At 40.3% G+C, this 72,089-nt stretch overlaps 4 protein-coding genes and 1 long non-coding RNA gene across 5 annotated transcripts in view; 4 read left to right on the top strand and 1 right to left on the bottom strand.

Annotated features, from left to right (window-relative positions):
* Positions 1 to 8,022: 8,022 nt before the first annotated feature.
* Positions 8,023 to 10,520, top strand: LOC147141633 (P2Y purinoceptor 1-like). Its single transcript, XM_086040949.1, has one exon. The coding sequence runs from the start codon at positions 8,102 to 8,104 to the stop codon at positions 9,140 to 9,142; it is 1,041 nt and encodes a 346-aa protein (XP_085897075.1). The 5' UTR covers positions 8,023 to 8,101; the 3' UTR covers positions 9,143 to 10,520.
* Positions 10,521 to 25,406: 14,886 nt separating this feature from the next.
* Positions 25,407 to 26,008, top strand: LOC147141632 (uncharacterized). The gene is made up of 3 exons (XR_015088249.1): positions 25,407 to 25,568; positions 25,848 to 25,912; positions 25,981 to 26,008. It is a non-coding gene; the product is annotated as an uncharacterized LOC147141632 (long non-coding RNA).
* Positions 26,009 to 28,348: 2,340 nt separating this feature from the next.
* On the top strand, positions 28,349 to 58,694 carry serinc3 (serine incorporator 3). Its single transcript, XM_086041028.1, has 11 exons — positions 28,349 to 28,649; positions 28,812 to 28,960; positions 37,148 to 37,267; positions 41,200 to 41,393; positions 42,846 to 42,925; positions 43,015 to 43,152; positions 44,194 to 44,363; positions 45,496 to 45,586; positions 50,752 to 50,956; positions 55,927 to 56,142; positions 57,714 to 58,694. The coding sequence occupies exons 2-11, from the start codon at positions 28,940 to 28,942 to the stop codon at positions 57,847 to 57,849; spliced, it is 1,371 nt and encodes a 456-aa protein (XP_085897154.1). The 5' UTR covers positions 28,349 to 28,649; positions 28,812 to 28,939; the 3' UTR covers positions 57,850 to 58,694.
* A 6,412-nt stretch (positions 58,695 to 65,106) lies between these two features.
* tp53rk (TP53 regulating kinase) lies at positions 65,107 to 66,670 on the bottom strand. Its single transcript, XM_086040767.1, has 2 exons — positions 66,411 to 66,670; positions 65,107 to 65,941 (listed from the first exon to the last, which is right to left on the bottom strand). Exons 1-2 carry the CDS (start codon positions 66,631 to 66,633, stop codon positions 65,451 to 65,453), a joined length of 714 nt encoding a protein of 237 aa, XP_085896893.1. The 5' UTR covers positions 66,634 to 66,670; the 3' UTR covers positions 65,107 to 65,450.
* A 4,279-nt stretch (positions 66,671 to 70,949) lies between these two features.
* The window catches only part of slc2a10 (solute carrier family 2 member 10), a 14,161-nt gene continuing 13,021 nt past the window's right edge, over positions 70,950 to 72,089 (top strand). Inside the window, exon 1 of the mRNA XM_086039474.1 lies at positions 70,950 to 71,172. The gene's annotated coding sequence lies outside the window, so the exon portion shown is untranslated. The remainder of the gene's footprint in view (positions 71,173 to 72,089) is intronic.

Raw genomic sequence — 72,089 nt, 5'->3', positions numbered from 1 at the left:
CCAACAAATACATTCCACGCCGACAGGAAGAAAAAAATTATTTCAAACAATTTGCTATATATATTTTTTTCCCTCTCAATGTTTGCAGTTTTTCACCCTTTGAAGGAATGTGTACAATATAAGGCAACTGTAAATGCAAGGGCATTTGGATTAAGCAACACCTCATTTGGGCGTTTCCTTTTTTTTTTGTTCCCCAATCTTTACAACCCTTTAGGTCCTGCTTGACCTTTTTTTTTTTTTTTTAATCTTCCACTCAGGAAAAATGCAGGGTAAAATTGATAATCTTGAATTGAGATGATTAGCTCAGTGTTATGCTTTTAAAAAGAAAAAGTTTTGAAGCAAACCCACTGTAATGGCCTATGCGATGTTGGTGATTTGTGCTTAGCATCATGGTTGACTACAAGAGGAATGTTTTTGGATGCGAATGTAATCTCGACTCGAAATACTTATGATGGTTGTATTAAGCCTTTATTCAAATAAGTACTGTTTTCTGCACTTCCGACCTGTTACTGCAGCTAACGGGTTAGGTGATATTTTATACTTCTTTCTCTCTGTTTCAATAAAGGTTGGAAATGAAGTACCACTCAGCTATTTTTTTTTAATTATTTTATTTTACACAGCATGAGTAAGTTATGTACTGAAGAGTGGGGGTATTTTCTCAAGAAGTGAACCTGCAACAAAGTATATTTGAATAGCAACGTGACAAGTGGTGGCCATCTTTGTGGAATCCCCCCCAAAAAACCTGCCATGGGCACTTCAAATGCCTCAAAAATCCTCCATAACAAATAAATTCACTAAACAATTGACTGTTGAAGCACAAGACCTATTCAACTGTCCACACTCCTAACCGATAAGTTTTTGCACTAGTTCACTAGTAGTTAATGTCGCTGTTTGAAACAGTAATTTTGACCAGTTGACGTATGGGAATTTTCTGTATGAGCAATTGGTGGATACTTTTAACTGATATTTGTCAGCCAATCAGTGAAGGGGGTTCCCAGAGTAGAAGACGAAAGGAACAGGTTGGTGCAAACAGAGAGGAATAATGAAGTTGTACCGTTTTACTCTAATATAAAGGTGTTACTTTCCCCAAAACGGTCATGTTTTCCAACAAAATCCATTGTCTAAAATACGCCAGGGGACATCACGAGAATATTAAAGTTTTAATTATTAACGCAATAAGTTTTCATTTTTTTTTGTTTTTTTGCAGTAAAAATAATTATTGCAAAATAACGCAATGTTATTTTGGGAGAACAAAAGACTTCCACTTCTCGTTCATAATCTTAAGTGTACAGTGGTGCTGGCTTGAGCATGAATGATGGTTTGGAGAGATTTTTACGCTCTAGAGCACAGGTGTCGAACTCCAGTCCTCGAGGGCCGCTGTCCTGCCTGTTTTCCATCTCTCCCTGCTGCAACACACCTGTTTCAAATGATCAGCTCATCAGCATGTACTGCAGGGGCCTGATCCCAATCACTATCGTTTTGAGACAGAGGAAACCTCTAAGACATGCAGGAGGGCGCCCCACGAGGACTGGAGTTTGACATGCCTGCTCTCGAGATGTCCCAGACAAGGGCATACTTCGCATGCAAAGGGATGTACTAAATGTTAGCAGTTAGTTAACAAAACAAAATTGCTATCCACCTTTTTCACCGTCAGTGAAATGGATGTCCTGAGGTGTAATCCGTGTTGTACCACTAGAGGGCACACTATGCCTGTGAGTACAATGTTCCATCCATCCATTATCTATACTCCTTATCCTCACAAGGGTCGCGGGTAGTGCTGGAGCCTATTCCAGCAGCCTTCGGGCACTTACTGCAGGGAACGCATACACACAAACACACACACTCACACACACAAACGACTACAGTGTTGTTAACAGTGATCTTTCTTTTTAAAAGACACTACACGGCCGCCATTACTTGACCCGGTTAGGGACGATTAAAGGGACAGACGAAAACTCACTTCCGTCCTTGCTTAGTCCATCATTAAAAAAATAAATAAATAAATTGTTCCCCGTCCCCAAAATGGACCGTTGCGTCCCTGGGATGCAATGCCCATCTCTGCTTACAGCTAATCAAAGTAATCAACATCACAGATGGCCAACACCATTTTGCATATCGCTGGCGGCAGGCCAAAACCTCGTAAGTCACATATTGGTAACTAATTTGTTTTTTTCAAAAATGTATACCTATTGGTCGATCCACACACGTGGGTGTTACTTTTACACATTACTGACCAATCTAAAGTGTTGAAAATGGCTTGCTCTCTTTCATGGTTCAATACTAATGGTTGAACAAGCTTGCCGTGTGCCTCCCGAAAAGTGACTAATTCTGACGTAATGTATAAGGTTTTGGCCCAACGCCAGTGATATTATGATCAATGGCTCATTCATCCAAATCAGATCTAAAAAGCACAATGACACAATTCTCTTAATTGTTCACAATTCTACTTTGGAAATGTTGCTTTTTACTTAGGTTTGTTCCTGCTTGTATTATGAGTGTGTGTGCAAGATTAGTATTAGTGCATTTTATACCTCCATGTTATTTGCTTGCTATGTTGGGAAAGTAGTGACTTTAATGGACATTAACTGCAGGAATTGATTGTTCTTTACTTAAATCAGATTAGTTGCTAGAGATTACATTCAGATCAAATTTATTTATTCTTTAAATATGCAGTTAAAGAGGAAGTCAACCCAAACAAGTATGTTCTATGCAAGCTCACTAGTTGAAACAAAGCAATCTGATAAATATTGCATTGGTGGAATAAGAGTTAATCCACCCATTTTTAGCCATCCCTGGGGGCGGCCATTTTGCCAATTCTGTTGACTGAAAATTACATAACTGCTCAGGGCTCAGATAAAGACAGAAGTGACAAAATGGCCGCCCCTGAGATGGCTAAAAAGGGGTGGATTTTGCTGCTTAACTCATATTCCACCATCGCAATATTAATCAGAATGCCGTGTATCAACTCGTGGGCCTGCTGGGAACATACTTGTGAAATAAAAATTGTTTGGGTTGATTTGCTCTTTAATGTAAAAAAAAAAAAAAAAAAAGTGTGGCAGAATGTCAAGGAATCTAAGGATACTGCATCCATCGTGAAAATGGTGTCCGCGGGGACTGGCCACAGAGTGACCCCTGGCCATCATGGAGCTCTGCCCCTGAGCTCTGGCACTGAATACAAGTACATACATTTTTTACCTGCTGTCCACTACCCACCCAAAATGGGTCAGCGACCCAATTTTGTGTCTCGACCCAACACTTGAGAATCACTGCTAAATGATGTCCTTTGACAAACACAAGTGCGAGTGCGAGTACGAGTAGTGCCCAATACGTCTGTTTGTTTTACTTTCATTAGGGCCCATCAAGGATGCTCCGCCCCCTCTGTGCTGATACCTACGCTCCACCCCTGTTCAGGTTATTTATATGGCATAATGGATGCTGTACAATATATACAAATTTTAACACAAGAATTTTGATTTGTATAATTACGTTAACAAGTCTATGATGGATTACAGTATTTCTCTTTTAAGCTAACGTATTAAATACGTACTATATTTACGTTTGCACTTTGACCAGGACGAACACTGTTGTAACACTGACTCCAAGTGGTGACCAACAAGAGTACAGTGGTACAGTACAGAATAAAAATAATTCTACTTGCCGATTCATATTTTATTCCATTCCCCCCTCTACAGAATATTTTTATAAATTAATATACATGGTTTTGACATGAAAATCAATCTAAATGAATTTTTAACAGAATATTCGTTTTTACAATATAAATCAAAATGTATATGCTATTTTTCATTGTAAAATGTAGAAAGTTGATCATATTGACTTCAAAAGTCATCATTAATTAAAACAAACATACCTTTAAACAATCATTATCAAAAATTGTTGGTTGATAGTTCAATACTTCTTATTTTTGTTAAAACATCATTTTTTTCGGTAGTAACTGCAAAATTTCAGATGTGACCATACTGTTGCTGCTGTTGCAGTAATACTTTGTTTGAGGGTAGCATTGTAATCACTTAACTACTTTTGCTATATTTTAACTTTTCACGTGTATTATAACTAATGAAACATTATTTTTTCCATTTTCTACTGCTTTGTGCTGTACTCTGGGTTGCGGGGGGTTGGAGTTGATCGCAGCTGACTTAGGGCAAAAGCAGGGTACACGCTGGACCGCTCACCTGTCTTTTGCTCTCTGCTGGATAATTCATTGGTAGACTTCAGCTTTCCTTCTTCCTTCAATCTCTTATTTCTTTCTCTTTCCTTTATTCAATATTCTTTGGATTTCACTGGGTCATTCCAACCCTTCACCTGTACTCTGTCTCTGTTAGGCTTTTTGGCATTTTGGTGTTTTCCCCTTCAAATTAAGATAAAACATGGAATAGAATATTGTTAAAATCAGAAAGAGCTATGTACGACATGTGTATCTATGTATTATGTTATTTAAAACTTACTTTATTCAAAAATAAACATCATATTGTCACTATCGAAATCATTATGTCACTACCGAAACCTATCTGTATGTTTCAGCAGTGACTGTTTCGGTTTGATTTTTCCCTTCAAATTAAGATAAAATATGAAATAGAATATTGTTAAAATCAGAAAGATCCATGCATAACATAGGGCTGTGTATGTATTATATTATGTAAACCTTATTTTATTCAAAAATAAACATCATAATAGGTCACTGATAGTGTAGTGGTACACACGCCTGAGTTGTGTGCGGGCAGCGTGGGATCGATTCCCACTCAGTGACGGTGTCTGTGTGTGCCCGGCGACTGGCTGGCGACCTCTTCGCGGTGTAGTCTGCCTTCACCCGTTGACGGCTGGGATAGGCCTCCCCGCGACCCTTTATAGGATAAGCGATTTGGAAGATGGTGATGACAAACATCATATTGTCATTAAAGAAACCATTATGTCACAACCGAAACCTTTCTGTATGTTTCAGTCGTGACTGTTTCGGTTTTATTTTTCCCTTCAAATTAAGATAAAATATGAAATAGAATATTATTAAAATCAGAAAGATCTATGCATGACATATGTATCTATATTATGTAAAACTTACTTTATTCAAAAATAAACATCATATTGTCATTAAAGAAACCATTATGTCACAACCGAAACATTTCTGTATGTTTCGGTAGTGACTGTTTCGGTTATATTCTTCCCTTCAAATTAAGATAAAACATGGAATAGAATATTGTTAAAATCAGAAAGAGCTATGTATGACATGTGTATCTATGTATTATATTATTTAAAACTTACTTTATTCAAAAAGAAACACCATATTGTCACTACCGAAACCATTATGTCACTACCGAAACGTTTCCGCAGTGACCGTTTCGGTCGTGAAGTTTTATGATAGTTGTTAACAATACTCAACAATGCTAGGCACAATGTGGCTACCACAGACAGTTTTGAGCATGTGTACAGAGATAGAAGACAGTACTTTTAGCATTAAAAGCAAAAGTGCTCATTTTATTGCTGAAATGCGGTGTTCGGTAGTGACGGTCCTAAAAACCACATGCTCATTTTCAGACTTTGGAGGGCACATAACTTAATAATGCTGTCAACTAATTACTCATCATGTGGCCAGTGATGAACATGAAGGTAATGTCTCTTACTGGTGAAATTTCTGGGGATGTGGCTAAAACCAAACCTGCCTACAGACAAATACTCTTTACGTTTCGATCGTGACATTAAAAGTTGGGACAGGTTTTTTTACATAAAAATGTCTAATTTGAAAAAAATCGACAAAATCAATGTAAATCTTTCACAATACATTTAAAAGCAACCAAAATGTTCCATTAAAGTAAAGTATTTTGTAAATTGGCAAAGATCTTCAACATTTTTTTTTTCATGAATTGAAATTCAGGAGTTAGAGATTTGCGGCCGACTGGTTAGCACGTCCACCTCGCAGTTCAGAGGTCGTGGGTTCGATCCCGGATCCGGCCTCCCTGTGTGGAGTTTGCATGTTCTCCCCGTGCCTGCGTGGGTTTTCTCCGGGTACTCCGGTTTCCTCCCACATTCCAAAAACATGCAATGGTAAGTTGATTGGACTCTCTAAATTGCCCCTAGGTGTGATTGTGAGTGCGGATGTTTGTCTCTGTGTGCCCTGCGATTGGCTTGCAACCAATTCAGGATGTGCCCCGCCTACTGCCCGAAGACAGCTGGCATAGGCTCCAGCACGCCCCGCGACCCTTGTGAGGATAAGCGGTATCGATAATGGATGGATGGATGGAGTTAGAGATTGGGACAGCCACCTCCCAAAGGAAGTGACATAGAAAAGATGACTTTTTATACATTCAGTTTAATAGTATCTCAATTAATGCCTTGTGGTAAAATAGATCATAACAAGATATTACTAAATATGCAAGGTCTGAACACTTCATTGTTTTTTAAAATTTGATTTTCATTGTGGGACTGTAATTTCAACCAATTCGGTAGAATAGCTCATGTATATATCGGTATATATATATATAATACTTTAATGGTCTGTTTGTTTGAAACCAATACTTCAATTTGATACTTCTTTTTTTGTTATGTGTTGGTCATGCTCCATTTCACTGATTGCATCAAATGAGAAATTAAAAAAAAAAAAAAAACGAATGATTTGAACATCAGATGATTCAATTTTTGTCACGTATCTTGTGCCCATTTGGAATGAAATAAACACTTAAATATTTGATAGTAATTTCATGATTTTCTTTGTGAAGACTTTTTAAAAATAAATTCAGATCGTGTTTTGGATCTCAGTATTTTGTGTGAGTGGCCATAATAGTGTGGCCAATCCATTATATCTATTTTTTCCAAAATAAGAGGACTACCTCACATTTAGCGTAAATAATGACTAATTTTATTTGTCCCACTGTATAGGAATTTCTTGCTCTATACATTAAAAACGTTTTTCTCCTTTTCCAAAAATGATTCATATCACATGTTCATACTCACTCACTTTCACCCTTGGACATTCTTTCCTCCCATCCCAATCAGGTCAGAACATGTTGGGCTGTGAAATTACTGTCAGCTGAATCAGGAGGGGTAGTTCTTCCAGTACAAAGCAAAACCAAGCAGACCAAATTTTACATTGGCTCACTGACAGTCAGAGTAAAATAACTGTCTGCAGGCAGGCACACATGTTCATCACAAATAAATGTATTGTAATAAATGAATGACTGGTGTCAATTATTTGGAGTGCATGTGCATGCTATGGCGAATGAACGACATTGGACTCTGGCATGCATTTTGTTATAGGTTTGTAGCTAAACAGTTTTATTGGTAATGGTAATCTAATGCAACTAGTATTCTTACAGATTGCAATGTAATCTATTAGGATTCATTTTGTGTACTGGTTAATGTACCCTAGCATTTGGAGCGATTGCTGAACAACAATATGTACAGTAGTTACAACCCAGAATTTTAGGACAATATATAACAATCACATGCAGTTGAAATAACCCAGAATTTTTGTTAATTTTATCAAACATTTGGATAAAATATTTAAGTGACCTGTTGGGTTGAAATCGACCAACCCATCCTGCTGGGGCAAATGAACTACTGTTGGGATGGTGGTATAATAACCCAGGGAAAAAAATAAAATAAAATAACACTGGGTTAAAAATAAACCAGCTGTTTTTAGTGTGTAGTCTAGCTCACTATATCCTAACACATCTGGAGGCCGAGCGCCTGCCGTTGTCTGAAACCATGTCCTTTGTCCACTTTTTTTTTTAATCGGGATGTGCATTCATGATTGTTTGCCGTGTGTGTGTGTGTGTGTGTGTGTGTGTGTATATATATATATATATATATATATATATATATATATATTATTATTATTATTTTTTTTTTTTTTTTTTTTTTTTTTTTTTGTTGTTCTTCTTTTTTGTTCAATGACAGTGAATGTAAGAAGGCATGTTCGTTATTTTTACATCTCCAAGTGCGCATGGTTCCTTCCTTAAGTTGAACCGCGCACCTCAGCATGTGGGAGGGTGTTATTTTGCTTTCGCTTTTACTAGGACAACCTACAGGATATGCTCATCAGATCACGCAGTCTGCCGTCTTGTGTTAAGGAGCAATATATTAAAAAAAAGTCATGTCTGGAAACATCTCCCAAGGAGTCGACATTACGCACGGAGCAAATAGTTCCGCGTGCGGAGTCAACTTGAAATTTACGCATGCGTTTCTGCCAGCTGTTTTTGTCATCATTTTCGTGGTCGGGACTCTTTGCAACGTGTGGGGGCTAAGAAGCGTCTACAGCAGTTGGAAGAGCATCGGAAACATCAATATCTTCATGCTCAATCTGGGAGTGGCGGACCTGCAGTATCTGCTCACGCTGCCCTTGCTGGTGGCGTACTACGCGCAGGACAGCTACTGGCAGTTTGGCCAACCTTTATGCAAGTTGACCCGCTTCTGCTTCAACCTCAACCTGTACGGCAGCATTGGCTTCCTCACTTGCATCAGCATCTACAGGTACTTAGGAATAGTGCACCCCATGAGAATGATGGGCAAGATCAGCAACCAGCATTCTCTTGTCATCAGCGCCCTGGTTTGGGTTTTGGTTGTTGTTCAGATCCTCCCGGACATGTTCTTTGCCAAAAATGACACAAATAAACTTAACGCCTGTTTTGACACCACCTCCAACGACTGGATCAGAGAATATCTGCCTTACAGTATTGGATGGACGGTCACAGGATTTGCCGTACCATTAGTTGTCATCATGCTGTGTTATGGCCACGTGGTTTGGGTTCTTGCCAAAAAGTCCGACGTTAACCCTCTGCTAAAGCAGCGCTGTTTGAAACTTGTGATCATTTTGGTCTTACTCTTTTCCATCTGCTTCGTCCCTTACCACGTGCTCAGAAATATCAATCTCCAAACCAGGATTTTGAAACAAGAAGGCATCTGCCACGACAGCTTCCGCAACGTTTATATTGCACACCAGGTCAGCAGATGTCTAGCGTGTCTAAACAGCGCCATAAACCCTTTGATATATATTGTTGGAAATGACGACTTCATGATGAAGCTTCATCGTCTAAGCGAGCGGGCCAGGATGTCGTTGGTCAACTTAACGCACACGATCATTTACCGCAAAACGCCGGGAGTGGACCCTGATTCAACCTCAGTGACATGTTCATGAAAAGTTAACCTCACCACCACATGGATTTACAGAATTATCAATACGAGACACTTCCAGTAATAATTATCCAATGTGCAAATACGTCCATCTGATATCAAGGTGTCTGTGAGTATCCTCAAAAATCTGACAAAAAATTGTATAATACATGTATAATGATATTGTACAGTATACTGCACCTTTTTTGGAGGAATTGATTTCTTTTTAGAGCATCTTGTGTTTTTATGATACTATTTCGATTTGCTGATGAAAGGTGTAACAAAATGGCCTCACAAATGTATGCACTTTTAAAGGGGAAGTCAACCCAAAAATGTTCTTTACAAGAATATGTTCTATGCAGGCCCACTTGTTGAAACATGGCATTCTGATTAATATTGCGTTTGTGGAATATGAGTTAAGCAGTAAAATCCACCCGTTTTTGTCCATCTCAGGGGCCGGCCATTTTGACACTTTCTGTCAACTGAAAATGACATCGCAGTTGCTCAGGGCTCAGATAATGACCAATGATGGCTCAGCTTCAGAAAACAGGTGAGGAGTGATTGGTCGTTACCCACGCCCTGAGCAACTGTGATTTCATTTTTAGTCGACAGAAGTGACAAAATGGCCACCCCTGAAGATAGCTAAAAATAGGTGGATTTTGCTCTTCAACACATATTCCACAAACAAAATACTAATCAGAATGCCATGTTTATATTAGTGAAGGCGCATAGAACATATTCTTGTAAAGACATTTTTGGGGGCGTTGACTTCCGCTTTAATCTGCTATTGGTTTGTCTATCCATCTTTGTAGAACAGGTAACAACCATTCAGTAACTATTAAGGGAAAAATGTTACTCGGTGTACTCCAATTAGTTCAGTGAAAGTTTTTTACTGGAAACTGAAGAAAAGAAACAGCAAATTAATGTCATCATGTACTGCGTCCGATTCACTAATCCGTCATCCAACCCATGTGTTAAAAAAAAATCGTTATTAGCAACAATGCAATGATGTTGTTTTGAAATATTTCATTACTGGAAACAATCTAAGGAGTCATCTATTCTGTCGAAATCTAACAATACTGGAGACAAGCCAGTAGTTTGAAGAGGATGTAAGGCGCAATCAATCATGCACAAGTATTTCTGCTGAGTTGTTCATTTGACCTTCTCTTGCCAGGCCAAGCTAAACTTTGTGATAGCAATTCAAATAAAAATGGCCTTATTTTGCAAATGGAACAAATGTATCAAATATTTTGTTTTCCCCACACATAAGCTGCTGTATAACCACAGTTTGTAGTGTGTGTATTTAATTATTTACTTTTTTTCATTATGTATTCTATACAGTATTTTTCATGTCTTGCAACAATACTTGTATTGAATAAAAATGTTGTCATTGTGACCACTCATTCTGTCTGCAAGTCATGTGTCATCTTCCAAACCGCTTCTCCAGTACGCGGGCAGGTGCTGGAGCCTATCCCAGATGACAATGGGCGAAAGGCAGACGACACCCCGAACTGGTCTCCAGCCAGTCGCAGGGCACGCACATAGACACGGTCACTGAGCGGGAACCGATCCCACGCTGCCCTCTACAAATCAGCCGTGTGTACCACTAACTATCAGTGACCCCTCTGTCTGCAAATTATCCTTGAAATTCTTGCTTCTAAAGGTGAACCACAAAATAAGGATCTGTCAGCACGATCACAACGTGGGCCACTGATAGTGTAATGGTACACGCGCCCGAGTTGTGTGCGGGCAGCGTGGGCTCGATTTCTACTCAGTGATGGTGTCTGTGTCCCATGGGTGCCAGCGCGTAGTGTTGTGAAATCCTGAGCCGTCCTTTAGCGAAAGGAGGAAGTGAGTATGCCGTAAAGCAATTCAGGACATTTGTATTTTTTTGTGTGCCAGGGTGGATCCCATCCTCTTCAAAGTTGCTTTGTGCCAGTAAAAATGATACGGGCCCCTTCAGGGCATGAAGTCCCATTCAACTACAATACTTGTAAGTCAATGTTTCATGTTTCAAAAGAGTTGTGAATTTTTTTTATTAAGGTCGATTTCTTGCCCAGTGCTGCTTTAAAATTATATTAAAACGCCAGTAAAGTAGTAGTAAAGTAAAACTCAGTCTCGGTCTTTCAGTCAATGGGAGCTATGACTCTTTATGGACTATTTGCGGCTCCTGCACGATTATGCGGCGCCCAGAAGGTTGCTAAGTATGGCAGCTAAATTAGGACAAAATAGGTATAGGTCAACGGTGAATATAAAACATTGATTGAAATTGCACATATACATATGATAAACTTTGTAGTAATTGGATACTTACACATGAAGAGACTTTTTTTGGGGCACAGCTACAGGAATTCCACCGAATGTCCCCGCTATTTTGGTCAAATCCGCAATGGATTGTGGGTAATATTCTTCGGCTTGGATGCGGACTTCGCCGAAGTGCGAAGCAAGGGCGCAAAGGGGGCGGGGCGACAGTGCACTTTGCAGAATTGTGACGCTCTACGCACTTGTACCATTGGCGGGAACACGCCAGTGAAGGGCACAAGGGTGCAAGTGCGACTATTGGGATTGGGCCAAAGCCTCTTCCCAGCCTGGTCCCTCACTCAAATCTTAAAATGTCCGTCAGTGACGGACCGTCGGACCAGTCCGTCATATAGACTAAATGCCCAGCTCTGATTACTATGCTACGCTGTTCTTTTTGAATTTATTATACTGTATTGCATTACAAAATGTGGATAAACCCCAACCAGCCACAACATTATGACCACCTTATCAAACGGTCTATCGTCACAAAGGTAATAATGGTCTGATTCTGAGAGGTATTCATTCACCAATAAATGTACAGTACAGTATTTATTTTGGTTACCTCAGTATCATGAGAAAATCCAAATGATGAGAAACTGGTTACATTGTGTTACAGTAGCTCTTGTGTTGGATATTGACTTGATTGTTGGAAATGGTCATAATGTTGTGTCTGTCATTGTTTGCCTTTAGTTTTTGACTAAACTCTATAGCTTGCTTATGGGCATCTTTGAATGTTGAAAGTGGGAATGAAAGCTCACTGAATCTATGTTTCTATTTGACATTTCACGACTCCTTTCACTGCTCATACTACCTCCTGCAAATTAATTTCCGCTGAGGATTCTTGTTAGGATCTCCAGAAGAACACAAACACGAGCTAATGAACATTTACAACAGATGCCTCCCTCTTATTAAGGAAATATCAGGCCCATCAATCCAATTAGATCTCTGAAAATAACCGAGCTGGCAGTGGGGCGCTAGGGTTTGATCCACACATTGAGACATTGTTTGTCTAAGTTTATGTGCTCCAATATTATAGTGGATCACTGAATGTCAGAAGACTTGGTAAATAAGATGCTTTTATAGCTAAACTAACACAAAATAATTTCATTGAGTTAAGCTCTAATATATCTATACATCTAATATATCTAATAATATCTAAAAAATAATACAGACAAAGTTGTCTCTCATAATATGTACATTTGTCTCTCAAAACTTACATTTTGTCACTTGTTTGGGTATCCTGTATTAAATGTTGCTTTAAACTTTGAATGTGTGTTTCATTGTTGTTGAATTTTCTTTTTTTTAAATTAAAATTGAAGTTGAAGGCTTATCTAGCCTATAAGCAGGAACTGATGAAACCTGCTCCGATGAGATCATCCAGTTGTGATTAATTCAGTGCTAATAGGATACAGAAACCTGCATGAATGACAACACTCACAATATTTGTAAAGCATAATGTTCAAAAATTAGATTAAATTAGATTCATATTTAGTGACATTTTGAAAATGATGTGTATCCAGCCAATGAAATCTTATTAGCCAGTCCCAAAGCTCAAAGCATCCACTTGTGAGCCTGTTTAGAATAGTTTCTTCATGTAGTATTGCATTCTGTTTCTAACGTGCGTTTCCTGTTCTAGAGGTGAATACGGTATCTGAGTGGTTTCCTGTTTAGTGGCTTGTGTTTCTATGTGCCTTACTCCTGCTATCAGTGTGGTACACAGCATCATAGTCAACAGACCTAGGCAAAGTATGATCCAGAGGCCACATCTAGCCCATCCACCGTCTCTGACCGCCCCTCACAATGACCATGAAGTCAAAATCAAATGTAATATATTCTATTTTATGTGCACACATGTGGGCGCTGGTACAAGCAAAGTAGCGAGCAAGTGCTACGATTTGTGTCTGAAGTGTTGCCAATTTAGCAACGGTTTCACCGTGTTTAACGACTTTTCCCCTACAACAACTATATTTTTGCCAAAAATAGACTAGCAAAAATGTCAGCAGGGGTTCTAATGCTAGCAACATTCTTATTTCCTGCACGCTGTAGGGAAGAGGGCCAAGACGATTTGGTCGGTAATAGTGTATGCAAACCTACACAGCAAAAATTGGAGTGTTCAATTTTCAGGGTTAAAGTTGTTGTTAACTCCTGAGGTGTAATTTTAACATTTTCAGAGTTAAAGGGTGCAAAGTAGGTGTTATTTTACAGAGTTGATCACCTTGTGTTAGCTTAACTCTGTAGAGATGTAATTAAGCTCCACCTTTGCACCTCACATTTTGTTTGAGAGAGACCACTCAGCGCTGGTATATCACAGTTTGGTATTATTTTCAACTGTATCCGTGTTAATTCAAGACATTCTGGTTCAAACATCGTTCAGTCATTATCTAATAGTAATAACAATAATCATAATAATAATCAGGGCGGTACGTGTTCGACTGGTTGGATCCCGGCCCCGGCCTCCCTGTGTGGAGTTTGCATGTTCTCCCCCGTGCCTGCGTGGGTTTTCTCCGGGTACTCCGGTTTCCTCCCACATTCCAAAAACATGCTTGGTAGGTTAATTGGACAATCTAAATTGCCCCGAAGCGTGATTGTGGATGCGGATGTTTTTTGTCTCTGTGTGCCCTCCGATTGGCTGGCAACCAATTCAGGGTATCCCCCGCCTACTGCCCGAAGACAGCTGGGATAGGCTCCAGCACTCCCCGCGACCCTTGTGAGGATAAGCGGTATAGATAATGGATGGATGGATAATAATAATCATAATGATAAAATACAGTAGGATACCTGATTCCTAACACCCTGTTACTCATTGAAGGCACTCAACAAAAACTGTGCATTATGCAGCAGATAAGAAAGGGTAACAACTCTAGTATTTGCAGCATTGTGGGAGCCTGCAACTCCACATTCCCGTCTGGGGGGGTGACGTCCCATAACATATCCGTCATGTCAATTTTTTCAGCACAATGACAACTCAAGTGTCCATACATATTACATAAAAAACAATGGAGGAAGGGGAGAGATTTGCGGTTTCAAGATGGAGAAATACAGTCCCTATTTTTTTAGTTTGTTTCAGCTGAAGACAACATATTAAGGTTTGTTGCACACTCTGTGCTGTCTACAGTAAAATTATTGTTTTATTATTATTATTAAATTATTATGTTTTTTTAATAGACTGAGAAGAGCAACCCTTGTTGTTCTAATACAGCTTGTTAGAGCATCTTTCATACAATTATCAGGTAAGTGTACAATTAAGGCAGCACAGGTTGGAAAGTCTAAGCGCAGGTCTCTTCACATACCACGACACAAACGGCTCTACTCCCCCACTCCATCCCTCCTTTTCTGCATGTAAGAAAGACTCCCTAAAATACATACAGACAACATTCTCTTAGGTGTGTGTGCGTATCATGAGTCTTACAAAGCAGTGCTTCGGTCATCACGTTGTTAATTAGGAAGTTAGCCTTGGAAAAATGTGGGGGGGGGGTGTAGGCCTATACAGATTTTTTGTCTCGTCAGGATGGGTGAGAAAACCCAATATTCCAAATAACCCGTGACCTTTCAAATCGTAAATTAAGAGTCAAATGCAGAGACGTATGAACAATATGAACGGAGTGGCACGAGAAGAAGAAGAATCTCGGTGGAGCACCATCTCAAAGAAACTCAGAGACAAACAGACCATAAAAAATGGACGGTAAGTACATACTTTAAAATACCTCTTCTGGTTTCATGACATGTTTTACATTTAACTGAACGTGCATGAATAACACTTGTTCATGTTGTCATTAGCTATTGTTTTATGATTTTAGCTATCCATGCATTCATGAATATCACTAGTTTACGTTATTATCTATTTGTTTTAGGATTTTAGCCGTCCATGCATTCCTGAATAACAATTTGTGAAATCATTATACCTGTTTCAGATGTAACTATGTCCTCGTACATATTCATGAAAATGCCAAATAGAACATTAAGTGATGCCATCTATATATCTCTATATTTTTTATATACAATACTTTTGTATGATGTATTTGTAATCATCCAAGTTCTCCAAGTTAGATCATATGCACATAGCACGTATTGTAACTAGATGACGTGTAAATGTTTGACCTGTGTTCTTCAAAGGGAGTGATTGCAATCCATGTAGAGTTAGTAAATACAGTGTAGCTCAAACTCTGATAAACAGCACAGCTAGCAACAAGCTTTTGAGGGCATGTGTGATGTGTGCGTGTGTGTGTGGGTGTGTGTGTGTGTGTGTGCATGGGTGTGTGTGTGGGGGGGTGTGGGTGTGTGTGTGCATGTGTGTAGGTGTGCGCATGCAATTGTTTGTGTGTGTGTGCACTTGTGAGCATGGCAGGGGGAGTCAACCAGAGGAATGTAGATAAACAGTTGCTTACCGGCGATTTCTCGAGAAGCTTTGTGTATCAAAATGCGTGTCCATTTAGGATGGGTGAGGGGGCAACTAGTCTAGAATAATAATAAACTCACTTTTTAAAAATTCTGAATGATTAATATGTATTATTTTTCTTCTCAGAACAGTACTGAGGTGTAACAGGTTCCCTACATATTAGGTAAGTGACAAAGGGACTCTAATCACTAGCTTGTCTGTAAAGAGAGCATAGAATGTAACTGTGTGGTTTTTTTGTAACTTTAAAAAAAAGTCCCCTCCTCTGTTGCGCGCCTAAGAAGAACGTACCCAAATGGTCTGCTCCAGCCGTCAGTAGCCATAAATGCAGACGTGTCAAGGAGAGTTTAAACCGTTATTGTGGAAATAATATTTAGTTAAAAAAATAATTCATTTATTTAAAATCATATTTAAACACCTACATAAGTTTTTTCACAAATTGGTCAGTTTCAATGTTTAAAAACAGGTCTTTATCATTAACATTTACCTAATGAATCCCTATCATTCTTATTAATGCAATTAATGTGTAGACTCATATTTAATTACCTACATACATTTTTTCCAAATTGGTCAGTCTCAACCTTTAAAAACGTTAACATTTACTCATGTTGACCTTTTCTTTATTAATAATGCAAGTATTGTGTAGACTCATATTTAATCACGTTTTTTTCAAATGAGTCAGTCTCAACATTTAAAAACTTTATCATTAACATTTACTTGATGAACCTCTATCTTTATTAACAATGCAATTAATGTATGGACTAATTATATTGTGTATTTGATCATCTGCTATTGTAGACCATATTTTCTTACATACCCAGTGTTTAAACATTGACCTGTTACTTTAGTGGATACTTTTTCTAGCATAAATGTTTGTTTAGAATCCTGGTATTTTAAAATCATTGCGAGAGATTGATGTCAACACATTAATCAAAGCAGGTGGTAAAACCTATACAATATACTGTTTCTCGTTTCAGCCTAAAACTCTGTCGTATTTGTATATTCATGTACAGACATCATGAAATACAAGTTCCTCACCAGTGAATCAGTACTCGAGTAGACCCCACATACTGGAGTATTCAAGCTGCCTTATCTTTTTTATGACCTCCTGACATCCACCTTAGCAGGAAGGATGAGAAAACAAATTACATGGTGTAAAGCAGGGGTGTCCAAACATTTTGCAAAGAGGGACAGATTTGCTGAGGTGAAAATGGGGGGGGCGACCATTTAGCCTCACATTATTTTTTTTACATGGAACACCAATATAAATCCAGTCACATTTTAGCAAACCAGTCTGCCATGTCGTTTTTGACTTTTCAATTTAAATTTCAAGATTCTTAAACATGTCTTTTGGTCGATTTGAAACGTGTCATATCACTGGAAATTATATGTTCACTGAACTTTTAGATTTAAAAACAGGGAAATAAGTATCAATATTCACAAGTGCAAATTACATTTCAAACATGAATAACAACTGGAAATCAAATGTTCTCTGAACTTTTTAATTAAATAACAGGGAAATAAATATGTAAAAATATATGTCATATTCACCAGTACAGGCAATACTTAATTTGAAACATGGCATATTGTTGAAAATAAATGTTCACTGAACTTTTAGAGGGGTGGCTCGGTGGCCGACTGCTTAGCTCGTCCGCCTCACAGTTCAGAGGTCGTGGGTTCGATCCCGGCTCTGGCCTACCTGTGTGGGGTTTGCATGTTCTCCCCGTGCCTGTGTGGGTTTTCTCCGGGTACTCCAGTTTCCTCCCACATTCCAAAAACATGCATGGTAAGTTGATTGGACTCTCTAAATTGCCCCTAGGTGTGATTGTGAGTGCGGTTGTTTGTTTGTCTGTGTGTGCCCTGCGATTGGCTGGCAACCAATTTAGGGTGTCCCCTGCCTACTGCCTGAAGACAGCTGGGATAGGCTCCAGCACGCCCCGCGACCCTTGTGAGGATAAGTGGTATCGATAATGGATGGATGGATGAACTTTTAGATTTAAAAACCGGGAAATAAGTAACAGTCTCCTTGCAAATGAGGGAGACACAGTTGTTGCGTATTTCAGTGGGGGAAAAAACAGTCCAATACCCCTCTTTTGTTAAATTGTTGGCCCGCGCTGTCGACGTCCCTTTTTTAGTCATTGTCGCCATTCTAGCCGCAGGAGCTTATTCGCGCACAGCGGAGAGGGGAGGTGTTTAGCTTGGTAGAGTACAACGACGGCATTTTCGACATCGCAATCAAGTGGTGCAAATGCAAACAATACTGCTGTCTTGATAAAGTTCAACAGCTGTGAAAAAAAAACAAAAGAAAGAAAGTAAAAACATGCCAGGTATACGAAGCTCGCTCACGGTTCTCCAAACCTGGTCTCTTTTTTTTTTTTTTGTCCCGGTAGTTGCCCCATGTCATATAGCTCACATATAGTAAGAATAATCTTTACCTCCATTTTGTGCTCTCCGCCGAATGTACATGACGCTCGGTGTGACGTGGTATGTCCAGACACCGATTGGCTGCCGCGAGGCAAAGAGGGAATAAAGTTCAGTTGTTTTATACGCGGCGAATGGACGAATGGACGGGTTTTCGATGCTTTGCTCCGCGTCCGGCTCCAAATGCATGATCTGCGGCGCCCTGCACGCAACCGCGCCCACCCGCGCGAACTATGTTGACTTCAATTGAATCACGCCACCAGAAACTCTCTCAATGGATTTGGTGTGAATGCAGCATAGAAACTGTCCGAAAGGGTCACACAGGATTATGCAGTTGGACAGAGTTCTGCTGCCCTCTTGTGTGTAAATGTGAAATTCCATTTAGAGTGTATTTAATACGCTTGTCAACTGGGCAACGGGCCAGACTTGATTAATTTTATGACAGAGGCTGCGGGCCGGATAAAATTTGACCGCGGGCCACATTTGGCCCCCGGGCCGGACTTTGGACATTTCTGGTGAAAAGTTACATGCAAAATCTGAGACACCCTGAGCTATCCATCCTCTCACCAATCTGCCTCCAACCAGCTGCTTGAGTGATGAATACCAAGTCCAACAGGGGCTGACTTTGTCAATTTGTTGAGATATTTAAAATCGGGGTGCTATGGTAAGTTATACATTGTTGTGGGGTGGTAAAGATGATCTGACATGTAAGGAAGAGTGTCTTTCAGTTCATTTGAACCTAGCATGTGTTTAACATGCGAGTAAGTGTCAAATGTATACAGATCTTACACGCACATAGATTTGAAAGTTTTTGTTTGTTTGTTTGTTTGTTTGTTTGTAATCCTGGTTTTGGGCCACACACACCTTTCGTTTGGTGAGACATACATGACATCAGGAACCCCAACTCTTTACTCTTCTAAGAATCATTTTCTTGTCAAATCTTAGGGTAGGGATAAATCGTATTTATCGATATGGTACTTAAAAGAAAAGAAAGTGTTACTAATTGTATACTTATGATTTACACATTCATACAATCACTAAGTAGTAATCTAGAGTATAACGATGAACATATTACAAATACAACCAAAGATTACAAACAAATATTAAGATTTATCAATATTATACTTGAAAAAAGAGTGTTAATAAATGTATACTTATACTTTACACAATTACACAATCTCTAATTAATAACCTACAGTATAACGATGAAACATATTACAATTTCTAAGATTACAAACAACTCATATTCTTAAGATTTATTGATACTGTACTTACAAAAAGAAAGGTTAATACATTTATACTTACACTTGACACAATTATACAATCAATGATGTTTTACTATTTTTCATATATTGAGGTGACTTTCTGTAAAAGTAAAAGGCAAAATAAGTATTTGGAGGTCTTCTAGATGTGTTTAGATGATTTGTGTGGCTTTACAGCTATTCAGGTAATATTTAGGTCATTGTAAGGTGGCTTTAAGGGTTTATTTCAGTATATTACAGAATGTTTAGGTGATGGAGTATTTGAATATTTAAGACGTACTTGAGTACATCCAGTGGTGTTAAATTCACATTGTCCTTCAACACTTGGATTATCGCTGCTCGATTATAAAAACGTATAAAATTAGCAATCATATATATATATATATTTTTTTTTTAAAAGGTGCAAATGTATAAATTCAAGTTGGTTTTTCTTATGTGTAACCACAGTGCCATGTATACAAATGAATATTAATAATCCTTTATTACGATTATATTCATTTTTGTAATCATGATTGTAGTCATGGTCATTGTAATTGTAAGTGTGTGTCGTCATAATAATCTTCCCCCTCCACAGTCTGACACGTGTGATGTACTATTAGGGTGATCGTTGTTCTTTCGTATATTTCACTAACACATCCTGCAACAAGTGAATGATTGACTGTTTGATACATTTATATCTAGATGCAGTCATCCAGCCATATGGAGGCATCATCCATGCGAGATCCTTCTCCCCCTCTGACTCCGACTCCTCCTTCTCAGGCTCCTCCTCCTCCTTTTCTGACTCCTCATCCTTTTCTGACTCAAACTCCTCCTCCTCCTCTTCCTCTGCGTGTGTTTCATCCTCCTCTTCCTCCAATTCATCGTCATCCTTCTCCTCCCCCTTTTGTTCCCCTCCCTCAGTCAACGTCTCTTTTGGTAAAGTCTTGACAGCTCCAGTCAAGGACGTTTGAGGGATGTCCATTGGGGGTATGTTCTCCTTCTCAGCCTCCTCGGACACTGACAGCTTCTGCTGAGGGCACTCCGTTGTAAAAAAACGTGGTCAGCGGTCACCGTTGGTTCCACCGCGAGGTTTACGTCAGCCACATTCACTGCCATTTCTTCACAATCATTATTGTCCTGGTTACCGATTATCTGTGTCAGAGGTTTGCGGGTGGTGGGCGTTTGTCTCGACCTTTTAACCCCAGAACCACTCTCCATCGGCTGTCCCAATGGTGCCCATACCGTTTCTATGCGTCTGGATATCTATCGGGTTACTGGCATTGTAGATGGGTTTTTGTTTTTTTTCGAGAGCCACAGGTTGTTATGGGTTGGTTTGGAGATCTGCTGTCTTATGCCTACCGAAAGGGGTTGTGGATGACATGCCTCCTCGCCATAGGCGTGGTTTTCTCGTTAGAGAGAGAGAGTGAGAGAGAGAGAGAGAGCATGTGAGAGATGGACGGGGCGTGGTTAATTGAAGGACATTGATGTACGTATGAATTCGTATGCGGCTCGCGGTGGAAAAGTTCAGAAATAACCCAAGTTCAGAACTGTGGCCCCTTTCACTGAAACAATATATTGTGTAGGTTTTACTTCCTGCTCTGATAAATTATATGAACTCTCATAACGATTTTTAAAACATCAGGATTCTGTATTCAAACATTTGTGCTGGTAAAAGTATGCATTTGTCTGCTTAAAATTGTGATAGCCATAAAAAACATGTAAAACCTGAGAGTCACAGTTCTACACTCTCAAACGTAACTCTAAAAATACTTGCTTTAATATATCAATGCATGTTAAACATGAAACCAATGAGCTAAGCATGTTCATATAACATTGATAATGACATTCACTTCATTCAAAACGTTTAACTTTTATGGATTGACTTCAAATAATGTTGATCATGACATTCACTTCATTTCGTCTGCATACTCACATTGTATTGTTGGTTAGCTTAAAAAGTTGACATGACTTCATAAACTTAGCTTGATACCTTCATTTTTCTCAATATGGGCTCTTACCCAACAATTGAGTGAGACAGGGCATGATTTAAAAACAAGCAAACAAATAAACAAAAACGTTCAAATCTATTTGCGTGTAAGAACTGTATACATTTGACACTTACTCGCATGTTAAACACATGCTAGGTTCAAATGAACTGAAAGACACTCTTCCTTACATGCCAGATCATCTTTTACCGCCTCACAACAATGTATAACTTACCGTAGCACCCCAATTTTAAATATCTCAACAAATTGACAAAGTCAGCCCCTGTTGGACTTGGTATTCATCACTCAAGCAGCTGGTTGGAGGCAGATTGGTGAGAGGATGCTAGCTCAGGGTGTCTCAGATTTTGCATGTAACTTTACACCATGTAGTTTGTTTTCTCATTCTTCCTGCTAAGGTGGATGTCAGGAGGTCATAAAAAGATAAGGCAGCTTGAATACTCCAATATGAAGATGAGCCATGATTGGACGTTATCTGAGCCCTGAGCAAACTGTGATGTAATTTTCAGTCGACAGCAAGTGGCAAAATGGCCGCCCCCAAAAACAGGTGGATTTTACTGATTAATTCATATTCCACAAACACAATATCAATCAGATTGCCATATTTAGACTAGTGGGGCTGACTAGAACATGTTATTGAGAAATGAACATTTTTGGCTTGACTTCCACTTTAGTCATACAAACGTGGCAGCATCTAAAACAAAATTAAGGCAAAGATCTACATGCTGCTGTAGGGGACATTACTTTTTGCTTGCAAAATGTTATAAAAGTAGCATCAATCACAGCGGCACGTGGTCGACTGGTAAGCACGTCCGCCTCACGGTGCGGAGGTCGCGGGTACGAATCCATCCCCCACCTACGTGTGGAGTTTGTATGTTCTCCCTGGTTTTCTCCGATTTTGTCCCACATTCCAGCGGTCAAAGAGCCTTGCCTTTTACTACGACGCCCTGAGAGAACGGTAAGTGACGCTTCGTTTTCTGTGAAAATATGTTGTACATTACATTTCAATCAAGCAAATTATAAAAATGACTGTTTATAATTGTAACGTTATCAAAAATTAACTTTGGTTATCATTACCTACGTATATGTCATCCTGTTTCCATGAGAATGCCGTGTTGACGGCAAAGGACATATGTATAACTTTTATGGTTAGTTATTGTAATGTCATTCTATATGTAGCAATCACTACAATCATTTGTCATCAAGACCCTCAAACAGGTAATTGTTTTATTCAAAGTGTAAGTTCCTCGGACGTCAATTACTTCCACATTGGAGTTATACTTCATGTCTCTAATTCATCTCGTTTACCAAACGGTAAAATGCAATGGCCACCTTATATATTTTTATATTCACTATATTTTAACATTCATTCTGTCTGTGAGTGGTTGACGTTTTTTTGGGTGGGGGGGGGGGAATGGGGGGGGTTCTAGATTAAAAAAAAATTATGCAGGTGTATATTGCAGCTCATTTTCATTGAGAGAGGAGAATGTGCTATTATCGGAGAGCAGTTCTGCACATTCGCTTCTAACAACACAGCTGCAGATGGCAGGCTCACTCAGGCCGTAGAGGGATCCTGATCCCTTGAATGGCAGGATGAAGGAACACTCTGTCCCACGCTCCATGTGGGACTCCTGGATGAATGCCTTGGGAAAATGCGAAGCTCTGGTGTCCTCAATTTTGGTATCAATCGCTGTTTTTGCAGCTTCTTGACCTTGTGTGGATGTTGTTTGTTGTATTCCTTGTCTGCGCTCTCTCCTTAACAGATTGATGACAACAGCACTCCCCCTCATTTGGAACCGAATGGCTCAATTGTGTCCTTTACTGGATCGTGACATTAAAGGTGATGATGATGATGATGATGATGATGACGGCGTACATTGTTACATGGCTGATTTGTTTCCAGATTTAGGTGACTATGAATACAGATTAACGGTGCTTCTGAGGGTGAATATTTTGTTTTCATAAGAAGTAAGAGGGGTAAATATATTTGTTTTCATAATAATGGGTGAATGAAATTGGACGAAGGGTTTGAGCAAATGTGTGATAAACAGGAGGGAATGGCGAATGATAGAATAATTGTTCGTAGGTTATGCCATATTTACTCTTATATTATTCGAAGGTATTTTTTCAGCATTATAAACTTGTTTTAATCGTGTAAGTCAAAGTTGCTTGTGAAGAAAGTGGAATGTGAGTAGGACGCAGCCGCAAAATAGGAACGATGCTCTTATCGAAGAGCATCCTGTGGTAAGACGCTGAGTCCTTGGGACAGAATAAAACAATAACAATGGACTGTGCAAATGTAAGAAAAACAGAGGGGAATGTAAGAAGAATGATGTATATACTGATTCATGTGTTGGATTTTTCATTATTAGGATTGTTAGCTTTGAAGGTTTAGCTTCATATTATATAAAAACAGGGGGGAATGTAAGAATAATAATGTATTTTATTATTCATATGTTGGATTCTTGTGGACAAGGCCTGTTAGCTTTATTAGCTTGTGGGTTTAGCTTTAGCTTTTTCCAAATCCACGCCCAACTTGCTTGATGTGCTTTGCTTCCACATATGTATGCTAATGGCTCACACACACACACATACACACACACACACACACACAAACACACTCATCGACAAAACAAGTTCATAGTGTTCCAGTTGCTTTCGCTCCCCTTTCCCTTAGAGCTTGAACACCTTTGTAATCAGGGACTCCGAAGAAAATAGGAACTTTTAGGAACTGTAATCGTACACTTCCCTGCGCTCTCCTTGCAAGTAAAAAGACAATATTGTTGTCGAGTGTCTTCTCTCCTCATTGTGTGCATTGTTTACTAATGTCTCACTTGGTGTGAACCTGACATATATTTATATTTTTATTTTCACTGTATTTTTACATTCACTCTTTGCAGATCGCTTTGCGTCACTCGATCATTCAGGGGAATGTGAAGTTTGCAATGCAGCGCTGAACTCAATGCTGCAAATACACTGCCCGCTTTGCTTTAATTTAAACCTACTCGTCTCTGTAAAGTTCTCCAGCACACAAAAAAATGCAATTACGTTTCAAGGTAATGCCAGTTTGTGTATTTCTTGCTAAAATACATCTGTGGACACCTCATGGACACTAGAATTACATTCTGCCCAACAGCAGCTGTTATGTATGATTGAATAGTGTATTGAAGCCATCCATAAAGTACCTGGTAAGATAGTGCTACATTAAATTTTTGTTTAAAAATACATTTTTGTGTATATGTGTGTTTTAATCAACTTGACTGTCTTGGACATTAAAAAGCCAGGAAAAGAACTGATAGTGAAAATGCAGACAGCTGCCCTGATGCGTGCCAAACTTTGGATGGACAATGAAATAAAATAAACGGGAGGTCACCCACAGATGGATGTTTTTGGATTATGTTCAAATTTACATATAAAGAAAAGCCAACCAATTTTAACAATTTTTTCAATTGCTGATAGGAAATGCTTGCTTTGACCTCATTCAGCAGATTGCCCAATAGGCGAAAAAAAATAATAGAACATTCATTCATTATCCATACCGCTTCTCCTCACAAGGGTCGCAGGCGTGCTGGAGCCTATCCCAGCTCTCTTTGGGCAGTAGGCAGGGGACACCCTGAATTGGTTGCCAGCCAATCGCAGGGCACACAGAGACAAACATCCGCACTCACAATCACACCTAGGGGAAATTTAGAGAGTCCAATCAACTTACCATGCATGTTTTTGGAATGTGGGAGGAAACCGGAGTACCCGGAGGAAAACTACGCAGGCACGGGGAGAACATGCAAACTCCACACAGGGAGGCCGGAGCCAGGATCGAACCCATGACCTCTGAACTGTGAGGCGGACACGCTAACCAGTCGACCACCGTGCCGCCCATAATAGAACATGTATTCTCTAAATGTGCTTTGTCTTATACTTTATGTAATTGAGTGCATGATATTTTGTCTACAATATGTTACTCAGAGAAGTCAAGACCATTTATGTTGCAGACCTTTATGTTGTTCCAACATGGAGTCCAACATCATGTGACCCCTTCCTTTAAACTTCCTTTAAGTTTACCAAGTCCCGGATGCTGCCTATGACTTCACCATTGTAAGTTAACCATCTTTTTTTTGTTTTTTGTTTTAATTATTTTTTTTAAGTAAGCTCTAGAAGATTTCGTTGACATTGACTGTACCTTTTGATGACTCTCTTTATCACTTGCACAGCAGTAAATATTCGGTACTGCAGCACCTGTCACGTCCCAAATGTTCTTTTAGATATAGGTGCTTGTAACTTTAATACTTGTGTAGCTCAAAACTAACACACATTCCTTGCGTGTTTCTACATGGCTAATAAAAATAAATGCTGGTATTATTTTTTTTTTTTTAGACTGACATGCCTGTATTGAAGAAATGGTGGTGTATACTACTAATGGAAAACTTCATTCTTGGCAGGTTGGTACTGTGCAACTGTATAATTTGTTTGAATGAAAAATGGTATGTAATGTTATGTCTTATTTCAGCTATGGGAAATGATTTGCACGCTGGACGGATGCTTCAAAGGCATTTCTGTAAGGTGAAAGCCTTCCTGTGTTCTGACTTAGGAAGCACCAGCTGGACAACCCTTCTGAGGTTGATTTCATCAATGGTTTCATTTATTTTTGACGCCCGCTTTTATAACAATGTTTCTTTTCACTGAGAAATACTTCCTTATGATTTAAAAAAAATAAAAAATACTGTACCCACATGTGATAAAGATGGAGATCTAACAGATGATGTGGTGTTGCACTGGAGATTGACCAAATGGGCTGGATTCTGAGGAGGACCTACTTCTCCAAAGGAGCCATTCTGCAGCGCTTTATCTTGAAATGGACTTACACACTATTCGAGTTTGCGTTGTATAGCACTGCACTGTCTATTAACTGTTTCCACTCAGCATCCATTGCATCCTGGTCATCCTGCAAGGGGGATCTCCCCTATTTGTGGCGTCTTCTCAAGGTTTCTCATGCATTATCTATACCGCTTCTCCTCACAAGGGTGCTGGAGCCTATCCCAGCTGTCTTCGGGCAGTAGGCAGGGAACACCCTGAATTTGTTGCCAGCCAATCGCAGGGCACACAGAGACAAACAAACACACACACTCACACTTAGGGGCAATACAGAGTGTCCAATCAACCTACCAAGCATGTTTTTGGAATGTGGGAGGAAACCCGAGTACCCGGATAAAACCCACGCAGGCACGGGGAGAACATGCAAACTCCACACAGGGAGGCCGGAGCCGGGATCGAACCCACGACCTCTGAGCTGTGAGGCGGACACGCTAAGCACGTCTACCAACGTGCCTCAAGGTTTCTCAATTTTTCCCAATTATGTTTGGAGTAGTTTCTTGCCCTCCTGGGGGTTAAGATGAGGGGATGTCCTCGTGGTCTTTTTAAAGCCCAGAGACTTTTTTCATTGAATAAATTTGACCTCACTAAACTCTTTGAATGTGTCTTTTCGAACAGTCAATTGTACACAGGGTTGAGTACAAACAGAATACAGTTTTTGTAATCATTAATCATGGCAAATAATGTTGGACCTATAAGGTAAAGTATCAAAGACAAGAACAGACTTAAATGATTGTGTCCATCTCATCTTTCATATTCAGTTATTTCATTAATGCTGCAGCATAATGTATACATTAGGAAGTAGTGGTTCAGTCTTGTGTCAGTGTTAATTACATTATAAGACAAACATTGCAGTGCAAAATGCACCAAGCAGGCGGTTGACTCATACGTTACGATTTTATATGCAATGGTTTTGATCTTTTATGTAGCAGCCACTATTGATTGATTGTCTTTATTTCGTACATGTAAATACAATAATATTAAAATTGAAATACAAATATACATTTTTCTATAGGTCAAATAAAGAAGAAGAAAAAATTAAAAATATCACTTGCTCGAAAGGGGGTATGAGGAAGTATAAACTAATATCTAGTCCTACCCCTTACATAAGATCTTACTTTTCCTCTGATATTCTGTACAGTATTGAAAAAATACATAAATAAAAATAAATAAACTATGAATACTACAATTATACACTACTTTCAAAATATGCAGATATGTAACAACTATAACATGAATATTACAAACAGCTACTGGTCATAACATTCTGATACAGGTATATAAATATTATAGGACATTTTATATAAATATTACAAGTTTCTTCTTATAATGCAACATCATGACATGACTTTTTAGAAATTATAAGTAGAAATATTGAGTATTATAAGCAGAAACAGTACAATGTGTACACGTCGATGTTACAAAGGCTTTTCTAAATTTCTATACTATAGTTAAAAATAGCCAAATGTTATAAAATTATGGTTCTGACCATCAAAATTCTGGTTCTGGTTCTTCAAGGTACTTGTCGTAGTATCACGTCAGAGGGAACTAATTTAAGGGTTATGCTCGCACTGATCTCAGAAACAGATATCTACCAACCTATGGACTAACTATAAGTTTTAAACATAATCACGCTACTGTCACGCTTATGCGCTGCCTGATCGTCACAAAAGAGGGGGGGGGCGAGGGGGACACAATAGTAAGCGGCGTTATTGCGCGTTTTACAAGTTGTTGTGAAAATGTAATCTTTTTTATTTTCATCACTTTTATTTTCAAATCTTTACTACCATCACATCATGTTGAAAATGTAAACGCTTTTATTTGCAAAATTTAAACGCTTTTATTTGCAAATCTTTACGACCACCACCACTTCCTTTCTGAGAATACCCTTTCCGGTCTGACAATACCCCTGTCTGAGATTACCCCTCCTACGGCCAGATCCCCTTGGGTATTTTGTGCACAGTTGGGACATGCAGATAAGCATTTACCGTAAGGTTGAGAATACGCGCGCACTCAAAAATGTAGGAGCGGATAGCTTGACCACGGAAAAACGAGAGCGTGATAGCTTGACCGCAGTCGCCTCCTCCCCTGAAGACGGCTGGGATAGGCTTCAGCAGGCCTGCGACCCTCGTGAGGATAAACAGATTAGATAATGGATGGATTAATTATCATCTTTTAAAATATACTTTTAAATAACAATTTTGTCTCACTAATTATCTTTGCGATAGGTGAGGATAATACGCTGTGCAAGCACCTTGGAAAATAATACAGACATAATACGTGAATAGAAGAGTTCGTCAAATCAAGGTGAATGGATCTATATATCAATGAGTAGCAAAGAAATGTGATGAACATAAAAAAACAATCGATAATTACGTTGTAATTGCAAAGTAAAAACAATTTGACGGCAGGTCTTTCAAGTCAGCTAGCCAGTGACATCACATGTTTATGACGATGACGCCTTTACAGTCTGCTACAGGGAGACACTGTTAGGAGTAGTTCGGTGAGGCGCAGAAACGACGCATGGAGAAAGAGGAGGAATTGATTTTTTTTTTTTTTAAACGCCCAACACCGATATAGACTAAGAACTGACAGTCATGGGGGCTACCCTTAGCTTGGTAAGTAACACTGTATTTACATTATAAGTCAGATTCATTAGAAATACTTTGATTTGTATTAAGGAACAGTATGTCATTGAAAAGCAACAGGTAGCTATAAATGCTGCTGCGCAGTTCCCTCGGAGCACCTGCTAACAAGTCTCATTCAAGTCTTCAATCTTCGCCCTCCGCGGAATTTACGTTGCCGTCCCTTGTATTGTGTTGGGGTCGAAAACGAGTCAATTCTGGGGTCAATCTGAACCCAACACAATACAAGGGTTTTAAACCCACTCCAAGTACCAAAGCTGCGGAAATTGCACCAAAAGTAAACAACTGGATGTATTTATTTAGAACGGTACAAGTGCAGCCTTGAGCTCATAAAGGGTTAGTCAAAACATGCCAGTCAGTCATTTGTTGACGCCTGATTAAATGGCTTAACTGTGCTTTGTTGTCTTCGCATAAGACCACGGCTAAGCTAACATTACCATGCATGTGAAACCCCTAACAATAGGGGCTGTACATGTAATATGGAGGTTTTAATGACAAATAACTAAATGGGAGAACAGGGTAAGATGCCCCCTTTAGATAAATGTGTATTTTCTTACACAAATATACATGATTTGAATATCAGCAAAGAATTATGCCAAATTAAACACATCTGGAGTGTAATTGAATCACACCAGACGACAACTTCGTTTTTATTCATCAAAATATAACATTTGAACATGTGGGCGTTTTATTAGCCCACCTAGTAAGGGAAGATGCTCCTACCCCACAAGTCATTTTGATCCATAAAAAAATGGTATTTACGCACAATATTAACATTATTTTCATGTTGACGTTGTTCTTATTCCAATTGAAATAAAATGTACATAACACAAAATACATTTTGTAAAAAAATGTAACAATGATTTGATTACATTTCAAAATAATCGGACTGTGACAAATTGCATTTGCAAAGATCTGTTTAAAAGATGCTTTAAATCAAATACACAAGGCCAACAAGGGAAAATGCGCTTCAAACGGCCAAACGTTGCAAACACAGGGATGCTGCAAACAAACAAAAAAGATTCAAAGAAAAGACCAACACACACATGCAAACTAAAAAAAACACACAAAACAACAGCAAAACAAGAAATGCTGCAAATGCCCAAACGCTGCAAACACAGGAATGACTGACTGCAAAGAAAAACAAAAAAGACATAAACACAAGAAACAAATGCTGCAATCACAGCAACAAAGTGGAAGCAAACCTTACAAAACAAACCACAAAACAATTGCCAAAAAATGCTGCGAAAATCCAAAACACACCAAATTAAAAATGACATCAAGAAATAAATGATGCAAATTCACGCCACTAAACAGAAGTTTGCCAGGCCACTAGCGGCACCGCACGACCATTTGCCACACACACACACACGCACGGCCTCACACACAAACGCCCTTGTTCCCTCATTGTGGGTGCATTCGGAACTACACTCTGAGGGCGCTACTTCACTCAGACCATTTGGAAACTCAGAACGTTGTTCAAATATGTTATTCAAAGGGCACCAAAAAATGCGAGCCCAGTGCAGGCACTAGAACTAAACAGCTGCGTTAAAAAATTAATAGAAGCGGAGAGCACTCTGCCTCCAGACGACTAGATGTTTGCTTAATAACTATGTCAATGTTTTTCTTTTTATCTTTACATGGTTTACTTTAAAGAGGAAATCAACACAAATATTTTTCCAGAATATGTTCTTTGCAGGCCCACTAGTCTAAACACTGCATTCTGATTAATAGTGTTTGTGGAATATGAGAAATTCACCCGTTTTTAGCTAGCTCAGGGGGAACATTTTGTCACTTCTGTCAACTGATAACGACCAATCACAGCTCACCTCTTTTCTCAAACTGGGCCACGATTGGTCGTTATCTGAGCCCTGAGCAACTTCGATGTCATTTTCAGTAGGCAGAAGTGACAAAATGGCCACCCCCTGAGATGTGCAGCCTTAACTAACTCTAAAAGTGGGTGCATTTTGCTACTTGATTTATATTCCACAAATGCAATATTAATCAGAATGCCGTATTTCAACTAGAGGGCCTGCATAGAACATATTCTGGAAAAAAATGTTTGGGTTGACCAAAATTGCATTGCGAATAAGTCACATATGTGCAAGTCACAAGTAAGTCTCAAGTCAATGTGGAACAAAATCAAGTTGGGTCACCACCAAATTTCAATCAAGTCTAAAGTCAAGTCATAAAATAGGCCCAATACGCACCACTTGGACCCTGCGGTCTTCGCTGAAGTGCACGAAGGGTTCGATGGCGCAGGTTACAACTTACAAGTACACAAAAATTGCAGAATTGGGACACTTAGGGTGACGTCATTGGCATATACCCCTGCGTCAGCCAACATGGTGGCACGGGTTGTTATTTTGGCAATTTTGCTGTTTAAAATTATATTAAAACGTCGGTAAAGTAGTAAAGTACAACTCGGTCTCGATTTTTCAGTCGATGGGAGCTATGGCTTAATTATGGGTTAAAATTAATTTTGGTGGATTTTGATAAAAACTTACCAGCCAATTTGGCTGGTGATGTGTGAGGCAATTGTGTCTGTTTACATAGCAGGTTAGCCGAGTGAGAGCTCAGTGATCATTTACACCAGGGGTGTCCAGCTTTATGTATCAAAAGTACAAGCGTTAATGATTATTTGGTGTCGGCATCAGTGATTAAAAGTTGAGTAGTCATACTGGAATCGGTTGAAAAAATAATGTGTTATTTTGCCGATCAAATATGGATTTATTTGCCCTGCTCAAGGGCAACACTGCCTTGAGTGGCTGTGGCTGTGAGAGGAATTGACATTTTGGTCATAGCCACACACACACACTTGGCAACGGCTGCCCCCAAATGATTTGATGTTCACCAGAGAAAATTGCTAAACCTCTGAGTTGTTCTCAAAACTATACTATAATTGATAGTACGAGGTGAGCAGAAGGCTCGCACAAAATGAAGTGCAAAATCTCATTGGTTAAGTTTCGCACATGAGAGTGTGTCTGGTCATGTGCTAGCAACGTGTTAGGTAACTGGAACACAACATGGTCTAACCTATAAACAGCTAAGATGACCCTGTCTGGCTTGCAAGGGTATTAACTTGTTGAGACTCTCCCAAGGCCTCTGTATCTTTTGACTCAATGGAAAGATAGAGAGCGCATTGCATCATACTTTTAGAGAAATATCAATCTGGTTTTAGGATGAACCACAGTACGGAGACTGCTCTTTTAAGGATTTTGAATTATATTGGGTGCACTGCAGACGGGAGAAAACTCAGTTTTGGTGCTACTGGATCTAAGCACTGCTTTTGATACAGTAGATTACCAAATTTCATTAAATAGACTTAAAAACCTAGTGGGCATCTCTGGTACTGTTTTTAACTGGTTTTATTCCTATCTCACAGACTGATCTTTCTTTGTAAGTATGGACACTTGTTCCTCCAGAACCCATGAAACTAAATGTGGGGTTCCCCAAGGTTCAATTTTAGGCCCAATACTTTTTAATCTTTATATGCTTCCCCTTGGGGACGTCATAAGGAGCTTCCACAGCTTCGCTGATGACACGCAGATGTATATTGCCGTGTCTCCTGATAACACAGGACCCATTGATACCCTTTTAAATTTCATTTTAGATATGAAGTCATGGATGGCAGAGAATTTCCTACAGCTCAATCAGGACAAAACCGAGGTTTTAGTTATCGGCCCTGAAGGTCAGAGAGAGAAACTTTTACCAAAACTACAAGATTTTAAACCCTCAGAATGTGTGAAGAACCTGGGCGCCATCTTTGACTCTGAGCTCAGTTTTATTCCTCATATTAAAAATGTAACTAAGATAGGTTTCTATCACCTTACGAATATCGCTTTTATTAGTTTATAAATGTGTTAATGGTCTTGGGCCATTTCATTTGTCTGATTTGCTTTTACCATACCAACCCTTGCGTATCCTGAGGTCCTCTTGTGTCGGCCTTTTAATTATACCTAGGGTGAGGACCAAAACCCACGGCGAGGCTGCATTCAGCCATTTTGGTCCTCAACTTTGGAATAGCCTGCCAGAAGAAGTCAGGTCCGCAGAGACTGTTAATATTAACTAATATTACCTTTTTAGTTTGACTTTTAAATAATTGGAAGTATTTTATCTTTTTCATTTTATTGGGGACTATCTTTACTTTATCATATTTTATCATACTGATTTTAGTTCTTAGATTATATTACTGTTTTGTCTTTTAGTTTTGTTGTTTTCTGTTCATAGCTCCAGTGTTTCCTCATGGGGGGCCTCCGCCTTGTGGGGGGTGACCGGGCGACCGGGGCCTCTACACTAGGTATGGGGTCTCCCCGGCTAATCTGGGCCGGGGGTCTCTGTGATGGTAGCACTCCCTGTGGCCGTGGGCTGTCATTCCCCTCAGCGTGAATGAGCTCCCCTTGGGTAACCTTTCCTCATATGGTTTCTCTGTGCCTTGTCATGTCTTTTTTAACACGGTATATCAGGTTGTGTGCTGTGTGGGTGTGTGTGTATTGCGAGTACTGATGTACTGGCGGATATCTGTCTTTGGGTTTGTTGGGAGGGAGGGCGTTAGCGGGTCTTGCTTTTATGTTGTGTTTTGGACATTTTTATTGGACAGCACTTTTGAGTTGCATTTTTTTTGTATGGAAAGTGCTATATAAATAAATTTGATTTGATTTGATTTGATACTTGTATTGTGTGTAAATACCTGTATATAAATTGAATAGGTGGTCGACTGGTTAGCACGTCCGCCTCACAGTTCAGAGGTCGTGGGTTCGATGCCGGCTCCGGCCTCCCTGTGTGGAGTTTGCATGTTCTCCCCGTGCCTGCGTGGGTTTTCTCTGGGTACTCCGGTTTCCTCCCACATTCCAAAAACATGCATGGTAAGTTGATTGGACACTCTAAATTGCCCCTAGGTGTGATTGTGAGTGCGGATGTTTGTCTCTGTGTGCCCTGCAATTGGCTGGCAACCAATTCAGGGTGTCCCCCGCCTACTGCCCAAAGACAGCTGGGATAGGCTCCAGCACGCCCCGCGACCCTTGTGAGGAGAAGCGGTACAGATAATGGATGGATGGATAAATTGAATAGATTGGATGGTGTGTTTTCTGATTCAAAACTGCTGAATTCATCAATTGTCCCGTCTCTCTCCTCTGACTGTACACTGACATTGAATGTTTTTTCGTAGTTTTCAGTCTCTACGATCATGCTCAGTCCAAACTGCTAATGTGTGTGAGGGCAGGAAGAAAGATATTATTTATTTATTTTACTCTCCTAGAACGAACAAGGATCATACTACTAAAAAAAATAAATTGAACCACATCTGTTTTCAATGAATTTATATACAGAATGTTAGGAATATATACATATAGGATACTATATGTACACATAATTCTTTCAAGAAGTGAATGAATCCTAAGGTATAATGACCTGGACATTATTATTCTGTCAATAATAATTAAGACGGCTTCCAGCATGTGTGACCACTGCACATTGTAGTAATTTACAGTAAATCAAATTCCCAGTTTAACTGAGATTCCTGTTTTGTGATATATGGGAATCCTTATCAGTACAAGAATCTAAATTTTTCGTGGTCTCGGTCACAAAATGAACATGAAAAATTCAGAGGTGTGATTTATTCTCTTACAAGTGTTGCACCGGAATTAATTGATACACAACGGTCATCTTTTAGATGGCAGTTTTGTAGTGAATTTGTAGCTTGTATGTTACATATGTTTGAATAACACATTTGTCGTGCTTTCATCAAAATACCCGGAGGATCAATATTTTTAACACAATTTGCACACCGGATTTGCTGTCTTGCTGAAATTAGCCTGTTTTTGGGGGCGACTCTGTCTCAAACAAGTGAGTCAGCCCACCCCATAATCTGTAGTCAGGACAGGCTCTCCCATTAGACAAGATAGGCAGAAATGCTTAGGGTGCCGTGGACTCTAGGGGGCGCCAAAGATTGTCAAAATTCTCCCAATTTAATAATCAAATGAATTGTTATGAATGACTCCTATTTTCATTAAATCTTCTCTGGATTCATTGATTAATTGAAGTGGGGAAGCTGCACATATTAAAAATAACTTGCCAACTCACCCTGAAAATGGAAGCAGTTAACATACACTGAAAAACAGGTGTGTTAAATTTACTCAATTTTTCATCACTTGCTTCCACAAAATTAAAGCATCTGGGTCCAGATACATTATCTAAGTAGAGTAGTAATCTACTTATAAAATATATGTGGATCCAGATTATCTGATTTCGTGCAACCGCTTGACCAAATTCAACACACCATTTTTCAGTGAAATTACAATTCAAATACCCAATGGATATTACTACAAATGATAATACACTGGAAAAAAAACCTAACCCTAAAAAAAATAAAAATGGACATTGATGCACACATTAAAACAATGTCGGGTCCCACAAACGCAGACAAGTGAGAAGATTTTGAATAATATTTATTTACAAAAACACAATCAATTTACTACGGTACAAAGTACAAAATAAAGCGCAGGCGGATTGCCTGGAAAAAACACGGGAAAACTAAAAATGCCTGCAAAAGGCAAGGAGAACAAGTAAACGCAAAATCACCTGCCACAGGTCACTGATAGTGTAGTGGTACACACGCCTGAGTTGTGTGCGGGCAGCGTGGGATCGATTCCCGCTCAGTGACAGTGTCTATGTGTGCCCTGCGACTGGCTGGCAACCAGTTCAGTGTGTAGTCTGCCTTCGCCCATTGACAGCTGGGATAGGCTCCAGCAACTATCCTGTATAGGATAAGCGGTTTGGAAGATGACATGACATGACATGACACCTGCCACAGAGGGATCAGGGAAAGTCCAAATAGAAATAAACAAAAACTCAGAACGAGATAGCAAACACAAATACCAAACACTCGGGCAAAGACACGTAATTAAAACTACAAGATAATTTAGCAGATTTGAAAAAAAACAGACACTATGTTCGATGGACATAATCAAGGTGAATAATCTCACGACGAGCCCTTTTAAAGTCCTTGATTGCTAATGCCGCACAGGTGTGGCACAGAATTACACGCCCCCACAGCTAATCAGCTGGAACACAGAGTAGATGACATCAACACAACACAGACCATGACAAATAATTTTGGGTTGTCCAATAAAATTTGATGTCACAACAGCAAGTTAGTCGCATACTGTTTTGACAGTATAAAAACAGTCATGAAATAAAGAAGATGTTTCATTTTATATTTTAAATTGTGTGACGTTATCTTATGAAATAAAGGCAATATCAATATCAATTCTTTTGTTAGTGTATCTAAATCATCGATGAAGTTGGGCGCCATATAAAAATCCCGCCCAGGGTGCCAGGGTGCTGGAACAATTGCAAGTTTTGTTATTATAGTGTTGGCTGCATCTTTAGCCCCAAATCTAAAAAAAAAACACACAAAAAAAAAACGGTAAGCATTAATTATAGTGTACTTTAATTTGTGGAGGCAGCAGTTCATTACTAAGATGCCAAATTAGTGAAAAAAAACAAATTCAAGTCATCATAAAAAACTGCATAGTTTAAAAAAATGAACAACAACATGTTTATGTGGTTACATGTTTATTCATGAAGTCCTTCATAATCACAGCATTCACTATAGCAGTGTTTTTCAAACATTTTTGAGTCAAGGCACATTTATTTAATTGAAAAAATCCCGCGGCACACCACCAGCTGAAATTATGAAAAAAGAAAAAGCTTATTTTAACAATATAATTGTTTATATGAGCATTTTTAACATTGAAGAATGACTTTATATTATAACGTCTTAAATAGGAATTAAATAAACACAAAGAAAAAAGTATTTCCTAATGTTTCACATTGATACTTACTCAGTGTGAAACATGGGCCTGTTTGGATAAACATTCGTCACTAATTCGCTTGTCTCTAAACAAAGACAATTAGCTACCTGCTGCTGCTGCTACCTGCTGGTATGGAAGAGTACTACAATGTAGTAAGGACATGATTACGCTGCCAGGCGCTAGACCGCACAGGCACACAAATTAGATAATTAGATCATTTCTCAAACTCATGTGTGGCTACTTTTCTTGGAATAATGTTTCATCCATTATGTCTATGATATTGACAACATTGAAGTATTTTCCCATGCTTATGAAATGATCTTTTGTCTGGTTATTTGCCCTCTAGGCACAATGTTTGTGTAGGAATTCCACGGTGACCAGGATTATTTATGCTTGGATCCTGCTACTGGGGACCATCGTGTCCTGCATCATGCTGTCACCAGGGGCGGAGAATCTGCTTAGACGGGTATGAATGTGTGAAAGCAGTTACAGCAACAAAACCATTTCCTGACATGTTAAAGATACTTAAAAACATTACCATCCTTACTGTACTGTACATGCATGTGCAAATATCTTACCAATAAATGAGAATGGTAGTACTTAAAAATAAGTCTAAATCTAACTTGAAAAAATAAATAAATGCACAAATATATATGTTGTAACAAGGAACACAACATGAGACCGGACAGCTTGTTGAAGAGAAAAACATGTGCAGGGCTCCCACTAATTCTAACAACTACAGTCAGTGAAATGGTGAGCTGCACTGTGTATTTGTTTTTATTTGTGACTGTCAAAATAGGTAGTCAATGGGCCCAATTTTCGTAGTCGGGCGCCAATGCGCCATGGACGTACTGTATATGTGAATGGACTAACAGAGGTGGGCATTCCATCAGACTGACGGACCGCTTTGTTAGTCCGTCACTGACAGACGCCCGGCTTGCTGATGATTGACGAATGACGGGACACTTTTTGAAAATGACAGACTAAGCACACTGACGGAGGTAGGTTTTCGTCCGTCATCACGAACCGGGTCAAGTACTGACGGACGCCTATTTCGCTGACGACTGACGGAATCTCGCGTGTGTACATTATAAAGGCAGGCTTGCTTGAGTAGATTGCATTGACTATATATGTACAGTATGTGGCGGTATGCACCAAAGAGACAGTAGAGCATGTATTGAATCATGTGTTACAGCAAGACAACAACTAATTAATGAGCTAAGAGGTCACAAAATAGCTTTGAATACTAGATTTTACAGATGAGTTATTGGGAGTTAAGTTTTAAATTTCTATTATTTTTGTAGGGTTAAATAGGAGGTTGTGAAATGGTATTTTGAAGCCCCATACACATTTCAGAAGGTGGCAGTAATGCACCAAAGTTTTTTCCCAACCGCTAATAGACTAAAGACGATGAAGAATAAGATGAAGACGACAAAAAAGAAGGTGACAGTCAAAGGAAAACCACTGATTCATAGTCATGGCAACTTGGTTTTGGTTTCCACAAGGATTTAGGATGCACTTTAACCCACCAGGATTGTACCTTTGGCAACTATGTGACACAGGATTCTATCCACAGGATAGAGTAAAACCTTTTGGCATTTTAGGAGTTATAACGGCAGCAAGCAGCCACCGTATGATGTAGATACACTGATGTATAGCGCACTCCATTTACAATTTTAATCAAATTTCCAGAGCTGGGCATTTTACTAAAAATTGAGTGTCCGTTATTCATCATCCGTCTGCAGTGTGGGTTCTGGTGTGAATGTTTGAAAATTACCCAGCCCATTTCTACCACGACAACGTGCAGTTTGCTAGCCAGCTATGTTTACACCCTGAAAATGCATCTTCCCATGATGCCAGAATTTACACAGCGGCTCATTGTACTTAAATTAGTACATTTTATCTGTTTTGTCATTCAAGCTGACATAATAGGTCAGAATGCTAGCTATTGCGGGTGTATAACTTAAAGTAACAGGCTGAACTATGCGCTGTTTAGTAAACAGTTGACTTTACCTGTAAGACCTCTGTAATGTGGACTCACACACCATCACAAGACCAAGCAAAGTGGTGATGCCACGGATGAGCCAGCTGCCCATCTGTCGCTGAGAGGAGTCCCAGTTGTGAGTCTCTCGCAAGCTAGCTTGTGCCTAGCTCTCAGTGTAACATTGACATGGAAAGCCTCACAACGACCCAGTGGGATATACTCCAGCCACTGGAGGTTTTAAAGAGATATATTTTCACGGCTCAAATATGTAGGGATGTGAATCCATAAGAAAAATGCTAGATGTAGTGTGGTATTTGACAATTGAACAGGGCATGGTGTCAATGCATTCAGTGGACATGCCTATAGCATTTTAGAGTTGAAACAATGCCTTGATTTTTTCATAATTTTGAAGCTTTATTTTATATTGAGCATCTGCCTGTTGATTTGATCCGCCTATTCTCCCTCACTTGTGAACAAGACCCAAGAATACTTGAAATCATCCACTTGGGGCATGATCTTCCCCTACCCGGAGAGGACACTTTTCCAACTGAGAGCCATGGTCTCAGAGTTGAAGGTGCCGAGGTGCGAACCGCTCCAGTGAGATTTGAAGATCAGGACTTGATAAAGTCAACAGAATCACATCATCAAAGCAGCCTTGGATGACTCCAACCCTCACTTGGAAGGGAATCCAAGTTACCGCCGGCAATCCGATTCAAACTACACACAGTAGTATCAAACTGCCAATGGTGTACAATGGTGTACCTGCCGTAACACCATCCACAGAACTCCCAGACGGACTCTGTCAAATGCCTTCTACAAGTCCACAAAGCACATAGACTAGATATGGACATGGTCTAACTCCCATGCACCCTCAAGAAACCTGCTGAGGGTGTAGAGCTGGTCCATTTTTTCATGGCCAACGAAATCCGCTCTACTCCTGCTGAATTTGCCTTCCCATTTCCAACTTGATGGATCCTCCTCTCGTGCACTCCTAAATAGACCGTCCACAGGGAGGAAATGCCACGTTCATCTGAGAGGCGCTCAGGGCATACGCAGCCAAGAAGCAGAGAAGCTTGACCTTCAAGTGACCTGGACAAAGATCAAGTTCATGCATGTTGATGGTGGACCATCCACTACCTCTCCAGCTCGGGACACTGACAAACTACGGGGATCTAAAACTCACAGGCCAGACAGGCCCTATAAGACTCCTTCATCTTGACGGCATGCTTTCCCGCTGGTGTCCCAACGGGTTTGGAGATTGCCGCCATGATGGGCACCAACTATCTTATGGCCTGTACTAGGGCTGGTATGATAAAAGCAAATCAGATAAATAAGATGGCCCAAGACCATTAACACATTTATAAACTAATTTAAAGTACCTTCAAATCGATCCTGAAACACGCGGGGAGCCAATGCAGCATTTCAAAACTGGCGTAATGTGCTCCACCCTTTGGTTCTCGTCAGCACCCGAGCGGCTGAATTCTGCAGTAGTTGCAATGGTGAAATGCTCTTTTTCGGTAGGCCAGAGAGCAGGGCATTATAGTAATCTAAACGACAGGAAATAAAAGCATGCATCAGCACTTCCGTGTTAGCCTGAGAGAGAAATGGGCGGACTCTGGCGATATTCTTAAGGTGATAAAAAACAATCTTGGTTACATTTTTAATATAAGGAATAAAACTGAGCTCAGAGTCAAAAATGACGCCAAGGTTCTTCACACAATGTGAGGGATTAAAAACTTGTAGTTTTGGTAATAGTTTCTCTCTCTGACCTTCAGGACCGATAACTAAAACCTCAGTTTTGTCCTGACTGAGCTGTAGGAAATTATCTGCCATCCATGACTTGATATCTAAAAGGCAATTTTAAAAGGTATCAATGGGGGTCCTGTGTCATCAGGGGACACGGCAATATATAGATGGCTAAAAACGAGTGGATTAACACTTATTCCACAAACGCAATATTTATCAGAATGCCCTGTTTCAACTAGTGGGGTTGCATAGAACATATTCTTGAAAAAAAATGTTTGCGTTGACTTCCCCTTAAAAGGGAAATTATAGCAGGAAACAGTTTTTCAATTTTACCATCTTGCACACTAGTGGACATTAGCGGACAAATTTTGCTGCAAACTGAAATGTTCAATGTTCATCCAGTTTATGAGCGTGTAGCTTGGTTTTGACTTCTGGCCATTTGTTTGTCAGATGCATGTCCACAAATGTTGATTTATATTTCACACATTGGCTCTCATCACTGTATGGATACAACCAAAAATGACAATGCTTTCTTACTGCTGATTTGATACCTTGTTAGATACCACATTAATGAATTCTTTCAATGTCTTTAATACAAATGCTTTGATTTTTTTACTGGTTACCTTTCCTTCATAAAGTTAAATGTTTATTACCTGTCATTTGTTTAGATACCAGGCTTCTGTGCAGATGGAGCGGGTTCTCCTCTACCTGGCATACAAGCTGATTTCAACTGTGAACAATTTATGGGGTACAAGGCAGTCTACCGTGTCTGCTTTGGAATGAGTATGTGGTTCATTTGGTTTTCCATTCTTTTGGTTAATGTCAAGAACAACAGAGACCCCCGTGCTGCAATCCACAATGGGTGAGTTCGCTTTAAGAGACCTTCTAGAGACTGACAATAATATCCCTGGCAGAAATTATGCAATCACCAGTTTCAGAGGATGTTCATTTAGCTGTTGGAATTTGTAGAAAAAAAAGCAGATGACAAACATGACACAAGATTTAAGTCATTTCAAATGGCAAGTTTATGGCTCTAAGAAACAGTAAAAGAAATCAAGAGAAACAATGTGGTAGTCAGTAACCGTTACTTGTTTAGACCAGGCAGAGGGAAAAATTATGGAATCACTAAATTCTCTGGGAAAAAATAAGAAATCGTGACAAAATAATGAAAGAACAGTCTAACACACCACTAATAATTTGTTGCACCACCTCTAGCTTTTCTAACAGCTAAATCCCAGAGGCATGGACTTAGAGTGTTAAACAGTACTTTTGGTCAATCTGGCAACAACTTTCTCTGATTAAAAAAAAAAAAATCATTATTACAAGAAATGTTTGACAGTATACAAATCTGTTACAAAAGTCTAACAAAAAGTTCAGGGAGCTCCCAGGATTGTCACCATGTCTTAAAAAGGATAAAGAAAAACTTAAACAATAGCTCCATGTAGTTTTCTACAGTAAATGAAAATTTCAAAATGACAGAAATGTTAAACTTCCACGTATCTTTGTATATTTTGATTTCCACAGTTTTAAATTTATTTATTATCGGCCAGCAGAGTTTTAAAAAAGGCTGATGCCGATATTCGTCAAAAAGTCAAATATCGGTGCTGATAATCGGCCCGGCCAATAATCGGTCTATCCCTAGTCAAGATTCAGTCCATTGGTGCAGGCCTGCTGGGGAGGGGGGGTCAAGCAGCTGTCAGTCACGTTGACGGCGGCATTACACCAGGGGTGCTCAAGTCCAATCCTCAAGAGCCCCTATCCAGCCTGTTTTCCATCTCCGTCCAGTCTCACCATTAGTAGGAGAACACTCTCTTCCTATTGGTCAATGCCGAAAAACCAATCGAAGGACGACGTAGGACATGTCACACTATGCGGCAAGACAAACAAAAATCCTGACATGCCAGACTTTAGTCGTCGTGAAGCGTCCCTGACGCTAGATGACCAATCGTTGAGTAGGTCACACTACACGGGCTACGATGTGTCAAGACAACTCAAAATCGGATACAAGGCACTACACATGTCTGCGACACGTCTGTCGGCTCAAAATCGGGATACATTTGTGTAGTTATATCACTTTAGGTTTTGGTACAATGGAGTGGCTGCTTTGCATTTTTCTATATTTCATTCCAAGAAAAGGCTTCCACTTTGGCTTATGTAGGTTACTAATCCATTCCATGACAAAAGTCTCAAATGGGGAATTGGTGCTCTCATTCAATAATGTACAGAATGTTTTCACAATAATTTTTGCCAGACAAGTTCTGGTTACAGAGGATACTGTTATGCAATCTACCATGAACTTTTTTTTTGTGTGCAGATTTTGGTTCTTTAAGATTCTTGGACTGGTGCTAGTTACAGCTGGTGCCTTTTACATCCCAGATGGGAATTTTACATATGGTAAGATTTTAAAACATAAATGATAATAACTAAGACTTCCAAATATATTTTTTAAAGACTTGGTGTCTCATATGTGGTTGTTGTTTTAGCTTGGTTTGTTGTAGGCTCTGCTGGAGGATTCTTCTTCATTGTGATTCAGGTGGTCCTGCTGGTTGACTTTGCCCACTCATGGAATGAGTCCTGGACGGACAAAATGGAGAAAAGTAACTCAAGGGTCTGGTATGCAGGTTAGTGATTCAGGGGACATCTAACTGCAGGGTTTTTCCTGACTCAGATTGAGCAAGAGGTGGTACCATCCTGACCAAGCGCCATGACCTGCATGTATTCTGTAAATTCATCTGACTCAGTTTCTTTTACAATGAACATACTATATAAGAGTTCCAATAAGAATGACTATTATGACGTTAAAGCATTAATTTATTAAAACTAGAGCCACAATTTTTAAAGTGTTACTGCAAAGCACCAGACTATACATACGGGCGCACATAAACTGTCCCATCCCGTCCCCTCACTCTTGGCTCTCTTGCATATTTTGACAAGCTCCCCTTCTTTGCTTGGCTTTTTAGCTCATGCAGTGTTGAGCCAGAAAGTAAAAAGTGAGGCTTTTCCCAGTGGTTTAGATGAGAAATGTATCTTCCATTGTTCCAAAAGAACAATGACCATCTTTGCTCGTTTTAATAAAGGAAAATTAAGAGGAGACAAGATGTACTTTTCAATGTTATTACAGTAAATGCACTTTATTTATCAAGGCATCCTCGATTGTCCTCATGCGCCGCCGTAAAGTAGAATTTTCTGCGCCGCCGTAAAGTAAAATTTTCAATCTGAGGGGATTTGCCGTTGTGGCAGACGTCCGAATATGCGCAGCACCGCCCGGTAATGCTCCATTCTGTGGTGCCGCCCTCACCACATACACAATGAATGGGGTTGACAACGCTGCAAGTTCAGAGCAAAAAGGACATTAAAAAAGCCGCATGAAAACTGGGCAAAGAGGCGCATGCAGCTCGCAAGACATGGGTTGGCCAGGCCTGATATAGCGCCTCCATAGTGGCGAACGCTGCAACTTCTGTTAAAATACGTTGCTGCCGCAGACATAAATCACGCTGTGTTGAGCATTATCAATCAATCTGGCTGGAGACGAGCACAAAATTAGCTGAAGGCAGCCACCTCGCAATTTTGAATGCAGGAAAAACCCTGTAACTGTAAATGTTACTGCACACAAGCAACAGTTTCTCGGACACCTAAATAATGAGTCTTTGCCTTTTTTACAGCTTTGGTGTTGGTCACAATCCTGAACTACCTCCTATCATTCATTGCTGTTGTATTGTTCTACGTCTTCTACACTAAACCTAACGGTTGCGCCATCAACAAGTTCTTCATTACCTTCAACATGTTGCTTTGCTTTGGGGCCTCTATCATCTCTGTGCTGCGTAAAGTACAGGTACATACACAGCCGTGAAAAAATATTTGTCCCCTGCCTGATTTCAGGGCCATTATCCATGGTATTGTAGTGGCATTGTGATGGTCTGATGCTGCGACGCTGCTTTGCTACTTCAAGACCTGGACGGCTTGCTTTGATTAATGTAACAATGATTTCCGTTATCTACCAGAAAACACTATAGGCAGACATATGGGCCTCTGTTCGTTTCCTCAAGGTCAAGTGCTCTTGGGTTATGGAGCAGGACAATGACCCAAACCATACCAGCAAATCCACTTCAGATAAGATGGAAAAAAAAAACATTAAAATGGCCGACAATTAATATGCTATGGTATAACCTTATACATGCTTAAAAATTCTTTAATTTGACTATTGAGTTCAAAATACAAAAATTGTGTTGCCTTTCGCCCTGCGATTGGCTGGCAACCAATTCAGGGTGTCCCCCGCCCACTGCCCAAAGACAGCTGGGTTAGGCTCCAGCACACCCGTGACCCTTGTGAGGAGAAGCGGTATAGTTATTGAATGGATGAGTGTTGCCTTTCTGAGAGATTATGGTCTGGTGAACTGAAAATTTGTAAGAGAAATATTCACCATGAAGAAGGGGGGCATATACCGGTACTTCACTTGTTCATCTGAAGCTTTAAAGATTTTGTATATTCTTCCCCCCATTCTAACACTTAAATTCCTAACACATTTTCAAATCATCAGCCAAACTTCATATGTCATGTACAGTACACCCATTTTGACGCCCAATAAATGTACTCAAATATTCTTGGTTCATTTCTGAGCTTGCTTAGACAGATGATTCATGTGTGTACTTACGAATAGAGGAACTAACTACCGGTAAGCATTTTTAGACTACCTTTGTTCTATATAGTATTTTGTGTGTAATTTATTGCTTTCACTTGTTATATTATTGCTATTTTGTTTGTTGTAATGTAACATGCTTTGTTTGTGAAATGTGCAAAATAAAGTTGTATTGTATAGTAATTTACTGTTATACATTGCTTGTCATTTCAGTCTTCATCTGTTAAATTTAATTATACATACTTATTCACCATTTTTACAAACCAGAGAGCAGTTTAACATGCAAATGTATAAAGGATTTTTGTTTATTTATTTTTTGCTTTCCTAGGAGTTTCAGCCTCACTCTGGTCTTCTTCAGTCCTCCATCATCACCATGTACACCACATTTCTAACCTGGTCTGCCATGAGCAACGAACCAGGTAAGAATGATTGCTGGGATAAGGTTAGATTTATAAATTGAATCTTGAATTTGTTTTTTTTTATCAATATAATTCTGCCTTTTCCCCTCGGTTTTCTTAATTCTGAACAATTTAGCTCACAATCTGCCCTTTTGCCCTGAATGAGAAAAAAACTGCTGCACCCCATTTTTTCCTTCATCAATATTAAAAAAATAAATAGAAATGACTGTCATGAATTCCACCAAGTACCATGAAATCTAACGGGCATTAATTTGAGAGTCAGTGGGAGAATTGTACCTATACTCCCACCTTGAAACCAGCCTCACTCCTCTTCCTCTTGGGTCTCTTTTGATGGAAAATGTAAAGAAACAACAATGTGATTTTGGTTTGATTTATGGCCAGTCCTATCTGCAACAACCAATCAAGGCCTTACTGAAAATTATGTTACGCGCAAAACTGGGCAGTTAATTCCAAGTGCGGACCGGTCGGACCCTCCGGCCCGGACAGACGCCCATTTTTGGGGCGGAGGACGGGGGGTAACACGTTTGGAAAAGAGGGGTGGACTAAGCAAGGGCGGAAGAGGATTTTAGTCCGGCCCACTAATCGGCCCTCATGCGTGTGACGTGGTGACGAGGCGGCCAAAGTTCATCTAAACCTACCCGGGGAAAGGCTTCTTTAGGCTTCTTTATACTCCCAATAACTGCCGCATTGCATCACGTGATCGACATGTTGGTGACAGGTCTGCAACACATACCGCGCACAGTCAGAAATTGTTGCTGCGTATACGACCCTCTCGTGATCGGTCCGTTATGTCACATGTTGCGATGACGTTTCCCCCGGCTTGTCCCGGCAATTTACTTGTTGCCATGGAGGAGAGGATCCACCACACCAACTTGTTGTTGCTGCGAAGCAAACTAGTTTGGCAGCGGCGTGGGTGTTATGTCACGTATGTGTGTGCAAAGAACCTACACACGCACGTACCACCTCCGCCTCCACCTTCCAGATCGTTTTTGCAAGACAGTTAAATGCATCGTCGAGTCATCTAGGTCCATTTGTTGGAGCAGGCACGATATCCATAGTGTCGCTGTCTTTATGAAGCAACGCCCCCCGACTTGGAATGAAACTCTTAAGACATTTTCAAAACAACATGTGCGGGTAGTACGCGAGTATAAAGTCAAACTGCGACAGCACTGCCGCAGTGACGTGTTCGGGGATGGCGCAGTTTCCGGTTGGCCACTCTGCCCTAAAGCCCCGACCAGTGGAGGGATGCAGTGATAGTTGACTTTATGGAACTTTCTCCCATCGTCCTACTGCATCTCTGGAGCTCAGCCGCAGTGATCTTTGGGTTCTTCTTTACCTCTCTCACCAAGACTCTTCTCCCACGATTGCTCAGTTTGGCTTGACGGCCAGGTCTAGGAAGAGTTGTGGTCGTCCCAAACTTCGTCCATTTGAGGCCACTGTGCTCAAGAACATTTGAGTGCTGCAGAAATTATTTTCTAAACTTGGCCAGATTTGTGCCTCGCCACAATTCTGTCTCTGACCACCTTGGGCAGTTCTTCCGATCTTATGATTTGCTCGGACATGCACTGTGAGCGTTAAGGTCTTATATAGACAGGTGTGTGTCTTTCCTAATCAAGCCCATTCTGTTTAATAAAACGCAGCTGGACTCCAATAAAGGAGCAGAAGAAATGGACAGCATGTGAGTTAAATATGAAGGTCGCTGCAAAGGGTCTGAATACTTATGACCATATGATATCTCAAGTTTTTCTTTTTTAATAAATTTGCAAAAATGTCTAAATTTCTGATTTTTTTCTGTCAAAATGGGGTGCTAAGTGTACATTAATGAGAAATAAAATGGAACTTTTTTGATTTTGGTAAATGGCTGCAATGACACAGAAAGAGAACCATTTGAATGGGTCTGAATACTTTCCATACCCGCAGTCACTGATAGTGTAGTGGTACACACGCCTGAGTTGTGTGCGGGCAGCGTGGGATTGATTCCCGCCCAGTGTCTGTGTGTGCCCTGCGACTGGCTGGCGACCAGTTTAGGGTGTAATCTGCCTTTGCTCGTTGACAGCTGGGATAGGCTGGAGCACCTCCCCGCAACCATGTGCAGGATAAGTGGTTAGGAAAGTGACATGACATGACTTTCCATACCCACTATATAAAGGAAGTCCTCATTTTGCGAACAAGTTCCGTTCCTACACAAATTTCCACGTATCTCGGATTTCACCGTTAAAGTCGAAATTTACGTCAAAATACTTTGTATAAAAAAACGAAAATACATTAAAATAAAAAGCATAAGATGCTGTACTTAATATTACTACTGAGAAAGTGGAAGGAGAAAGAGACAAAGATACTGCCGGCACGCAAACAGACACGATCGAGACACTCTGCGTATGCTCATTGCTCAATCGCTAGGAATGTTGGTCTTTGTAGTACCGGAAGTGCTTGTATGCGGAAGTGCGTTGTTTGGCGCGAAACCCTTCGCAAATACACAATACAATACAATTTTATTTATACAGCGCATTTCATAACAGCTAGCGCTGTAACAAAGCACTTTACAAACAATACAATAAATAGAACCCGGCTCCGGCCTCCCTGTGTGGAGTTTGCATGTTCTCCCCGTGCCTGCGTGGGTTTTCTCTGGGAACTCCGGTTTCCTCCCACATTCCAAAAACATGCATGGTAAGTTGAGTGGACACTCTAAATTGCCCCTAGGTGTGATTGTGAGTGCGGATGTTTGTTTGTCTCTGTGTGCCCTGCGATTGGCTGGTAACCAAGTCTGGGTGTCCCCCGCCTACTGCCCGAAGACAGCTGGGATAGGCTCCAGCACTCCCCGCGACCCTTGTGAGGATAAGCGGTACAGATAATGGATGGATGGATAATTGTGCTCTTAGTACACATCATTTCCACCGAGCTACGATGGTAACATTTAGCAAACGGTCATTTTGTATTTGAACTTTTTTTTTTCATCATATAAAACAAAAACGTGTATATTTTAATGGAGGAATCAAATAGGACACCATAACCCTAATAACTGGTGTTATACATGTAGCATACAAGAAAATTACGGTAAGATAACTTTAAACTCACCAAAATGGTTGTAGATCAATTGAATAAGTATTTTATTTATCCCCGACCGTGTAGAATGTTTCCAAGTCTCCAAAAGTATTTATGTATTCGGTCGTAATTATCTCTTTGCTCTCTTCCCCGCTCTCAGCATCGTACGTGTGGCTGATGCAAGACCCCAGCCAGTGTCTTAAAGCAACAGTACACTATTTAGTGTAGATATATATTGATAGACAGTCAAATTGTCTTTGTCATACTATTTTAATTACTTATTTATCAAAACGGTAGATTTTAACTGTTTAAATTATTCATGCATTTTAATAGCTTTTAGGATTTCACTTTGTTTCTTTATGTGGGTTACAATAAGATGTGAAATGGTATACAATATACATGTTATTCTGCCCGTTGTAAAGTCAATATGTAATGCAGGTTTATAAGCAGCCTTAGAACGCCCTACTGTGGTTGTTAGGTGTATTGTTTGCTGACGTTGAAAAGGAAAGAGATACAATATAATGTGTTAATAATTTCACACATAGGTCACTCCACAGTTTTAAGTATTAAGTAGTAAGTCCCACCCCCGGCCAAACTACGAAACAAACTGCGACTTATAGTCCAGAAAATACGGAATAGAGTGTCCTCATTTTTTAACATGACATTTAACATCCATACGTGTGGATGTGATTCTACTCTAGTAGGGTTGTAAAATTACGCCAATTTTCAAAGTTTCCATGGGAATTTATGGGAATTAACCAGAATTTATGGGAACAAAAAAGATATTTACAAAATTGAAGGTTGGATCTCAACAGGGAACTTAAATATAGTTAGGCAAAATATATTGTAGCATAATCTTGGCTAGTTTTCTCCGGGTACTCCGGTTTCCTCCCACATTCCAAAAACATGCATGGTAAGTTGATTGGACACTCTAAATTGCCCCTAGGTGTGATTGTGAGTGCGGATGTTTGTCTCTGTGTGCCCTGCGATGGGCTAGCAACCAATTCAGGGTGTCCCCCGCCTACTGCCCGAAGACAGCTGGGATAGGCTCCAGCATGCCCCGCGACCCTTGTGAGGATAAACGATATCGATAATGGATGGATGGATAATCCTGACTAGTGCAACCAGATTTAATGCAAGTACATCCTCAATCACATGCACACATTACTACTAACTGCGGGGCTATTGAGGCAGTGCACTCCCACATCACATGCACAGATGATTGCTTAAGGTTAAACCCTGGAGGACACACTTTGAACCCAAAGCACAAGACTATTAGAGCCACACAGTTGAGCCTGTAGATCATATAAAGTAAAGCAAGTTTAATATATATTAATATATATGGGGTAATTACATTTGAACACATATAATTGTTTTACTGTTTAACTTGCAAAAATTAAATAAAAATCTATCAATACAGTAGCTAGCGAGCTGGCAATTGCTGCTAAATAAGGTGTGTTTCATTGCCATTTAAGATGCTATCTTATAGCTACCTCACTGCCATTACGTGAAAGGTTTAGGCAAAAATGCACAACATAAAGAAACTAGGCTTGTCTGTTTTTTCTTTTACAATGTTGAATGGCATTTTATTGAGAGGGAGTGTAGGGGAAAATAATTTCATTTAAAAATTTGAATGGGACTTTTTGGGGCATGTGGGTGTTATTTTACTTTTTGATTGGGGAAGTTAATGTTCATGTTTTGGTTGGTCAATAAAATAATTGGCTGTTCATTGTTCAAGAATTAAAACTAAAGTTCTATACGAATGACTATTGAAACATTATGTTTTTTAATTGTATTAGTTTACATGAACGTTTGCTTATGACAAAACAAAAATATATACATTTATCTTTGAATATGATACAGTTTGTTGAAATTACTCTCAATTTCCAGTTGCAACGATATACTCTAGTACGTGGCTGCTGAAAAGACTGAGAAAACTTGATGATTTGTGCTTTTTGTTCTTAATTTTAAAGACACAAACAGTACATCAGTAAATTAACGTTATTCTATCAAAATATTGTGCTGTTATATTTTATTAGGGTGTGATTGGTATTGCTATTTTAAAAAAATATAATGTAGTAATATACTAATGAGACAATTTTGCTTGTCTGTCCCCACCCCAGACCAAACATGTAACCCAGGCCTGATGAGTATTGTCCAACAGATAGCAGCGCCCTCACTGGCTCCTCTTGAGGTCGAAAACCAGACTGCCGTGGTGGTGATAACTGCCACAGAGGAACCCATCCCCTCAGCGCCTTACCTACAGTGGTGGGATGCACAGAGCATTGTGGGGCTGTCTTTATTTGTCTTATGCATCATCTACTCCAGGTACACTCCCAAAAAATACATGTAAACGTCATGTAAAATCAATTTATTTTGTCATGTCATTTGAAAAAACAGTATACTTTATAAGACGCAAAATAATATTAATATGTTACTTTTCAATTAACATGTTATTTTAGCAAGTCAAATTAAATCTAATTTAGTTTACATGGATGATGCTTGTTATTAAATCGTGATTCAAAATCCAAACTCCACGTAGAAAGGTGAGAGCTGGGATTTTTTGTTTTAGGTTTTTTGGGGGGTTTTGAGCAAACCAACAAAAGAAGTTCATAGACAAAACAAAATTAGAAGTCACCAAGACAGAAGGTCACCATCTTACCATTTGCAACCGTTGTGCACATGCTGCTCAAAAAAGGAGTGGGAAGAAGAAAACGTATTAAACCCCCATCTCACATTTATATTACAAGCTATACAATCTGACTTTCACTTCCCTAATGGTTAAGTTACACATATACAAGTCCTACTAATATAGATAATACATTAGAAAAAATGGTGTACAATATATTACATATAAATACTATCAAAATGATGGTTTGCCTAATTTAAAAATACAGTATACTGTATTTCAACAATAATTACATACCAACGATGGTAATAGAAATAATATATACTAACATGATAAGCAACAACATGCACATACCAACAATGGTAAGAAAGAGCCAGTGACTGAACAGTTAATGCTAAGCCCCAGCCTCCTTGTATTGTGTCCAGACCATACGTTTGTACACTTCAAAGTTAATGGATACTTTGGCATTGCTTGTGGTGTAGGTCTAAACTGTTCCACAGTTTTACCCCACATACAGACACACAAAAGCTCTTCCTGATAGTACGAAATTGAGTGATCATGATCACCTCCACAAAATCAAAAATACCGTGGCGATTGCTCCTCCACTTTCACAAGCTGAAGCGGACAAGAGCATGAATGCGCACACGAACCTCGACTGGTAATATTTCAGACATTTAGCGACGCTAAACTCGTGTCTCAGGAGGGAGAGAGACGGCGGCTTGCTGGAGCCCCCCGCTTCCCTCCCCGACTAAAGGTAGGATTGGGACGGCTAATAGCAGCAGCTAGCTTCAGGCCGTTAAAACAAAAGGCGTTAGCACTACAACATTAGCTTCTTACTGTCTGCCCAGCGTGTGGAGGTGAAGATGAGCCTATGTCTTCATGTCGCCTCGCAAGCAGTCGCGTGCGGTGTCCCTGCTTGCTTGCTTGCAGCCGCGACATGCCTGAGTGAAGCGGCGTGAGAGTGACGGAAGCCCTCATCGAACAGCGAACAAAAAGTTTCAGCGAGGCTGACTGCACAGACGAGTGTGGCCGCATTGGAACGTGCCATTTCGGCTGTTACCTTCCAAATTGGACGGCGCGTTATAAGTCGAAAAACTGGGTCCACTCCTCATCCAAATAAATGTGCACGTCTACTCATTCCCACTTCAGTCTCTGTAAATATCCTGACTGGTGTTTACTGCCTCGCCCGTTCAAACCGTGATCAGCAAAGAAGCAGTGTTTTTTTTTCAAGCAAAGAAGCAGTGTGCGCTCGTCCCAGCCTAAATCTATGTAGCTCTGCTGACTTCCACATTTCCTCATTCTCATATAAATCAGCCACAGAGAGGTTAATCCTTTTGATACGTTGAAGTGGGCATTAGTAGAGATGTCCACATACATTTTGGTGCCAATTGATTGACGTTTTTAGACTTTATAAGCAATAAAAGTACAATGATTTTCAATGGAGAGTTTGGAATCTGTTCCTCGCGTGACTCCGGCCGAACATGGATAGAACGCTAGGGGGCGCGGCCATTCTCCTCATTAACAAGCGGCATTATTCATGGAGTTACTTATTTACTAATTTATCCAAAATGAATGGATAAAAGAGAAAATGGCAACGCTTTTCATTTTCCTGATCAAAAAATATATCCAAAGAACTTGTTAGTGAATACATGGCCATCCGGCCCCACCGTCCCTTTAATGTCAGAAAGTGTTTGTGGCTCCCAGTGCTTTCTTTTCTGTGGAAACCGGGTCGAAATGGCTCTTGAGTGTGAAAGGTTGACGTCCCCTGGTCATGAAGTTGTTAGGGGATTCATTTTCAGTACCCACACATACAAGCATTTTATTCTGGTATTTCAGTTCTTTAGTTTTTCGCGCAGGAGGTAGTGGCAACACTTGAAATGTTTGACATCACCCTTTCACCTGGTACGGATAGTGTAACAACCTCTCTCTGTGCACAAACGTTGCCTTCATTTTCACACTTTCACTATTGGTTGGTTCGCAAAACGTTTCATCATGCATGCATTCATCACCTGAAGGCTGTTCAGATGTTGAGTGGTCTTGCAGAGGTTTTGGGCCACCTTCAAAATGACATGGCAGCAAAACAGACAGAAAAATAGGTGTGACACAAAAAAAATAGGGACACAAAACAAAGGGTACTGGGCTTTTCATATCATCTCACATACATGTTACATTTTGGAGTATAGGCATATTGTTTGTCAAGCAGCTGACATCCATTAGACTGAATGGAGTCAGATGTGCTACTCATCAGTCCCAAAAAAGTACTTGAAGCTGTCTTTGGGCAGTAGGCGGGGGACACCCTGAATTGGTTGCCAGCCAATTGCAGGGCACACAAAGACAAACATCTGCACTCACGATCACACCTAGGGGCAATTTAGAGAGTCCAATCAACTTACCATGCACGTTTTTGGAATGTGGGAGGAAACCCACGCAGGCACGGGGAGAACGTGCAGGCTCCACGCAGGGAGGGTGGGGCTGGGATCGAACCCACGACCTCTGAACCGTGAGGCGGACATGCTAACCAGTCGACCACCGTGCCGCCCTGCTAGAAACCAAAACATGTTAAATACATTAATGAACCGATTGGCCGTGACACCATGATGTCAGACAGAAATGGTAAAGTTTTGCCTACCTTATGATTCCATCTTGCAAGCGAGAAGGAAAATGATTCTGAAGAAAATTCTCATCAACCAGTCAACTTCAATCATTATATAAGGGTGTGGTTTAAAATTCAAATGGGCACCAATCAGGATTGAATCCGGAGCACACCCCATTTTAGCAACGTTTACATCCTAGGCTACACTGGCTGTTTTATTACTGAGTGGTGTTATTGCACCACTGATATTCTTTATTTTAAAACGGTCCCCAAACTTTTAACACTGGTTGATATGTAGTGTACCTTTTTAACACAGGTTCAGCTAGCTTTTGATTGTTTTTTTCTTTAAAGCAAAAATCAACCCAAACACATTTTTTTTTCAAGAATATGTTCCCAACAGGCCCACTAGTTGAAACTCGGCATTCTGATTAATATAGCGTTTGTGGAATAGGAGTTAAGCAGCAATAACCACCCCATTTTAGCCATCTCTGGGGACGGCCATTTTGTCAGTTCTGTCGACTGAAAATGACATCACAACTGCTCAGGCTCAGGTAACGACCAATCACGGCTCAGCTTCAGAAAACCGGTCAGCCGTGATCGGTCGTTACCTGACCCCTGAGCAACTGTGATGTCATTTTCAGTCGACAGAAGTGACAAAATGGCCACCCCCAGGGATGGCTAAAAACGGATGGATTAACTCAAACGCAATATTTATCAGAATGCCTTGTTTCAACAAGTGGGCTTACATAGAACATATTCTTGAAAAAAAACATGTTTGGGTTGACTTCCACTTTAATGAATCATCATTTAAAAACTGCATTATATTTTTACTTTGGGTTGTCTGTCTGATATTTACATGTGTTTGATCTTACTGAGAGCAAGTTTGTTTTGCCAACATGAGCATAAACATGTATTTTTGATGACTATTTTTGTTCAGTGCAGCCTCTTAAGATTATGTGCCCCTGAAAAGTCACTCAGTCACTCGGACTCCATGCTTGAAATTCAGGACTTGATTAATCAGTGCTTACAGCAGTGCCTAGATCATCCAAATTAAACATATTTATTGGTTTAGAAACAAAAATGTCATAAAGCCGGCTCTAATGCTGCATTCGAGGAAGAAGTCAGATTTATCCCACTCCGATTGTCCCAGTTCCGACCTCAAAGCGTTCGATGCAAATGTAAGCAATAAAGATGGCTGATTCAGCTAAATTGTGTTGTTTTGGTTCATCACATCACATTTTGACCTCCAGCAAACATTCATAATTAGTTAGTAATAAAGGAATATCTTCAAAGCATTTCATTAGTTTCACCTAATAACTTCATGGAGGTAGATAACATATCTGAATGCAGTCAGTGCAAATCAGGTTGTGTTATTGTGAAATTATTGTCAAATAACTGAAGTGAAGGTATAAATATATCGTCGCTGTCATGTGAAAAACACTTATCTCCATTTTTTTCCCATTTTCTTATTTTTTACATGAATGGCGTTTCCGTGCTACAGACATCGCATTAATGTCCAAATTAAAAAAGTTCCAAAAATTGGAGTGTTTTTCACAGGACAGCGACGATATGTTTATAATCTTGTAAATGACGTTTTGCCATTCACTCCTGGCATTGAAAAAATTAATGGTCGAATTTACTGCATTTTATCTCAAGTGGTTGCACAAAATAAAATCATCTGTATCCAGATAAAGTTTTTAAGTCCTACAAACACTTGACAAAATAAAATTGAGTAAATGATGCACAGCAGTTTTATCGGTGTGGGGGGCCGCTATTGTTGAATGACGTCACATTGAAGTCGATCGGTGAACTCAGTCCTTTTTTTGTCCGACTTCACAACTCGGACCTCCCAGTTGAAAGGGGCGTTCTAGTGCACTTTTCCTAGTCCAAAGTCATGAAAGTCTGACTTCCCACCTCCTCGAATGGAACATAGAACCCATAGCGTTGCTGCTCTGATGCACTACACAGCAGCAAAGCGGGTGACTGACGTCATAATCAGGAGAAGCAGCAGGTAACTGATAACTTTGTTGTTGCAGTCCTAGAATAAAGTCAGTATGTGTTTTGTATTTCCCCCAGCCTTCGCTCATCCAGCGCCAGCCAGATGAGCAAACTGACCATGGCCTCGAAAGACGCGAACATCCTGGCCGAGGGCGGTAGTCAGGAATCGCTTGAGCAGGAGACACGGGTGACGGCCAGTGAACAAGACCTGGTCCACTACAGCTACTCATTTTTTCATTTCATGCTCTTCCTGGCATCACTTTACATCATGATGACTCTCACAAACTGGTACAGGTCAGTACTGCCATCACAACCAGCCCAAAACAATTTGGGGGTTTTTACAGTAGCAGGCAACAAATTGATGTATGGAGATATTGATTTGATGCATGACTTTATCACAAAAATCACACAAGTTGACATTGAAAGCATGTCCATATCTGATACAGATCAAGGTTATTATTGTGAATGAAAACTAATGAAATAACTAAAACTAAAATTGAAAGAACATTTTCTTTTAACGAATTTTTTTTTTTTTTTTTTTAAAGAGAATTCAACCCAAACACATTTTTCAAGAATATGTTCCCTTCACCCCCACAAATTGAAACTGTGTTCTGATTTATATTGCGTTTGTGGAATATGAGTTAAACAGCAAAATGAACTCGTTAGCCATCTCTCAATTGAAAATGACATAACTGCTCAGGTAACGACCAATCACGGCTCAGCCTCAGAAAACAGGTCAGCCATGATTGGTCGTTACCTGAGCCCTGAGCAGTTGTGATGTCATTTTCAGTCGACATAAGTGACAAAATGGCCTCCCCCAGAGATAGCTGAAAAGGGGTGGATTAACTCTTATTCCACAAACGAAATATTTATCAGAATGCCTTGTTTCAACTAGTGGGCTTGCATAGAATATATTCTTGAAAAAAATATGTTTGGGTTGACTTCCACTTTAAAGAAATTGACTACATTTTATGTTTATAAAACAAACTTGTCACTACAGCGGAAATGTCCCTCGTTTTTGCCTTTTTCAATTTCATACATGATCTTTCGGGGTTTATTTCAACCATACAATAAGACGGAAAGGTGAAGTCGTTATGAAGTTGGAGTTTATTGAACATTTCTTTTTTTTTTTTAGTTATAAACTAACTTTATACTGTAAATGAAAAATCCAAAAGTATTGTAACCCTCACATGGATATAAATGGATTTATAGGCGTCATCCATCCGATCAGTTTTCTTCAGCTGCAATACGATGATACCAACAGCCTGTCACATCAAATACACTTTTGTGCCTGACCAAACTGTCACATGATTCAGGGACCCTCAGATGTGAAGTTATTGCCAAGGTCATTGTTGGTCAGCTTTGAAATGCGCTATTTTGGTCAATCAATCCATTCATCATTTACTAGACTGCTGCAAGTACAAACTATCTTTAAAAAAATGCAAGTCCAAAGGTATTTTTTTGCACTTTACCACAACTCCCGTCCAAAAATTGTGATACTTCTGAGAAAATTATATTTACCCAGAACTGTAAATTATATAAACACATTCATTGGCTGAGTCTGTACGCCAGGGGTCTTCAATCCTGTTCCCCGAGGGCCGGTGTCCTACCTGTTTTCCATCTGTCCCTGCTGCATCACGCCTGATTCAAATGATCAGGATCGTTATCCAGCTTCTGCATACCTTTGGTGAATATCTTTAGTAGGGAGAGATGGAAAACAGGCAGGACACCAGCCCTCGAACAGGATTGAAGACTCCTGCTGTACGCAGTAATTGGCATGGAAAGATCATTTTAAAAATGTATATCATCTCATTTTAGAAACTGTACTTAAAATTTTAAACTTCTGAAAACTTTTTTCCTCCTAGTCCAAATGCGGACTACACCATAACCAGAAAGTGGCCGACAGTGTGGGTGAAGATCACCTCCAGCTGGTTGTGTTTGGCCCTATACACCTGGACCTTGGTGGCGCCCATGATTCTCACCAACAGAGACTTTGAGTGATTTCTGGAGTCAACATTGTTTCACAGAACGCTGCATCTCCCTTGTTGCATCAGTTGTGTTGTGAAGAATGTTGTTGTTATCCTTTCGGCTTTTCGCCTCAGCGGTCGTCACAGCGAATCAATTGCATATTCCTTTCAATTGACGTTTGTTTACATTTGAATCTAACTGAAGTCGGAGGTCTAAAATGAGCTAAATTGGTCTCAACTCTATTCTAAGACACATTGTATGATTATAGTAATTTTGTAACTTTTATGTTAATTCCCATTGAACATTCCCCTTCGCTTAGTTTAGTCTACTATGTCTCTTTAATGCCTTACAACTGTTTAAAGCAACACTGTGTCATGTCAGTTTTTGTTGATTAAGGCGGCGCCATGTGGACAAAAGCGGTAGTGTAGTGTTTTGACAAAAATCAAACACATTTCCCATGCGTGCCAGCATGTAGTGTCGTGAAATCCTGAGCCGTCCTAATAGCGAAAGGAGGAAGTGAGTATGCCGTAAAGCAATTCAGGACATTTGTATTTTTTGGTGTGCCAGGGTTGATTCCATCCTCCTCAAAGTTGCTTTATGCCAGTAAAAACGATTCAGACCCCCTCAGGGCATGAAGTCCCATTCAACCACAATACTTGTAAGTCAATGTTTCATCAAATGAGGTGTGAAAATGTTTTATTAAGGTCGAGTTCTTGCCCAGTGCTGCTTTAAAAAAAAGTTATTTGTACATAATAGACAATTGTAGTCAATGACTGTGCCTACACACATTTATTATCAAACGCTGCTTTTGCTAAACAGTTATCTAATGTGTGTTTGAAATGTGTTGTTTTAAGATTAAAATGTATATGGCTCAATGACATCTTCTAAAACGTTTGACGTATTTTCGTGCTCGCTAATGGTGTAGAGGTACACTTGCCTGAGTTGTGTATGGGCGTGGGATCGGTTCCCACTCAGTGACTGTGTCCGTGTGTGTGCCCTGCGACTGGCTGGCGACCAGTTGAGGGTGTAGTCTGCCTTTCACCCATAGTCTGCCGGGATAGGCTCCAGCACCTCCTCGCGACCAGGTACAGAAAAAGTGGTGTGGAAGAGGACATGATGGCATGAAGTACAGTATTTTCAGTATAGTCATTAGCGCAGTGTTTTTCAAACTCTGTACCGCGGCACGCTGGTGTGATCTTGTCAGGTGTGCCGTAGGAAATGATCTAATTTGTGTGCCTGTGCGGTCTAGCGCCTGGCAGCGTAATCATGTCTTTACTACATTGTAGTACTCTTCCATACCAGTAGGTGGTAGCAGCAGCAGCAGGTAGCTAGAGACTTTTTTAAAAATCCCTTAAGAAAATACTTACACGGAGGCGGAAGCAGGTAGGACGCCCTGGCAATTGAATGAGTGTGGCATACATACACTGCGTGTGAATGAGGTCAACAGGTCAACACTACGCTCAAAAGTTACTACAAGAAAACACAATGCTTTAAAACTAGGACAGAAAAAACACGGCAAAAGTATTTTTGAGGCAATGAAAAATTGTGAGGGTTTGCTGGGAACGTCTGGCAGAATCCCCTGTCAGAAGGAGTTTCAACTCCCACCTCCGGCAGAACTTTTCCCACGTCCCGGGGGAGGCGGGGCACATCGAGTCCGAGTGGACCATGTTTCGTGCCTCCATTGTTGAGGGGGCCGATCAGAGCTGTGGCCGCAAGGTGGTCGGTGCCTGTCGTGGCGGCAATCCCCGAACCCGCTGGTGGACACCAGCGGTAAGGGATGCTGTCCAGCTGAAGGAGGAGTCCTATCGGGCCTTTTTGGCCTGCGGGACCCCGGAGGCAGCTGACAGGTACCGGCTGGCCAAGCGGAATGCAGGTCTGGCGGTTGCTGAGGCAAAAACTCAGGTGTGGGAGGAGTTCGGGGAGGCCATGGAAAATGGCTTCCGGACAGCTTCGAGGAAATTCTGGTCCACCATCCGACGTCTCAGGAGGGGGAAGCCGTGCACCATTAACACTGTTTATAGTGGAGATGGGGTGCTGCTGACCTCAGCTCGGGACGTTGTGGGTCAGTGGGGAGAATACCTCCTCAATTCCACCGACACGCCTTCCACTGAGGAAGCAGAGCCTGGAGACTCTGAGGTGGGCTCTCCTATCTCTGGGGTTGAAGTAACCGAGGTAGTCAAAAAGCTCCTCGGTGGCAAAGCCCCAGGGGTGGATGAGATCCGCTCGGAGTTCATAAAGGCTCTGGATGTTGAGGGGCTGTCATGGTTGACACGTCTCTACAACATCGCGTGGATATCGGGGACAGTGCCTCTGGATTGGCAGACCAGGGTGGTGGTCCCCCTTTTTAAGAAGGGGGACCGGAGGGTGTGCTCCAATTACAGAGGGATCACACTCCTCAGCCTCCCCGGCAAGGTCTATTCAGGGGTGCTGGAGAGGTGGGTCCGTCGGAAGGTCGAATCTCGGATTCAGGAGGAGCAATGTGGTTTTCGTCCCCGCCGCGGAACAGTGGACCAGCTCTACACCCTCAGCAGGGTCCTCGAGGGTGCATGGGAGGTCGCCCAACCAGTCTACATGTGTTTTGTGGACTTGGAGAAGGCGTTTGACCGTGTCCCTCGGGGAGTTCTGTGGGGGGTGCTTCTGGAGTACTCGGTACCGATCCCCCTAATAAGGAGTACTCAGTACCGAGCCCCCTGATAAGGGCTGTACCACCGATGTCAGAGTTTGGTCCGAATTGCCGGCAGTAAGTCGGATTCGTTTCCAGTGAGGGTTGGACTCCGCCAAGGCTGCCCTTTGTCACCGATTCTGTTCATAACTTTAATGGACAGAATTTCTAGGTGCAGCCGAGGTGTCGAGGGGGTCCAGTTTGGTGGCCTCAGTATTGCATCTCTGCTTTTTGCAGATGATGTGGTACTGTTGGCTTCTTCAAGCCGCAATCTCCAACTCTCGCTGGAGCGGTTCGCAGCCGAGTGTGAAACGGTCGGAATGAAAATCAGCACCTCCAAATCTGAGACCATGGTCCTCAGTCGGAAAAGGGTGGCGTGCCCTCTGCGGGTCGGGGATGGGATTCTGCCCCAAGTGGAGGAGTTCAAGTATCTTGGGGTCTTCTTCACGAGTGAGGGTAAGACGGAACGGGAGATCGACAGGCGGATCGGTGCAGCGTCTGCTGTGATGCGGACCCTGTATCGGTCTGTCGTGGTGAAGAAGGAGCTCAGCCGAAAAGCGAAGCTCTCAATTTACCGGTCGATCTACGTTCCTACTCTCACCTATGGTCATGAGCTGTGGGTCATGACCGAAAGAACAAGATCTCGGATACAAACGGCCGAAATGGGTTTTATCTGCCGGGTGTCCGGGCTCTCGCTTAGAGATAGGGTGAGAAGTTCGGCCATCTGGGAGGGACTCAGAGTCGAGCCGCTGCTCCTCCGCATTGAGAAGAGCCAGTTGAGGTGGCTCGGGCATCTGATAAGGATGCCCCCTGGCTCCCTGGTGAGGTGTTCCGGGCATGTCCCACCGGCAGGAGACCCTGAGGACGACCCAAAACACGCTGGAGAGACTGTCTCCCGGCTTGCCTGGGAACGCCTTGGGATCCTTCCGGAAGAGCTGGAAGATGTTGCTGGGGAGAGGGAAGTCTGGGCTTCCCTGCTGAAGCTGCTGCCTCCGCGACCCGACTTCGGATAAGCGGGAGATAATGGATGGATGGATGAAGAATTCAAATCAGACTTAATAAAAATGAAAATAGTAAGTGCGTGCTCACCTCTTTTAACCGACCGCCAACGGACAAAAAGTTACAAAATTCCCACGAAAACACTTAATCGGTGTTGTGCGCATGCGTGCGCAAGCGCATTGGGCATTGGCAGGACGTCTCGACAGGTAGCAAGGAATTTCACCGGTTCGTAGCTCCACTCAGTTTTGGTAATTCTGTAGGGATTCAAACCATTTATAATGTCTATTTTTGCAAGATATCAGTCTCTGGCTTCACTGTCTAATTTATCCTTGTAAAACCTCGCCAATTTCTTGCATTTTAACTAGAGGTGGGCGATATATATCGTCATCATAGATATCATCGTCTATCTTGTTTTCACGATGTGTAATTTTACATTATCGAGTATTAATACTGTCTCTAAAAGCATTATGACTCTATTCAGTTGACGGACTCAAAGTATGAGAAAATGCTGAAAATCATGGTGCATTGACGGCAGAGGAGGAGGAAGTGATAATCATTCGCCTCATCAGCGGGCAGGACCCGGTCACGTGACTCTGTCCGCATTGCAGCCGAGCAATGTTTCAAACATGGAGGAGTGTCGAGCGGGGATTCATAGCCAGGCGCGGGTCCACGTCGTCCCTAGTCTGTAAATGGTTTGGGTTGACAAGACTGGCGTCGATGGGAATGAATAACATTGTACCAAAACGGTCACCGTGAAGAGCAATTCTGTTGCACCACAAACCATATGGATTAAGAGGAAAACTTGGCGACCATGCAAGCACGCTAAACAAAATCTTAAACACACACACACACACACACAGAAAACAGTCGCCGAGTTGAACCAACAAATAACGCACGCACTCACGCAGACACACTCAGTACTTTTGCGAGAAAGTGAAACGTGACAGCCTGGATGATCAGTTAACATTCAATTTACCCGTATGTAGTCGCATCATTCATAACTAGCCTGTATTCCAGAGGCACGTTGCACAAACTACAACGGCTTATTAGTGGGACGCCATTACACACCCAAACATGAATAAAGTCACAAGGCTACATATCACAGCGATTAATGAGTGGGAAAATTCACTTTTCGGTAAATTGCAGTTTTTTTTTCCATTCAACTTTATTCTGAATACGGTGGCCAATGTTTGAGAATGGGTGTTGTCATGACGTCTTTTTTTTCCCCTCGCTGGGTGACATTTCATCACACGTCACATAAATACATTTTTTGTTATTCTGATTGCTGTACTTGACACCTTTTTGTCATTCTGATTGCTCTAGTAGTTGGCAGTGGTACACCAGTACTTACTGTAGCTCAAAATGTCACATTATTATGGAATAACAGCAGAGACAATTAAATGACATAAATATATGTTTATGCATAATTTTTTGTTCTTTATTGTTAGATATTGTTGTAGAATATCATTATGTTTTGCAGAAGCTGTATTTAGCAATTTAAAAGAGATGTTGTTCACAAATGCTGTCTATCCACAATTGGTCTGTGAAGCAAGTGCAGACTTAAAATATTTTTTGTGGAATATCGTTAAATTGTAGTTATCAAGTTTTTTGAAAAAATATCGAGATTTTTTTTCCCCCATATCACCCACCCCTAATTTTACCATGTTTTTGAATCAACAAATACACCATCTTTACATACGATCATGGCGGATGATGACGTCGTGACGACGTGGTGCACGGGCCCCAATCCCCCCAACACAATGCAGTGACACAGTCTGACTTTACACTCCGTGCTATACCTGCGACTGCTAGGGCCAACCGCGGCAACATTACATTTAAAAAATTAAAATGAATAAATAAATCTGACCACAAGAGGGCCCATGGGTAAAACCCACCAACCCCACGTCATCTACGCTAGTGGTTGTAGCAACTGACATGGAAAGTGTACTACGAGTTCAAAGATCTTATAGCATTTGACAGAGCGCTACAATTCTTTCATCATACTCCCAAGTAGGGCTGTTCGATTTTGCCTAATAAGAAAATCCTGATTATTTTCTCTCAAAACCCGATTTTACGATTATGATTTCTTTGTAAAATAAAAAAAAAAAGAATGAAAAACGAAGTACTGTATTTTGAATGTCTTTTATTTAAACTTATTTTTCTTTCTTTAAACTCAAAATGCCAGTCGATTTAAGTTCAATGAAGGGGATCGGCTGGCTAAAATGCAGCCTCCTAGCAGCCCGACCAGAGCAGGGATGGTTCAGAATGGTTCAGTTCTATTCCAGGCAATTTTCAAGTTTCAATCCTGTTCTCCTAGCTCACCGTCGACCTGGTCAATTCCGTCAGTTGAGTATACGCTCCACTTCACTTCCTCACTCATTCGGCAGTCGGCTCCTGCAGCAAACAGTCCCCCACATGTGTCAATTTCTCCTCGGCCGGCGGACAATCGCTTCCGCATTTCAGCAATTGGATTGAACGCGCTACTCACGTGACCGCATGACAAACACGGAAGTAACCACAGAGAAAACAGAAATCTTAATACGAAGAGAAGAGTAACAGAAAGTATTTGTATACGAAGAGAATGTACAAACAGAACACAATACAGAAACCACAAATGGGCTACGCTTGGATACACCAAAAATAACAAAATCGAACGTGCCGATTTGAACGTTTTCAACATCGTTTTATCCAGAAAATTCGGTTACGGTTCAAAATCGCTTAATCGAGCAGCCCTACTCCCAAGGGTCACTTGGGTGTAATCTGGTTGATCCCACATCCTATTAACAGCTATTTCCCTTCAAAATAAAAGTCCAATGTTGATGGTTGCACGCACTGACATTTATTTCTTAAATTATTGGACAATGGTTATTTTAACACCTTCCAAAGTATTGATATTAGAGGGGGGTGGGGGTTGGGTCATTTTCCAAAAGGCTTCAAACATAAAACAATGCCAGCGTGCTTTATTTTGACTATCATTATCAAAATACTTTTTAAGTGGTTCAGATAAATGATTTTCTTAGTCTGCTCACTTGCTCTGACAGTTGCACCACCTGACATTTTAGGGGTTTGAGGTCAAAACATTTGAATTTATTGAAATATGTATGAAAATAAATGGGTTGTATACAATAAAGTGATAGCAATATGTATATTTAATATAATGGACTCAGACATAAAAATATTGCTTGCGTCAGGCCAAAACCTTGTACCCCCGAAATAGGAACTTTTCAAGAGACCCCAAAAATGGCAAGTTTGTTCAACTATCAGCATTGCATCGTGAAAGAGACCAAGCCATTTTCAACACCTTAGATTGGTCAATTATGTGAAAAAACACCCACGCGTATGGACTGACCAGTGGTACAGATTTTTGAAAAAAAATATTAAGTTTACCAAGTTTCACTTATGAGGTTTTGGCCCAACGCCAGGGATATGAATGTCACTATAGTGACCCATGCAAACAACCCAAAAACCTGCTTAAATATGACTGGTCAGTGGTGGTATGACGGCATGTAGACGTTTTCAACGCTGATGGCTTGGTATGCCAAGTACCATTACAGCAGGTATTGAGGTGAAATGCAGTTTCAGTATCCTCACAGTAAATTTTGCTCATACACATCAAATCAAAAAGCCACTCACGTGTCCAAATATTTTTAATGGTGCATTTTTTTAACAGTAGTGTAGAAGGATTGTTAATCTAGTAAGCATTGCCTCTTAAACTGAAAAATAATCTCCTTGACGGAGCAAATGACCAATTTATCCATAATTTTTTTAATGGATTATGTAACGTAATGCTTTGATCTGTTTTGACACCAGTGTTGTATTGGGCAGAATAATGCAATCTGGTGGATTGAATGAACTCCAAACAATCGACTGAATTCTTGTTTCACATATTTTAGTTACATTTTCTTTATTTCATAACGACCACTGATCAGCAAATTATTAAATTATATTTGTTGAGTCATGTTGCAGAACTCTTTCATCCCACCATGGACCGCTTCCTCCCCCTCAAACGCACTTCATCAAGTTTTTTCATGACTGCTTCTGATTTTTGGGACGAGGCTGTGTAGCTCTTCAGTAGTGTCTCAAACAGTGCCTCTGTGTTGGGATGAGTACTGAGGAAAGCTTTTTCCAGCACATACAAATCTACCCCCTTATCCTCTGGCAGAGCAGAGATGTAACTTAACCCAAAATCGATGAGGACCAGGTCAGACTCGCCATCCTCCGGTGGACACCTCAGTAGCATGTTGGAAGTGGTCAGGTCACCGTGGATGACATCCTCGTCATGCATTTTGGCCAGGATGTGGCCCATCTTCTTAGCCAGATGTTCCAGCTCCACATCAGGACAGGAGGAACCAGAAAGCTGTGCGGAAGCAATGTGGTCGCGCACTGTCGAGGAATGCAGAATTTCCTCCAAGAAAACGCAGTGGGAAGTGTAGTCCACAAAGTAGACTACAGGGGCTGATATGCCTAAAAGGAGGGAATTTGAAGAGGAATTAATTTCAATAAAATGGTTGCTTCATTGTGAAGTTGGTCTCGAAAAATACTCTACAAATGTGATGAAATGTGCGCTTTTCATGTGAGTCGTCAAGTACAAATTTGAGATTTTGTCACTTTGAATATTCATCTCGTCAAGTTTTGGTTGTTGAGTTTGTATTTTTGTTTTTCTTCTTCAGTAGGATTCGGTTTGCTGCAGTAAACCTTTAGCTGTTGGACAAGATTATATTCCTTATGTTGAAGTTCTGTCACAATATTTTCGCTGAAGGAAATTACTTTGAATTTAAAGAATTCACATTTACGGACAGGGGAGCCTAGCTCTTCTAAATCCATAACATCTGAAATAATGGATCTTATACCATCACAGTAAGTATCATTATTTAAAAGGTTGGAGTCAAATTTCTAATATTTTTATGTTCCCTTCTCGCAGTACTGTACTTGCCTGCTCTGCGGCAACGAAGAATAGAACGAACCTCTTGCACAGTCCGACGGTGTGTCAGTTTTTCGTCCAACACTGGGTGTCTGTAACGTTTCGGGAACCTTTCTTTCACAATAGTCGGCCTCCCCAGAAACACAGTCCGGTATACTCGCGCTTCAGCGCCTTGCTTTAATAGCTCTGCTTTGGCAAGAAAGTCGGGTGGCGCCATTCCGTTGTCACTTGCCATATTTGTTCCGGTTCTGCCTCTTCTAGGTAATAAATGGCAGTTGGGAAATAAGTTAAGTCGAATTACTGCCACCTATTGGTATGGAATGTGGATTAAATATGCTTTTTAAACAAATCCATCATCCATTATCCTCACGAGGGAATGATCCTCACGAGGGTATGAACGATACTTATAATAAATATTAAGGTAATATTTCATGTTCAATTCCTCTAAAATAATGACATTTACGGTAGTTATTTCCTACTTTTTTTAGTGTGCTGCTCAGTCCATTGTTTTCAAATGTAAATTTTAATAATATAGTAATTAGTTCTTCTGTCTCTTCTTGTCCCTCTTATCACTCTCATTTTGATCTCAATGTTTAATGTTTTCTGTCTTGCGTACACTTACTGTAGTAGAGGACAGAGGTGCTGTATGGTCTTCTCTTTCACATTCCTCATTCATCAACTCCCTCCATCTACTCTGCAGCCTTTTCTCAGTTGTCGGTTACATTTCCAACTCTGTCTTTAATCGTCCTAACCTGCTGACAATCCTTCCCAGTCTGATGGCCAGTTTGTAAAATCTTGCCTCAACCCTTGGTGTCCATCCTCTCGTGCAACTCATCATACACCTTCCAAAAGTATGTTTGGCGCAAACATGACACTGCTAATCACAAAAAAAAAAAAATCCTACAGGGTGGTGGTAGCATCTTGCTTTGCAGCGTTTGGTTTTTTTTTTTGCTAATTTCTACAGCTGTAACTGGGGCCTTGGCCTAAATCATTCAGCATGACAATTTAAAAAAATACAAATAATGATAATAAATAATGCCTTGGGATTAACAGCATTTTACTTATACAACAGACTTCAGATCTGTTCTTAATTAAACCAATAATGAAAGAAGAAAGTGCATATACCATCTGAAACTAAATCAAACATGAGAGAAGGTAGTCTGTCAGTCTGTAAACCAATCAGTCTGTCAGCAAGTCATTTTGCCAACCAGCTAGTCAGTCAATCCTCCTCCTTTTCCACAGTATAAATTGGCAAAATGTCTTTATGTGATGATACGCCATTGCATCCGTAATTGCTTTCCACCTCAGATCTATTTTGTCAGAAGCAGGAAGAGTTGGCTGGTTTTAGGTGGTGGTGGTGGAGTAGATCTAACTTGTGCAGCCCTGTCATTCCCACTAGTGGTTCTTTTGAAGGTGTTGAAACAAGTTGCTTGTGTTTGAATTATTCACTGCAACTGTTTTCAAACACACTTTGCACCGGGGATTGTTTTGGTCCGTGTCCGTCTCGTTGAAACCATACCACTTTCACACTACAGATCTCTTTTTGCCCGATTTATTAACTAAATGCTCAATTGCCTGAGCAAACGTAGCAGAATCGCTGGTAGCCATGTTGTTGTTGTTTCGGACTGCGCGCTCGTGGGAGGAAGCGGAAATGCAGAGGAAACTACGGTGGCTTAGATACACCAAGAATAAAAATTGAACGTACCGATTTGAATCCATCCATCCATTATCTGTACCGCTTATCCTCACAAGGGTCGCGGGGTGTGCTGGAGCCTATCCCAGCTGTCTTTGGGCAGTAGGCGGGGGACACCCTGAACTGGTTGCCAGCCAATCGCAGGGCACACAGAGACAAACATCCGCACTCACAATCACACCTAGGGGCAATTTAGAGTGTCCAATCAACTTACCATGCATGTTTTTGGAATGTGGGAGGAAACCGGAGTACCCGGAGAAAACCCACGCAGGCACGGGGAGAAACATGCAAACTCCACACAGGGAGGCCGGAGCCGGGATCGAACCCACGACCTCTGAACTGTGAGGCGGACGTGCTAACCAGTCGACCACCGTGCCGCCCCCCGATTTGAATGTTATTAAAATCGTTTTTATCCAGAAAATTCAGTTACGGTTCAAAATCACTTAATCGAGTAGCCCTACGCCTTCACTGGTCTAAACATGGTATTCTGATTAATATTGCGTTTGTGGAATATGAGTTAAGCAGCAAAATCCACCGTTTTTAGCCATCTCAAGGGGCCGCCATTTTGTCACTTCTGTTGACTGAAAATGACATCACAGTTGCTCAGTGTTCAGGCAACGACCAATCACGGCTCACCTGTTTTCTGAAGCTGAGTCATGATTGGACGTTATCTGAGCCCTGAGCAACTTTGATGTCATTTTCAGTCCACAACAAGTGACAAAATGGCCGCCCCCTGAGATGGACAAAAACAGGTGGATTTTACTGTTTAACTCATATTCTACAAACGCAATATTAATCAGAATTCTGTGTTTGGACTAGTTGCCTGCATAGAACATATTCTTGTAAAGATTTTTTGGGGGTTGACTTCCTCTTTAACGTCAGTAAGGAGCCGTCAGTAAGGAGCTAGACTCGGCTTTGAAATCATGCATTTTATTCACACAAACACCTTAGGTTAAGTGTTGTGCTAGCAATGGCTGCTATGAAAAGGTGAGAATTCTAACTCTCACTGTTTCCTAAATCTCCCCCTCCCTACTTTTTTTGTATGTGTTTAGTAAACATTGGGGCAGTAACCATGTATAAAGTTAATTGGTGTTAGTTTTCCACCAAACCTTGTCAGGGATTGCACAAAAATTCCTACATATCTGAGTAGTTGGAGCCAGCACTCAACTGCCTGAGGACCAGTAGAAGAATCATTTTAATATCATCTTTTTTATTTGTCATGTACTGTCTGTCAATTTTTGTGTATTACATCATGTACATACACAAAAATTGACCTCTGCATCTGACCCATCGCAGTAGTCGACACACCAAACACTGCAGCTACTGAAATGCCTTGGGAGCAGCAATTCAGTCCATCCATTCATTTTCTATCCCACTGGCTCTCATTAGGGTCAGGAGTCATTCAATTAACATATAGTCTACTAGAACACGTCAAACAAGCAAAGGTAAAGACACAAAAAAATTGCTCACATTCCATATGAGAGCCCAAAAAACTAGTTCACCCTTTCTTATTTACTTTACGGCTCAAATAACAGTCATAGTTATGAATGTCATACCGGACGGGGCACTTTCTCCTAATCAAATCCACAACAGCATCTGTGCATCTTGCCACAAAATCTGACTCGATGCAGTTTTCGATACGTGTGGTGTGAAACGATTGGAAGACAGTTAGATTTGAACGTGGACCGATTCGATGCAGTTCAACTCAGTGAGATTATGATTCGATTCGCGAGGGGGTCTGATGCAATAACTTTTTTTGTTGTCATTTTACAGACATTTAAATGAACTTGTCAGCACTGTAAATGTGCCATTTCCTTCTAAGATATATCCCTCCTATAAAAGACGAATCAATACGTATCTCCATATATTTTTGAGTGGAACGATCCGTTTCGGTTCGACTCAATATATACAAATACTGTGGCGACGCCTGAGGGGAAAAAGGCGAAAGGATAACAACAACATGCATCCATACATACACATATATATTTTTTTCCAGACCAAGTACGAGTACAAATACAGATTTGATTACTTGCCAATACTAATTTGGTATCATTACATCTTACAATTGTGATGAAATCTGTCATCTATCATCACATAAATGTTAGTCCTTGTTGTTTTTAAGCTACCCACTTTTTGTTTTCCTCCACATTTTTTATCCGATTCAAACCGTTCCAACATCAACATATTCCAAAATTCTCACCATCCTGGCCATTATTATTTCTACATTTATTTCGCACTATTCCACATTTTCACTCAAAAATCCCCATTCATTTACAATTAGACATTCAACAAAATAGTTTCACATCGTTCCCATTCCAAATTCAAAATGTTCAGCTCGTTCAATTCGTCTTGGGAATTATTTTTAACATTCCCCAAATCCTCGTATACTAAAAATTCAAAATATTTTACCAAAGTATTGTACATTTTCAGCCATAAAATTCCCAGTTCAGATATATTCTACATTATTGCCTCTTTCAACATTTCTCCACCGATTCAAACCATTCCAAATTCATATTCTGCTCATTCAAGCTATCATTTCAACTACTCCCTTTCCCCAATTAAAAAATATATATCAACTTTAACTTCCAAGTTTAACATATTAACCTCCAGTTTCCGCATTTCTTGATCGATTCAAACAATTACATCTTCAAACTATTCAGCCCTTTCCCAAAAATGTCAAAATAAAAGCGTCATATTAAGATTTTTTTTTTTTACACATTAACCTCCAATTTCCATATTACCTGACATACAATATTATTATTGTTATAATTGTTATTTCTACTGTATATGTTATTGTGTATATTGTATATAGAAATACCCGTGGGAAAAAAAAACAGCTGCAGTCTGCCACTGGGTGGTGGTATTTCAAAACAAACGTCGTCGTTTTCCTTGAGTAAAACTTGAGTCTGGGTTCTTCTGTGTTAACAAGGTAAAGGATACCATACTTGTGGGAAGGGAATGCTCTCCGCCTAAAAAAACAAGTTTATTTTAAATGGGACAACACATGGAGATCGTTTGTCACAGCCTGAGGTGAAGAAGGCGGCATATCGAATTCCAGGAGTAAACTCGGAACAACCCACTGTGAGTTCACACAACCTTCATCTTCAACGTAATGTGAAGGGAAACAAGATAACTTTCTAAATACATTTGGAACATACACCACGTGTGGCAGGAGAGGAGTGACGTTACGTCGATTTATTTTTCCCGAACAACCATTTTCTCTTCTTTCTGCAACTTCGCATATGTTCACGCGTCCGATATGCCACGTAGCGTAAACATTCCTGGAGCACTAGTAGGAAACACTTATAAGTTATTATCCTCCCACGATGTACAGTACTTTAAAAGATAATGACTTTAAATTGTACTTATCGCTGCAGCTTGTGTGCGCTCTTGTGTTTTATTTATGTTAAAATGTTTTTGAGGAGAATGTTTATGCTTTGACAAAAAGGCTTCCTTCGCTAATTTAATAACTTTAATTATCATGTGGTTTGGGCGTGACCTGAACGTTAATTCAATAAATTCCATTTGAAACGGATACACGCTGCTACAATGAGTTTCATCGTATTTTTATGATTTGCAATTTTTGGTTTGCATTTTATTTTTTAGCCATAATGCCGTGATGTAATTGATTGATTGATTGATTGACAATTTTATTTATATAGGGCATTTCATAACCGCTAGAGCTGTAACAAAGAACTTTACAAACAATACAATAAATAGAACAAAAACAATAAAAGGCTGTGATACATGTATAGATAATCATATTCATAAACCAAAAACTAAAGACATTTAATTAAGAGATTCGCTTTAATTTCCGGTGTCAATACTTGATTTATATATTTTGTAATACTATATTTTTAAACCTCTTTTTAAATACTGAAAATGATTCACAACTTTTCAGTTGTATTTCATAATTATTACATAAATTCACACCTTTTGAAGAAACACACATTTGCTTTATGTTTGTTCTTGTCCCTGATTTTTTTAAAGACGCTTGT

Source organism: Filicampus tigris, chromosome 9, assembly GCF_054856515.1.
Source record: "Filicampus tigris isolate MCC_2025a chromosome 9, RoL_Ftig_1.0, whole genome shotgun sequence".
NCBI lineage: Eukaryota > Metazoa > Chordata > Actinopteri > Syngnathiformes > Syngnathidae > Filicampus > Filicampus tigris.
This window is presented reverse-complemented; position numbering and strand designations above follow the sequence as displayed.

What these genes read in the sequence shown, in the direction of transcription:
- LOC147141633 (XM_086040949.1), top strand. Translation starts at nt 8,102, where the DNA reads ATGTCTGGAAACATCTCCCAAGGAGTCGACATTACGCACGGAGCAAAT.
- serinc3 (XM_086041028.1), top strand. Translation starts at nt 28,940, where the DNA reads ATGGGGGCTACCCTTAGCTTG. An exon ending in CTGTGCTGCGTAAAGTACAG is followed by an intron (nt 44,364 to 45,495) that starts GTACATACACAG and finishes TTGCTTTCCTAG; the next exon opens with GAGTTTCAGCCTCACTCTGG. An exon ending in ACTCTCACAAACTGGTACAG is followed by an intron (nt 56,143 to 57,713) that starts GTCAGTACTGCC and finishes TTTTCCTCCTAG; the next exon opens with TCCAAATGCGGACTACACCA.
- tp53rk (XM_086040767.1), bottom strand. Translation starts at nt 66,633, where the DNA reads ATGGCAAGTGACAACGGAATGGCGCCACCCGACTTTCTTGCCAAAGCA. An exon ending in TCTTCGTTGCCGCAGAGCAG is followed by an intron (nt 65,942 to 66,410) that starts GCAAGTACAGTA and finishes CCCTCCTTTTAG; the next exon opens with GCATATCAGCCCCTGTAGTC.